At 47.0% G+C, this 61,978-nt stretch overlaps 1 protein-coding gene across 7 annotated transcripts; it reads left to right on the top strand.

Annotated features, from left to right (window-relative positions):
- Window positions 1-1,608: 1,608 nt before the first annotated feature.
- Window positions 1,609-56,862, top strand: COL6A3 (collagen type VI alpha 3 chain). 7 transcript variants are annotated; one of them, XM_071561754.1, is made up of 46 exons: window positions 1,609-1,915; window positions 8,928-9,076; window positions 9,971-10,588; window positions 14,287-14,889; window positions 18,384-18,986; window positions 20,930-21,529; window positions 22,819-23,385; window positions 26,025-26,645; window positions 27,772-28,371; window positions 28,940-29,542; window positions 29,952-30,554; window positions 32,469-32,815; window positions 33,280-33,358; window positions 33,694-33,839; window positions 35,261-35,353; window positions 35,759-35,812; window positions 36,643-36,714; window positions 37,627-37,653; window positions 37,756-37,800; window positions 37,907-37,960; window positions 38,124-38,186; window positions 38,570-38,635; window positions 39,272-39,325; window positions 40,080-40,115; window positions 40,640-40,702; window positions 40,966-41,028; window positions 41,681-41,743; window positions 42,236-42,298; window positions 42,477-42,527; window positions 42,648-42,683; window positions 42,771-42,833; window positions 42,969-43,031; window positions 43,705-43,737; window positions 43,841-43,877; window positions 43,982-43,993; window positions 44,156-44,649; window positions 45,286-45,385; window positions 45,882-46,580; window positions 47,696-47,804; window positions 48,708-49,147; window positions 50,476-50,736; window positions 52,424-52,498; window positions 54,592-54,771; window positions 54,887-54,937; window positions 55,646-55,816; window positions 55,991-56,862. In XM_071561754.1, the coding sequence occupies exons 2-46, from the start codon at window positions 8,989-8,991 to the stop codon at window positions 56,029-56,031; spliced, it is 9,810 nt and encodes a 3,269-aa protein (XP_071417855.1). In that variant the 5' UTR covers window positions 1,609-1,915; window positions 8,928-8,988; the 3' UTR covers window positions 56,032-56,862. The 7 variants fall into 7 exon arrangements, with proteins under 7 accessions (XP_071417855.1, XP_071417854.1, XP_071417857.1 ...); XM_071561753.1 differs by having other exon boundaries at window positions 54,884-54,937; XM_071561756.1 differs by lacking the exon at window positions 54,592-54,771.
- Window positions 56,863-61,978: the final 5,116 nt, after the last annotated feature.

The raw sequence follows: 61,978 nt of genomic DNA, 5'->3' as shown, positions 1-61,978 counted from the left end.
ATACAGATCCCAGCTGCTATTGAACTAAAAGGACCAGACCATGCTGGTTACCACTGGTGGTGGCAAACTGGAAGGGCTGGACCCCATTGGGTGGCTGGGCAGGTAACAGCACCCAGAGTCACGAGCTGCTGCTTTACTGGCATGCTGCTGCCACTGAATCAGAGTGGCCTGTGTAGGGAGGGACCTTAAAAACCATCCCACTCCCACCTCTCTTCCACTAGACCTGGTTGCTCTAGATCTGTCCAGCCTGGCCTTTAACACTCCAGGGATGGAACAGCCCAGGTGGGCGCTCTGCCTGACAGCCAAAATCACCTGGAAAAGCCTTTGGTTTGGATGCTGCTGCTGGCAATAATGTACCTCCATTATATGTATTTTATCCTCTAGCAGCTGTCCACCCATTTTGAGTGAAAATAAAAATGAAAGAAATTAAAAATAACCTGCCTCTCATGGCTTTGCAGCTGCTGCTGTTTCCCACCATCCCCTGTTCAGTGCCCACCAACACCCAGTGAGGAGCTGCAGCTCCCTCTGCCAGGCACAGCTGTGGTTTGAGAACACCCTTCCTTTGAGCCCCAGCTTGACAGATTTGGGGCGGGGGGACACGATACCCCCCTTGCTTTGAGGCTGGGGAGGTTCACTCCGGGTCCTGCTGCGAGCTCAGTTCAGTCTTTGCCACTGCCAAGCCAAGCACCACTTCTAGAATGAGCTGTTGACTCACTCAAAGGGCTCAGCGCTTTCCTGAAGCATTCCAGCTATTTCTTTATGGGGCTGCTCTTGAGAACAAGACAAAACCAAGAGCAAACATCATAAATCCCCGTTTGAAAGGAAGAGAGCTTGACTATTTGATTCCAGGGACTCCATCTCTGTTTCCAGCCTTATATGGAACCAAACAAGAGCAAGAGATAAGTATTAATGTTTCCATACCAACACTTGAAAAAACCCCAAACCAGTCCAGGCTCAATTGTGTAACTTTGGCCAGTGGTCTGCTGCTCCTCAAGGCAGAGGAATAAAATTAGTCCCAATTATTGGGCTCTGCCTAATAAAAGGTTAAAGGTTTTCTTTTGCATTAGATAAATTTAAAAAAAAAATCTAAAGATCACTGTGCAGGAACTTTCAGACTTGATTTGTTGCCTTTTAAACTTTTATTTTAAATCTATATGCATTTAAAAATAACTGTTATGCTAAGGAATTACATTTCACTTATAAGTTATGTTATAACATAAATCCCCCACTTCTTCCTCTGCATCTGGGTAGGTAAAAAACCTCCTGTTGTTGGATTTCAGTAGGAAACTGCATGAAGAGACCCTTCCCCTGTGTAGGTGCTGGTGACTGTTCAGGGGGAGGCTGAGCCTCGAGCCCTTGGATCGTTGCTTTGCCAGAGCCCTGCCTAACTTGGAATGGTCCTTGGCACCTCCTGGCTCCTGCAAATACCGAAGCCTAGCTCTTCATGGCCAAAAGACAGAGTTAAATCAGCTCCCTCAATTCCATAGGGCTTTTTTGTTCCTTTTTTCCCTTTATTATACTTTTTTTTCCCCCTCACAAATAAGGGAGCAGCAGCACTTTGGACGCAGCCGGGCCAGCGCTGGAAGGGGAAGCCACATCGTGCGGAGGCGTTTTCGTGCCCGGGGGGGCTCTGTGTGTGCTGAGCAGCTCTGACCTCAGCCCCGGGAACGCCAGCACCGACCATCTGGATCCCATTTGCGACGCCGGCTCGCCCGGCCCCCGGCACTGCCGCGCCAGCCGCTGCTGCAGCCTCGCTCAGACCGGGCAGCTGCCACGCAGGGACCAGCACAGCCCGACCCTCGTCCCACCGAGCGGAGCCAGCGGGGACAGGGAGGCTGAGCAGCGCTGCTCGCCATGAGGCAAGGCTGAGAACGCAGAATCTGCAACAGGCAACTTTTGGGGAGGTCTGCTCAGGGTAAGTGTTGCTTTCCGTGCGGGAACCCTTAGCCTGGGCTGGAGCCCTGAGCCAGCGGCTGTGCTATTTTTCCCTGCCTTAATGCAGGGTTAGTACCTGGGGAGTTTTCAAGGAGTTTTGGGCAAAATGCATCCCCAGGTTTGCATCAGACTTGGAAAAGCTCGGTGTTTCTGCTGTTTTGCTCACCCTGGCAGCCTCGTCCCTGAACCAGTACACCGCAGGTGTACAGGGACACTCCTGTCCCTGCTGCTGCAGGTGAATCAGTCCATTCAAAAAAACTGAGCTGAGTATTCCCCCTGTTACTGCAGGATGGGTTTTGCTTTTGGTACCTTGAAATTGCTGCAGCAGCAATTTGATGGGGTCAGAGCAGGATGGTTGGGAAGCAGTGGCCCAAGGAGGGCATGCAGTGCTTTGCAGAGCTGCTTGGGCACAAGGAGGTGGGAGCACGAATGGGACACTGCAGGCAGTGCAGCTAAGGGGGTGTCTCAGTGCCTCTTACCTGCTCCCAGGGCTAGGAGTGTGTTTGATAGCCATCCTCACCCCTCCTGTCCCGAAGTGAGGCAGGATGAACCTGGCAGAGATGCTGGTCAGCACCTCTGTGCCACTCGGGTCCTGCTGCCAGGCATGTCCCTATTGCTCTGGGAGTGGGCCAGCATGTGGCTCCAAGGATAATCCTCATTCTCTTGTGGTCATCCCCAGAGAGGAAATCAGCCTTTCCCCTAAGGGAAAGGGCTCTCCAGCCTTGACTGGAGCCCCCTCCTGTCTCCACAGCTGCTGTCCACGCTCTGTCCTGCCTCCCCCAGACCTTTCCCCTGTAGCCCCAGCTGCCCTTGGCTCCCTGGGGCTTTGACACAGCAATGCTCTTGGTGAGGGGGCGGTTCTGACTAATCCTGGAGACTCCCCATAACTGTCCCACTGGGCTCAGCAAAGCCCTCCCTTCCCAACTGGAGCCTGGGGTGAGAAATGGTTGTGGCCAAACTGGTTTCCTGACCAAGCATGGGGGCCAAAGCTGGCTGGAGCAGAGGGAGCCAAAGCCACTGTGGTTCCAGTGGGTGTACTGGGAAACTCTCAGCTCATTTCTGGTTGCTGTGATGATTCATGTGCACTCTCAGGGGAGGAATCATGCATTTTTCAAACTTCTGGCTTTGCCCCACTACTTACTGGTTAAGGAAAAGAAAAAAGAAGTCAGTATATGTGGTTGGATAATTACTGTGCTTATGTAGTGCTGTTTCTGGGGAACAACCACCCAGTTTAGAAGGTTTGTGGAGGACAGAGAGGTGTCTCCAGCCTGAGACTGTTGTGGGGAGCTGTGGTGTTCCTTCAAGATTATATAGGAATGCAGTGGCAGAGGAAAGACTCAACTCTGCACTTCCCTGGCACCATCCCTGGAGTCACTGGGATCAGAGCTCAGGGAAATGGGCTTTTCATCCTCAAATTTACACCTTCATTCCATCCTGGTATTTGCAGAGAGGCTGACCATGTTGAGGGCTGTGATGACATTTTTTGAGACAGGAGTGCAGGGCCGTGTCCTTGTTGGTGCCACATCATCATTCATTCATTCCCTTTCCATTTTACAGCACTCTCCCTTGTCCCCTTTCTGGTTTTTCAAACATCTCTACCATTTTCCTTTCAAGTGTATTAAATTTCCCCCATTTCAGGGTGAGCCAAACCAGCCTCTGCTTTATTCACAGATGTCAAAGGGTGGGTGGGGGGAGTAAGTTCCTCTCCTCCTTTTGCTACGTGCCTGTTCAGGAACAGGAGGGAAGGGAACATCCTATTCCTTCCGTCAGTACTAACTGTGGTGACTGGCCAGCCTTGGCCTGTGTTCCCCATGCTGGATGTGCTGGGTGGGCAGGGCTGTCCCTGTCCCGGGTGTGCACGACACGGGGGTGGCACTGCGGGCCTGGCTCTGTGTGAATCACAGCCAGCCTTGCCCCTCCACATGCCCATCACTTTTTCCACCTTTTTAAGTGATCTGTGTTGCACATTAAGGAGTTCATTTGTTTGGGTGGGGAGGCTCTGGGAGGCTTTGGTTACTATACATAAAGAGTCATTGATATTTGAGGGAGGTTCCTCTTCTTTTTTAGCAAATATTCCCTTGGCTTTTATTAACAATTCTATTTTAGTCTCAGCCTTTGGATGAAAGAAAACCCTCTAGATTTGAAGCCAGCAGCCTGCATTAGAAGGACAGAAATGAGTGTGTGGTTCCTATTAAACAGTAACACCCAGGGAGCTTGCCTGGGTAGGAGATAAACGCAGCCCAACGAAGCCGTCACTGGGCTGAATGATGGGGTTCAGAAATCAGAGCTCGTGTAGTTTGCAAAAGGAGGAAGGTTTCCCACCCTTTTCCACGCTTGTTTGCTCTTAATAATCAGGTCTGCCTTTGTAGGGATACTGTTTCAGGAGCAGCCCTCAACTCAGCAAGCCTCACCTTCCTGGTGCCACAGCAGTGCTTAAGAAGGGCCCATGCAAATCTAAATGGCTCCAGCTGGAGCCACGAATAAATCCAGGATCTGTCCCATTCTGCTCATCCTGAGTCTCTAGAATTAGCTTTGCTTCTCCTGGAGGCTGTGGAGCCACAGTGCTGTGTGATGTAGGGGCAGCCAGGCATGGGACACTGATGTCCCTTGCAAAGGGTGACCAAGCTGTTTCACGTGGAGAAATCATGGCATTTTAGCCCAAATCACTGCTGGGACACTTCCCCTCCTTCCCAAAGCCAGGCAGCCCAGCTCAGGGGCAGATGGCAGGAACCAAAGGGGTATGGAACAGCAGCAGGAATTTCCCTCTGTCTTTTATCTTTTGCTTTCTAAGTCTTACCCATCTGCTTTGCACTTTTACAGATTTTCTTTTAAATGCACTCTAGTGGAAAAAAAATACCCCAACACACACAGGAAGATGATTGCTTAGAAAGTGAATTTGAAACATCCACTCAAAGGAAAAAAAAATATGTAAAATGTCAAATCTTATGCACAGAGAAATATGCAATATGCAAAAAAATAGCTGCTGGGGAAAATATTTAAGGAAATCACTTCATTGTGTCAGGGATAGAAATGATTGCTTTTTGGGAGCATTATTAGGAACAGATGTATTTCTTCTGAGGGAGGACATACTGTAATATTAAGAGGTCAGCACACACTATATAAACTCTAGGCACACATAAACCCTTCAGATTATTGAAGGCTACAGGAGTTAGTCTTTTAGCCCATGAATCATGAAGAAACTGGCTCCCCACATTTCGCTGCTAGTTCTTCACAGTTCAGGAAAAGCCTTTTGTTTCCTGAAGGCACTGAGCAGTCAGGTTTTCCAGCATATTTTCCCAGCTTGCAGTGGTTATATCAAATGCTCCAGCACAGCTGCCACCCCCTCCCAGCACTGCAAGAAACTTTTCATTTAAAAAATGAAACAATCCACCGTCAAATTGCCTTATTCAAAATCTGTTATTGAAAATCCAACAGCCTGGGAGAATAAAACTGCAAAATAAATACCTGCCATAACCAAGAATTAAAATGAACTAGCATGAGTTCACATCTCTAGTTTTATCATCTGCAAGCCAGTGCTACCTCAGCTTCTGTCACCAGTGGAAATTTGAGACACAAAGCAGGAACACATTGAGCAACAGAAGTTACTTGCTGTGCCTCACCAAGGCAAGCCAGGCAATAAAAGTCACATAATTTACTGTCTTAAACCCACTTTTCTTGCTGTTGGCTCAGTCAAACCAGATCAGAGCAGAGTTTTAGTCCAAACCTCCTGCCTCAAAGAAAGCCCCAACAAAAAACCAAAAACCACACCCCAAAAGAAATTTAAAAAAACAAAAATCCAGACCAAACAACACCACAAGATACAGGTCATCTCCTTGTCCACTTTTCCACAAGCACCTCAGCTCTTCCTCATTTGCTGATGAGTGCCATGGTGACAGGGAAGTGTAAGGGAAAACCCTGATCAGGAGCAGCTCTTCTTAAAGGCTCCTCTGTTCCATAAGTTGTCAGTCCTGGGTGGCATCAGTCACCTCTTCCTGCAAGACTTGGCTGCCTTTCCCCTTGTAATAACTAATCTCAGCTCCTGTGATTTGAGGATGCTTTTGCATGATGCTGAAGCTCATCTCTTGTTGATGAACAAGTCCCTCTGCTTTCACTGAGCTGTAAATACCTTGAATGGAGGTCACAGAGAAAGCTGGAGATGGATCTGGAGGCCTCCTAAAGGCTGAAATGGGGAAAGAGGTGATTGAAAAGAGCAGGCAATTTCTTATTGCCTGGGAAAAGGACTTCATTTCCTCATCAGGGAGAATAAATAGAAGCTGAAACTGAGTGTTGCTTTGGTACACTCTGTTAATCCAAGTTTCTCTCATGGTGCCCAAGGACTGTGGGAGGGTCACAGGGGATCCCAAGGGCAGGGCAGATTTTGTAGCACCAGCAAATTTCCCTTTTCCCTTCTGCTGCATTTCATGACTGTAAACAGGCTCTGCACAGCTGCTCAGTGTAAATACCAAAAAGCTCCCAAATGTTTGCTTCAGTCCTGTCACTTGTTGACTGGCAAGACATTCATTTTCACTGGTTTATCTTGATGCTCTGCTTATCCCCAGCTGTTGATGGGGTAGGCTGGCAGTGTCCTAATAAACAGGATGTTAACATTACCTGCTGTGTTTCGGAGGAGAAATATGAGCACTTTTACAACTTATGTTATTTTAGTGGGCTGGTTTTCCTTAGCATGCATTTTAATTCATGTTTTTCATTCATTGCTAGCAGCATTTTCACTCTGTGGCATCCCACCCTTTGGGGGCAGGGAGCAGCCAAGGTTCTTAGATGCTCAGAGTTGAAAGGAAAGATAAAAGAGGATCCACAAACGCTTACCAAGTTTTTTTACATTACACACTTGGCAAAGAAATTGGTCTCTTAGTCCCTGCTCTCTGACATGCACATCAGCCCCTTTATCTTGGAATCATGGAACATCCTGAGTTGGAAGGGACCCACGAAGATCATCCAAGTCCAACTGCTGGCCCTGTACAGGCCACCCCAACAATCCCACCGTGTGCCTGAGAGTTCTTCCTGACTTCTGTACACTCCCAATGGGTGCTGCAAGGCAAACCCCTCTCCAGAAACTTGCAGATCTTCCATGTTCTATAAACCTCTTCTTCCCAGAGGAGAGATGCTCCAGTGGGGTTGGATGGGTGGTTGTCACAAGCTCAGTGATTTTTTTGGAAGCCTCAGCTCTGGGATCTACAGAACTTTCTGTATTTGTGTGTTCAGGGGTCGAACCCCATGGCTAATCCTGCATCCTTTGGGTGAAACTAGTTTTTCCAAGCTGTCCATCAGGCAAACAGCCCAGTAGGGCAGGTTGACTCACACTGGGGGCACTGGGAGGTTTGGCCTGGACTGGAGCAGCCAGGGGGATGGACCAGTGCCAGCTCACCAAGGTGATTTTTAAATCTGTTTATGAAGGATGGTGGTACCTCTGGGCTGTGGCAGCTGCCTCTGTGTATTGAGGGATTGCCAACAGCAGGGAAGACTTGCCGTGTCTTAATTAACATTGAGTGCTAATTGCTGGCTCTGGGTGCCTGTCAAATGCCTCTCCACCTGCCATTATTGTTGTTATTTTTATCATTATTATTCACAAATGTGGGGGGAAAGGAAGGAGATGGCTTTTTCCAGCATCATAAATGCCATCTGGAGCACATGGAGGAGCAAATGCTGCAAAAAGGGGTAGACCCAAGCCCAGCTTTGGCATGCAGGGAGCCAGTGGAACTGTCAGGATCAGGTCAGATTTTGGGAAACCAGGTGGAAGTTGTCCCTTCCCTTCCAATAAACTGCCTTCTGATAGCCTTGAGGAGTGTTTCTTCAATGAATGTGGGATTAGCTGTTTATTTTCCAATTTTCCCAAACTCCCAGCTCTTGGTTCTGTTTCCAGCCATGCCAACAATAACCATCAGTGTCATTCCCAGGGCTTTCCTCAGAAAGGGGGCTTGCCTTCCCCTGAGCCCTCTTAGGCTCTTGTATTGGCCATAACTCTCTGGAGTGATGGAACTGGCAGGATGGTAATAAGAAAATTACTTTTTTTTTTCTTCTTCTTCTTTTTTTTTTTTTAATGATGACCTGGTTAACAGTGATGTATTTGAGTCACTTTTGGATGATTTGAATAATTGAGCTCGTTTTGGGGAATGAAAAGCATTAAATCACTGTGTTCCCTTTTGGGAGGATATTTTCTGGGTTAAGCAAGCCTTGCTGGTTTCTGCTCCATGTGCTTGGACATGAAGATTAAATAATAAATTGGTCATCTCCATGACAACAGAAACACAGCTTTCCTGATGGAGACGTTGTTTCTGAAGGCTTGCCAGGTGGATCACAGATAAGGAACTTGCTTAAATTATAGTTTTGGCTCCAAGAGGTAAAATATTATTCCTGGGGCCTTTCCAAAACATGATCAACCAGCGCAGGCTATTCCACCACCGGGGCTGTGAGCTTGGGGGAGTCCAAGGGTTTTTTGCTGTACAGCCAGATCATGTGGCTCATTTGGGCTTGGAGTGTTTAAATTTCCATTTGTGTGTTTGGGGCAGCCGAAAAGGTGAACTGAGGCCAAGTGGGATGTTCAGGGCGATTACTATGATGTTCAGAAAAAGTAAAGTAAGAAAGGGCAACAGCAAGAGGGAGCATCTTTGCCAAGATGTTTCAGCTGGTTGTCCATGGGTGAGGAGGGCAGGTGAGAGGCAGTGACATATTTTGATGATAGAAATGGAGACTCAGCAATTTCCAATGTACTGGGTATTACCTGGGACAGCACAGGCAAGAAGAAAGTCATCTGAGTCCACAGGGCTGATTAAATGTCAATTATTTGAGCAAGGATTCCTCTCCCAGGGGATTGCTTGCCATGAAGCAGACTGTCCAGCAATAGAATATTTTCTTTCCTGCCAAAGTGCCACAGAAACCTTGTAAAACCAGATTGCTTGGCTTATTCTTTCTCATGCCTCATCCATCCCTGGCCAGCACTGCTGCTGTTTCTCACTCCCTGTTTTCTCCTTTAGGTCTGACATTGGGTGCTTTGAAACAAAGAGAGTCAAAGGAAACCTCAGATAAAAGACCAAAATGAGGAAACATCGACACTTGCCCTTCGTGGCAATGTTTTGCCTGCTGTTCCCAGGGTTTTGCTCGGTTCGTGCCCAGCAGCAGCCAGGTAAGACCAGACTGCTTCACTTCACCTTGGCCCGGTACCAACGAGCCGTTATTTTGCACTGGTTGGTTTTTAACATGCATGTCAACGGCGTGTTGTGGATTGATGACCTTCTGCTCTGCAGTTCCCACCTGGCTGGGGCCCTTTTGGACCCAACCCCTGCCAACATGCACAGTGCCTGCCCGAGCATGTGGCTGGTCGGTGCTGTGCCTTTGAGGATGCTCTGCCTTTGAGGGGCACTGTGCTGTGGGATGTGCAGCCAGGGTGGCCCCAAGAGGGTTTGCACCTGGGCAGAGCTGCTCTGCCCACCTTGCATGTTTAGCAGTGAGAAGAGCACTGCCACTGACCTGCAGAAAGGCTTACGAGGAGGTGCTGGTGCCTTTGGGACCAGAGCTGGTGTCGTTAAGGGGGGTGCTAACAGCAGGAAGATATGGAAAACTCATGCCAGCACCCAGGTTGCTTAAACCAAGGAGCCCTTTCTTTGCTGAGCGCTGCTACAGAGCCAGCAAAGCCCTGAGTCAGCAAAATCATGCAGGAGCCCACGGTCAGCTGGAAACTGAGTCCAACATCACACGGGAAGCTGCTGATGTCTTTGGCTCAGTGCTGGAGGCCAAACCCGTGTGGTGAGGGTCTGGGAGGGGAGAAGCACCTCAGCTGCTCCTCTCTGGGAAGGGAAGGTTGCATGCTGTCCTCTCCTGTCCCCCAGTGCTGCAGTGTCAGGGTGCTGATGGCTGCCTGGTTGTTCTCCAGCGCTTCTCGTTTCGCTGCGGGCGGAAAGGGGCAACTCAGCTTCACTTTCACCATGCAGAAGGGGCTGTTGGTTGTTTGGGTGAGGAGGAGGAGGTGTGACTGTGCTGACTGCTAGAAAATCCTAAACCCTCATCTGTTTTTTTAAAGCTGTCAAAACCATTGCCGTGGCTGATATAATATTTCTAGTGGATTCCTCCTGGAGCATTGGGAAGGAACATTTCCAACTTGTTCGAGAGTTTCTGTATGATGTTGTAAAAGCTTTAGATGTGGGAGGAAATGATTTTCGCTTTGCCCTGGTCCAGTTCAGCGGAAACCCCCACACAGAGTTCCAGTTAAATACCTACCCCTCTACTCGAGACGTCCTGTCCCATATTGCCAACATGTCTTACGTGGGGGGAGGCACCGAGCCTGGAAAAGGATTAGAGTACCTAATGGAGAACCATCTCACTGAAGCTGCTGGAAGCAGAGCCAGTGAAGGCGTCCCCCAGGTTGTTATAGTGTTAACGGATGGACGGTCCCGGGATGATGTGGCTCTGCCCTCATCTGTCACTAAGTCAGCCCGTGTAAACCTGTTTGCGGTCGGCGTGCAGGACGCGGGGCCAGGGGAGTTACAGGAGATAGCGAGAGAACCCTCCAACACGCACCGCTTCAACCTAGAGAATTTCACTGCTCTCCACGGCATAGTGGGAGACTTAGTGGCAAGTGTCCGCTCATCCATGACTCCAGAAAAGGCTGGGGCCAAAGGACTGGTTAAAGACATCACAGGTAATGGCTGGCTGGTGGCAGCTGCTGGCATTGTGCTGTGTGAAGCCTTTGTAGGGGCAAGACTGAGATGGATGTTCAGAGGTTTAAAAACAAAGGTTTGAAGCGTGTGGCCCCGTGTTTGCAGCTGCTGAGCAGGAGTCCTTGGATGGGCAGCAGCACGGTGTGGCCATCCTTTGGAATCCAGGCATGGAGACAAATGCAGGGAGCTCTGCTGAGTTATTAAATTGCCCCGTCCAATTCATTCCCAGGGCAGGGAAGTAGGGGACGAACACACCACACCTGATGGTGGCCCTGACTATGTGGCCCTGACTGAAAACCCTCAGGAGACAGAGAAGGTCACTGCTGGTTGTGGGGACGCCGTGCAGGATGTCCCCTTACAGCTATTAGGGGTGGGACAGGCAATGTGCCACTCTTCACATTCTTGGCTGAAGACAGCAAATGAAGTTGAGTGGAGAACTTCTCTGCTGAAAACCCCTTCCCTGAGCTGGCCCTTAGCCTCTCTCCTAATGCACTTGAAGAAGGTGTGTGGTTGGAGTGTTGCAGGAATGCCTTCTTTACAAGCTGATGACTTCCACCTGCCAGAGCACTGGACCCTTCCCATAACTGAAACCTCCCTGCAAACCACGTTGGCTTCAACGGATCTGTACTGTGACTGCAAGATGGAGGCCCAATTTTCCTGGGAAAAAAATAAGACAGTCTCCCTTTGTCCCTCCTCTGTTTATGAAATTCCAGCATGGAAAGGGCCTTCCGAGCAGCTTTCCTCTGTTTCAAAACAGAAGTCGTGGAGATCAAACCTTTCTTTTTATTCCTGAGACTCCATCTGAAGGTCAATAGCCTGTGGGGTGACGGAAGGCAACGGGAGTGTGATGAGGCAGCGTAACATTAATCTCCCTGTGTTGTCTTGCCTGATTAACCCTCACGCCAGCCCCACTGGGTGCTCTCCATCTCTGCATGACACCGAGCAACACCAAAAGGCTGTGCTCGCTTGTGTGTTTATTGTGCAAAGCGCTTGACAGGGCAAATATCCAGGTCACATGAAAGTCACGGGGGAGTAGCTGCCCCAGAAAGATGACAAAAGGCTTGCCAACACTAAGAAAATGATACCACCAGTATATGTGGAAAATTAATGTTAAACTCAACTTGTTGACAGCACTGCAGCATCCGTTGAGCATCTTTGCCGTGAAGGACCCCAGTGATTCCTTTCTAAAATCAACAGAGGAATTGATTTTTGGCAGCTGGCTGTCCTGCTGTGGGCCATGCCAGGAAGTAACCCCATAGCATGTAACTGTGTACAGTCACAGGCATTTCTTTAAAAGCATTAAAGCCAAAATCCTACTGTGTAGGTCATGATTTTCCAAGTTTGTTTCTACTCAAAGATGCTTTTTGCAAGTATTTCCTTCCCATCCTATAACACAGATTTAAAAAAAACCCTAGTGTTGTAGTTCTGTTCCTGTGACTTCCATGGGTGATACACAGAGTATCATTAAACATGGGAAAAGTTGGTACAGGTCTTAAACCTTGGATGACAGCAGTGTGAAAAGCATGGTACAAATAACTGTTTGCATAGAAGTTTAAGAAGTCATTTACTTAGCTGGTAACTCCAAGTGGCAATTAAAGTGCCATGGATGTTGTTAGAAATGAGGCCTAACAGGAAAGGGAAATGTAAAGAAACCCCAGGCCTGTAGTGGTTCCTGTACAGAGAACCAGAAGTATTGCTCTGTGGCAGTGCCCAGAGCTGACTCATGTAAGTACCCCAGTCAGCCCCCAGTTTGCCCTGATGTGTTTGTTAAAGCTGAGCTGTCTGTCTCACCTGACCTTCCTTGCTTAGTGGTGTAACCAGCATGCTTTGATTTGTTCTCCACACCGGCTTGTTCCATAAATGTGCACTCAAGTATAAGGTTTGTTTACAGTGATGACAAATTATCCAACGCATCTGTTTCATGTCTGTTTTCTCTCTGGTGGGAGTGACCTGAGCTGGTGTGATGACCCCCTTTAGTGCCTGAAATCTTGTTCCTCAGGAGAGATAAGCAGCCCTGGGTACAACCACTTTAAGATTTCCCGTTTATTTATATGATGAAGTAGAACGTGTACATTCCAACTGCAAATGGCACAGTAAACACAGCCTGAAGCACCCCTAAATTTTGTCTTGATGGAAAAATAAACCCTGGAGCTCTGTGCTAAGCCCTGTTGAAGCTGTCCAAGCCAACACTGGCTGTTGAGTTGGCCCAGGGAAGTGGTGGTGCCCTGGAGACTTCGTTGCTGGAATTGCACCATTATTTGAATCTCTTGGGGGCATTGTAATGTATGGAAACATTTAGAAGAAAACAATTAAACAAGCAATAAATAAATAAATTATTGGCACTGCTAGCTAATAGCAAAGACCTCAGGTTTATTCCTGGCCATGCCACGCCACATATCAGTTTTGGTACTGGTTTCAGCTTTGGCTTTCTAAAGTTGAGAGCTGATTGATATTTATAAATGTTGTTTGTCATTCATTTGCAAATAGTCTGACATTTGAGTTCTTTACAAGACCAGAAGATCAATAGCATGGAAATATCCAAGCGTGCTTTGGGGGTCTTCTTCCCTCCTCCTTTTTTCCATGCATACAGCTCTTGGTGATGTCAATGGTAAAATCAGTTGAGCATAAGGAGTAAGAGCAGACACTGGGGTATTTTGGGTCTGCTTTTAAGTCTCACAACAAAAAGTCTCCCCCTCAACACCACGTTCTTGCTATATACAAGCTTTGGTGTGTGTTTATTCACAAATGCTTGTTATCATCTGGGTATGGTCACAACAAATAGAGTTGGATAATTGTGTCATGACTGATTTCATCACCCTTTTTTAACCTGATTCTGCATTCTTTGATTGAATATTCAGAGTCCGTATGAAAAATACAGACCAGACCCCTCTTAGCAATAATCAACCCATCTTTGTGCGTAATACTTAAAATGAGACAATTTTTGTGGGGCCTGGGTTGAGAGTTGTGTGGGTCACCTTGCTGGACAAATAACACTGGGTGGATGCTGGCAGCTGGTGAAAGAGTTACAGTGCAAAAAAACCCCAACCAACCAAACAAAACCTTTTCAACTGTTTCTAGCAAATGCGTTTCAAGTAATCTTCCTCTGTGGTGGGGGAAGCCACTATATTCAGCCTCTGTGTTTAACCAGAAAAGAGCAGATTAGGACTGAGAGGCTGAAATGTTCCATGCATCCAGCAAGTGCTTTTTATCTTCCAAAAAATTTAAGACTGCAATGATAAAAACCTCCAGTGAATATTTGTCCTCACCTGCCATTTTTGGTGTGAATTGCCACCGAAATCCACCTTTTTCTTGTGGCCCTGTCTAAATGTTTGGACAGTAGTGGTGGAATGGACCTGGACTTCCCAAATCTTTATTTTGTCAGGTTTTCTCCTCGTGTGCCAGCACTGCTGATTGCTGTGTAAGCACAGCCACTGGCTCAGGTGGTGTCCACTCGAGCCCTCTCGTGAGGGGTCGTGGATGCTCCTGGGAAGGGACTGGAGCCCTTATTCAATCAGAATGCAGAACTAAGAGGCAAATGTCACCTCCTCAGTGATCATGTGTTTTGTTTGCTCATTTTCGTGTTTCTTACTGGTTTTCCAGGAAACATGTCAGAACACTGTACACCGCATGTAATCACCCATTCTAATGCTTTCACCTTTTGCATTTCTTTTTTTTAAAGCGCAAGAGTCTGCTGACCTTATTTTCCTTATTGATGGATCAGACAACATCGGAAGTGTCAATTTCCAAGCCATACGTGATTTCCTTGTAAATTTGATTGAAAGCCTCCGAGTTGGAGCTCAGCAGATACACATTGGGGTGGTGCAGTATAGTGATGAACCCAGAACCGAGTTCGCTTTGAACAGCTACTCCACAAAAGCGGATGTTCTGGATGCCGTGAAGGCTCTCGCCTTCCGCGGGGGCGAGGAGGCGAACACCGGTGCGGCACTGGAGTTTGTGGTGGAGAACCTCTTCACCCGGGCAGGAGGCAGCAGGATAGAGGAAGCAGTGCCTCAGATCTTAGTGCTGATAAGTGGTGGAGAGTCTAGTGATGATATCCGAGAGGGCGTGTTAGCGGTGAAGCAAGCTGGTGTGTTCTCCTTTAGCATTGGGGTCCTGAGTGCTGACAGTGCAGAGCTGCAGCAGATTGCTACTGATGGAAGCTTCGCATACACTGCCCTGGATATCCGTAACCTTGATGCTCTTGGAGAATTATTACTGCCCAACATTGGTGGAGTGGCCCAAAGGCTCATTTTGTTAGCGGCCCCAACCATTGTGACTGAAGGTATGTATGCCATTCTAGACCATTGCATTTCCATGAATCGATGAATGAATGAGCTTTTGCACACTTTACAAACATATTTAACTTGGTTTTTTTTCAATTTGTGTTTCTGACCTGGTTATGGAGAAACAATGGGAAAGACAAACAGTCGTGTGGTTAACGTGCAGAAACTCATTGGCCAAGTGGGTTATCTTTCAAAAACCATGTGGTTTTATTGCAGTAACTCACATGAAATGGGTTTAAAAAAAAAAAGAAGCAGAGCATAAGAAAGAGTATAAAAAAGCTCATGTAATCCTTATTAGGATTTCTAAGCGCTGTGGGAGTAACCAGTGCACATTAGCAGTTGTAAAACCATTTCTGTCATGTAAGCTCACATTATATATCAGCTGAAAGTGTCATGAGAACAAAAAGTGACTGGAGAAGCTGGCAAGGATGTTCATGGATCCCTCTTCACCACAGTTGAAGTTATCAGCTTACTAAAACAGTAGAGTTCCATACCCCATGGAGACTGTGGACTGTGCTAGGGAAAAGGGTGAAATTCCTGTGTTGTTAACCTCATTAAAAGCAGAGCAGCCCTTAGTGCTTCTGAAGTGAAATCTCTACCTGGATAACACATTTCCCTTTGATCCATTAGCTGAAAAAGTTGACATCTTTCCCCAAGGCCATGGGGTATGAAAATGCAGGTGTCAGTATTCCACTTGGGTCACTTTGTTACCCTTAAGTCCCACTGACGTTATTTGTGGACTAGCATTAGATTGGGTGCAGTAGAATAAAGAATACCCGAATTTACAGAGATTACAAGTTTCTCACCTTCTGGTTTTATGACTAAGTTAAATTGACTGATGAAGAGGTTTTATGAAAGACACAACCTCCTGGCTCCTGGAAAGGGCCAGGCTGGAGTTGCTGCACTGAATTAACAGGATGCTTAATTTAAACAACACTTTTGGGATCTCACTGCCCATCTGGAGTTCAGTACACACTGTTCCTCATGATGTATGTTGACATATAAAACTGCATTCCAGATGTCCTCACATGATTGCTATCCTGTGGCTCATATCAAAGGGAGGAATTTGCCTAAAAGATCATTTTGTGACCTTGCCTTGATTTTTCTAGGAAAGAACATAAAGAGCTTTTTCCTACGAGCACCATATTTAGCTAAATAAGATGAAGTCAGTATGTCTAGCTAAAATGTGCATGCTGGGACCCCTGTAAGTCAGTGGAAAATGTCTCTTTCTTCCCATCTGATTTTTAACAGTTCGAATGGCAAGATGAAAAGTGCTGGTGTATTTGGGTTCATCTGCACTTGCACGTTTTTCACTGAAAATGCCAGCTCGTTTGTGGGAGGTGCCACAACAGCACCAGCCTGTGGCAATGATGTATAGCCGGATATGCTAAATGGGGAAGTGGCTGTTTTTGAAGGACCTTTAGGGAATTTTTAACCCCAGCATCTGTGGAAATGAATTTTGTCTGCTCTGCTTGGTTCACATCAGTGTCTTGGAGGCCTGGAGTGTAAAGCACTGGATTGGGAGACACAGCCTGAAATGGATGGCAAACCCACTGAGGTGCCAGGTGTTCTGTGCAATACTGGAGTCACCTCACTTCAGTTTAGCTCTCTGGCTGTTGGCTCATCCTCCTGGGGTGAATGGATGTCTCCAAGTGCCTTTCTACCTCTCTTCCCCTCCCTCCTTGAGCTACTGTGGGAGCCTGGATGACTAAATTAGATAAGATGCTTCACCAAAGATAGGGTTAACTGATGAGGCGAAAAGCCTGGCTGGAGTGCTGAGTGCTGGAAATCACAGCCCTGGCAAAGGGCTCATTTGAACAAACCCTCGGTGCTTTGTGCAGAGCTCTGTCCTGACAGCCTGGGCAGCCACCTGCAGGTCAAGGGCACCTCACAAGGCTGTGGCTCAGGGAGCACTGCCACATGCCCTTTGTGCACATTCCCATCATTTTTGTGTCCTATAGCGCCACGGTGGGCAATTTTAAACTTCAATATTTGACACTTGGTCTTAAATGAAACTCCTTCTAGCACAACTCTGGGAGAGGCTTTAGCAGAGGCTCATGCTTGCTGGCAGAGACAAGCTCTCCTGGGCTCTGAGGGCAAGGGGGCAGCTGAATCACACACATCATTCCAGCTGTAAATCACTCCTTGTGGTAGTCCAGTCTCAGGCACTGACCCGTCCTGAGGAACCTGTTGGCCACCAGCCCTTAGGAGCACCACTGTCTGTGGCCAGCTGGTGTCTGGCCAGGAGGACTGCAGCCAAAGCTTTGTTCTTTGCTGAAATCCAAAGTAAACAGCTTCCAGGCAGAGGAGCCCTGAGGGGCTGCCCTTCTACAACCAAGCAGGGCAAGACAGTGTTTGCTACCACTTGCCCTGAGCACTGTGAGATCCCGAAGATGCCAGGTCTCCTCTCGCCCCAGGCTCTGTACTGGGCACAGCAGTGAATCTGGGAGGTGATGGACCTGCCTCTTGGAGTATTGTATCCATTTCAGGAGCTCCTAGGTGGGTAGGTGTTTTAAGGACACCCCAACATAACACAATGATTCATAGCATAGCTTGGAAGCAGCAAAGGTTTTCCTCTTTCACATCAACAGCACGAAATTTGGGACATGATGATATGAGTGGGGTCATCTGAAAGATGGTGTTAAGATTAGGCCCCTAATTCTGTTATCATATTGGTATTGGTCTTGCTAATACTTACCTTTTTAAAAAATATATTTACTGTATTAAATATGACGATGCTTTGATTCTAATGCTGCACAACAGGGGTTTTTGCCTTCCTAATTATCTTCCTTCAAACTTGACCAGGGTACTGGAAAGTTAATTGTGCTCTTTCTGTATACTGTGCCATCACCAACAATAAAGTTTCAGAGGTTGCAACCTAGGGCGCCTGTTTTATTAAAGACACAGCAAGCAGAATATTATCCAGCTCTTCCATGACTGGGCTAAATGTGCCAAGAGAAATGTTAACTTGTTTTTGTTAGATAAGGAATTAAATATAGGATTTGAAGACCCAAAATCAGGTATGTTGAGTAAGTAGAGACTGTTCTTTACCTGTGTCAGTGTGCTTGGGAACTTAATCCATTTGAGGTGCTGACAGCATGATTGAGGTGGTTCCACTGCAGATAGAGGGAGCATCACCTGCTTGTTCTCTCTCTCTGCCAGCTGAATGCCAAGATTTCTCCTCACAGTTTGCCTTTCATTCTTTGCTTTGACACTATGTACATTTTAATATTAAAGCACGTAAACATCAACATTTTTGCTACTCTTCAGCTCTTTTGTGATTTAGAAAGGGGAAACATTCAGATTTATTATTAGCCCTCTGTTAGAACCTAAAAAGCAATTTGTTTTGAAAGCAAGACCCTTTTAAAGGTGTTGAGGTTAACAGTACTTGGAGCGAACAAGAATTTGTAAACACTGCTGAACTGTTGATATGGAATTGACACAGGGCGTGGTGAAGGCTTCTCCTAACATGATGTTCCTGTGTTACTTGCAGTTATTGAAGTGAACAAGAAGGATATAGTCTTCCTGATAGATGGCTCAACTGCTCTGGGGGCTACCCCCTTTAACGCAGTTCGTGATTTCGTTGCCAAAATTGTCCAGAGGCTGGAGGTTGGACCTGACCTGATCCAAGTGGCAGTGGCACAGTATGCAGACACAGTGAAGCCAGAGTTTTATTTTAACACCCACCAGACCAGTAAGGATGTGATGACCAACGTGAGGAGGATGAAGCTCATGGGCGGTACAGCTCTCAACACTGGCTCTGCACTGGACTTTGTGAGGAGCAACTTCTTCACCAGTGCTGCTGGGTGCAGGATGGAGGAGGGGGTGCTACCCATGCTGGTGCTCATCACAGGTGGTAAGTCCAGGGATGCTGTTGGTCAGGCTGCAGCGGAGATGAAACGGAACCGGATAGTGATCCTTGCCGTGGGCTCCAGAAATGCTGACCTGGCGGAACTTCAAGAAATTGCCCACGAGAGAGATTTTGTGTTCAACCCCGAGGATTTCCGCCTGCCGTTCATGCAAGCCATCCTTCCTCAAGTGCTGTCGCCCATCCGGACTCTCTCCGGAGGACGGATTGTTCAAGAACCACCGTCAGGTAATTACTAGTCATTTTCTAATTAAGAAGATACAGTTTATATGTTTGTCAGCTGGTTTTCTATGACATGGGGTGAACCTGGTAGCGTGGTTGTTGTTACAGCTTTATCATCCCACCGTGGGTATTTTTGCCCTGTTTTGTATTTGTCACCAAGGCCTGGGGGTGGAAGATGCGCTTTACTGGTCAGGTCCCCAAATGGCTCAGTGGTGCCTTTTGCTCTCCCTTAGGGTTTGTGTAAGCTATTAACAGGACACATGGGGAGTATTAAAATCTCTGCCTCAATTTGAGAATCATCAGTAATGGGTCTTTGTGCAAGAATGTAGGAGTTTCTTTGGAGTGTAAAGGATATAAACCCATTTGTTCATGGAGATGTCCAGAAAAAGCTACCCTGCGAGACTCACCTTTCAAGAACATATTTACAGTTTCCCCATTACTTACTAAGCTCAAGCCCTAAGAGGTGTAATTGAGAAGAGAATATTAGTGTTGTTTTTCATTTAATATGTTTAGAAGATGATCCAAACCCCCATGGAGCCAGTGAATTCTTTTTAGTTGGTCTTGCCATTGACCTCAGTAGACTTGGGAAGCAATCCTGCTGCTGGGGTTGTCTTTTGGGGCATTCTCCTCTGCATTTCAAGAGGTGTTCTAGGTGCATTGAGATTTTATATGAAATTTCTCAGGATTTTTTCCCCATAGAGGTGCTTGAGGTTGAATCCATATTGTGCTAGATCACATTTGAACTTTCTATTTCTGTCTCATGGCATTAAAAAACCAGGACTTCTCCCAGCTCCCAGTAAGATCAGCAGTGAGGTTTCCATTAGCTTAAGTTGCTGTTGAACAGTGTCCATACTTTTTCTCCTTTATCAAGTGATTCAATATTATAAACCACAATGCAAAAGAAAGAGAATGTTTGGAAAAAGACCATAAAGAATTAAAGCCTGTGGCTGATTTACATGAAGAACAGGCATTTTGAAATCAGTTTACCAATATGTGTCCTTAATTGACTATCACAGGACTTATAGTTTAATTAGCTGTATTTCAGAGTGCATTTCCTGCTAATACAGTTTTGCATGGCTATACACCAAATCTGACATTTTTATTTTTCGACGTGAATTAAAAATGTTCCTGTATTGCCCTGTTCAAAGCTCATTTGCACAGCTTCTCTTTTTTCCAGTCTTCTTTTCCTACTGTAGTCACAGCTATTCAAATACATAATAAGGCATCATATCTTACTCCTTTAAATTATTTTTAGTAGTAACAAAACTGATTTTGACTGAACAAGCTTTTCTAAGCCTTATTAAAGGTTATATTTAATACCCACTCAAAACACCAACCAATTTGGCTGCTTGGCAGGAGTGTTTCCCCATGTGGGTGGAGCCCAGCTGTGCACCACGGGCCAGTCCCTGATGACTGGGCAGCAGGACTGTCTGTGGGAGTCACTGCATGTAGGGATGCATGGGAGCATCCCTGTGGAGTGGGGAATTGCCCAACAAGGGGTAATAGCACTGCTGCCAAAAAGCAGTAGAATTCCCTAAAGCTTTGCTGGGAAGCTCCAGGTCAGTGCATGGTGATGTGCAGATGAACAAGGGTCTGTTGCTTCACCAAAACCAACAAAGCTGCTTTTTTCTGGCTAAGGATCTGTCCCAGAGCACGCAACTCCAGCATTAGCAGCCATTGGAAACATCTGCCACAACAGAGGCTGAGCTCTGTTGGGAAACCGGAAATTTAGAAGAGTTTTCAGTACAAGTCAGAATCCTTCCCTGCCCAATTCAGTTATTTCCATCCAGGTGCTTGTTCCTTCTGTGCTGCTCACACCCTTGCTCTTCTCTCCTGCTCCTAACCAGGTTTACATGCGTGTACAGCACATGCTGCATGCACACATGAAAGAAACATTTCCATGTTTGTTGTCTGTGATGTCTCATGTTTTTTTCTGTGCTCTACTGCAGTTCAAGTAACCAAAAGGGATATCATCTTTCTTTTGGATGGATCACTCAACGTTGGAAATGCCAACTTCCCCTTTGTGCGGGACTTTGTTGCCACCCTAGTTAACGACCTTGATGTCGGCAGCGACAAAATCCGAGTTGGCTTAGTGCAATTTAGCGACACCCCCCAAACCGAGTTCTCCCTGTACTCCTACCAGACCAAATCAGACATAATTGACCGTCTGGGGCAGCTGAGGCCCATGGGGGGGTCGGTGCTGAACACTGGCTCTGCACTGCACTTTGTGCTCTCCAATCACTTCACGGCAGCTGGTGGCAGCAGAATAAACGAGCAAGTGCCACAGGTCCTAGTGCTGGTGACGGCAGGGAGGTCTGCAGATCCCTTCCTTCAAGTTTCCAATGAATTAGCTCGGGCCGGAGTGCTCACCTTTGCTGTTGGCATTAGGAGTGCACATAAGGCAGAGCTTGAACAGATTGCCTTTAATCCAAGAATGGTGTATTTTATGGATGATTTCAGTGCTCTGGCCGCTTTACCTCAGGAATTAAATAAGCCTATAACAACATATGTTAGTGGAGGTGTGGAGGAGGTTCCACTCGCCCCAACAGGTAATACCTACCTTCCTTCATGTTGACTGCATTAAGTTAATCTTGTTTAAATCAATTTCTTGTTTCCAGTGTACACTTTGACAGCTCTTTGAGTCATCACAGTGGTTATACCTGTGCTTAACTAGGTGATCTTTAAGGTCCCTTCCAACCTAAGCCATTCCGTAATTTTGTGAAGAAATGGCTTGACACTGGCAGCTCTTAATTTTGTTCAAGTCACTACTAGCATGCTTTAAAAGCACAATTTAAAGTGTTTTGGTAGGTTAGGACCAAAGGAGGATCTGAGCGAGTCTGTGCCCACCAGTCACTGCCTCAGGTGTTCCTCTCTGTTGCCACAATAGTGTCACAACCTGTAAGTGCATTATGTGCACTAAATCAGGCAGTGGGAGCTTTTGGCCACAAGGAGTGGCGTGGAAGGGTTCAAGTCACACCAAAGAGCAGAGGTCTAGCCAGGTACAGGAGGCCAAATCCATCCCTAGAACCACTTGGTCAGTGATGTTATTAGGCTGTCACAGAGGCTGGATTTGACTCCAGATATTCAAAGTTATCCTCCAGCGTGAAACCCAAAAGCTGTTGGCAGGTTTAACCCTTTAAAACAGGTATTTTCTCACTAATTCCATTGTTGTGGTTATGTGCTCATGAAGACATAGGAACAGCCAGGACTGGTTAGTATGGAAAGACCATCAAGAATAATAGGAGAGACATTAAGACACACAGATATGAGATGCTTGGGTTTACCTTGGGTATTCAATGAGGTTAAACAGGATCAAATGAAAACAGGTAAAAGGCTGTTTCCCCTCCCAGAGTCATAACTTGCCTATGGTTTTAGATGTTCCTTGTGATGCAAAAGAGAGAAGGTACAGAAAATGCTTTATGTGTGTATGAACTAATCTCTATTTGTTGTCTACTGAGCCTTAAATGGAAAAAGAATAGCCAACCTTCCACTGCTGCTTTGCTTCATGCTTGTATTATTGACACATTGCTAGACCTTAAACATCACCGAATCAGCCAACTTATCATATGATCTGATGTGATACAATATATGATACGTCTTTCTGGTGCCTGAATTTATTGGGTCTTAGGATAAAGGTGTTCTTGCTTCCCCCTCTTCCTCAGATAAGTAAGTCAAGGGTGCTGTTTAATTCTGTAGACTTTGAATACTTTGGTAAATGAGAATATTGAAAGACTGAAACCAAGCTGATTTGCAGAGAAGTTTCTAGGATGATGTGTAAGAAGAAAAATGCCTTCATGTCTTCCCCCCCCCCCTCTTTTCATTTGTGAATTTATTCTAGAAAGCAAGAAAGATGTTTTATTCCTGATTGATGGCTCAGCCAACCTCTTGGGCAGCTTTCCTGCCGTCCGGGATTTTGTGCACAAAGTCATTTCTGACCTGAACGTGGGTTCCGATGCCACACGAGTAGCTGTAGCTCAATTCAGTGACACCATCCAAGTTGAATTTGACTTTGATGAATACTCATCTAAGCGCGATATGCTTCTCAAAGTGAAGAGGATGAAGATTAAAACTGGGAAGCAACTGAACATTGGAGCTGCACTTGATGAAGCTATAAGGAGGCTGTTCGTGAAGGAAGCTGGAAGCAGGATCGACGAAGGGGTTCCTCAGTTTTTGGTCCTCCTTGCTGCTGGGAGATCAGCTGATGATGTGGAGGACCCATCAGATGCCCTGAGGCAAGCTGGAGTCATGACCTTTGCTATCAAAGCCAAAAACGCCGACCTCGCAGAGCTGGAGAGGATCGTTTACGCCCCCCAGTTCGTTCTAAACGTCGAATCCCTCTCTCAGATTTCAGAGCTTCAGCCAAGTATGGTCAACCTGTTGAAAACTGTCCAGCTTCAGCCAACAGGTACACGGAGCCCTGGGGTTTCCAAGAGCCTAAAAGAGATGACTTACATGCCCCCTCATTATTGGTAACTGAAGCATTTGGGTCTGGTGATGTCTAAAACAATTATGCAGAAACTGCTATTGCACTTGTATTTTTCCTCTGCTCAGACCCTGATCCAGAAAAGTATTAAGGTCCAAACTGAATTTTAAATACAAGGAAAAGGCCTTTTGTTTAGCTAGAAGAGCTGCAGTTGGTGCTGTTGCCAGTGTGTAAAACATGGGTACAAATGTGAATTAACAGGGAGCTGTTGCCTCAGAAGACAGTGTGTTAATTGATGTGCAATGCTGGGCAAGGGCTACAAGAAGCAAATACAGGCTTGTCTCAATTTCTCTTTCCATCCTCCCTTTCCTGGAGGAGGAGTGGTAGGGAGTAAGGAGCACTGCGAGCACTGGATTCACTCTTGCTCTGCTATTTCTTACAGAATATAATGGCAGCTTCTACATTTTGTACCTACGCACCAATAAATGAGATGCTTTTAACTCTTACAGTTGAAGCTCAGTAGATGAGGTTGATTAATGGTAGAATAATTTTAGAAAGCATCATAAAAAGGATCACACTTCCACAATTATAAATTCACTCTGTGGTACTGGAAATTATGCCTGTACAGCCCTGTGATTTCCTGAGGCAGCCCTAATTTGAGCATTAACTTGTCTCCCAAGAGGAGATGGAGACAAGGGAAAGTGTAATAACATCCACATCATCTCTCAATAAAAGTGCTGGGCAGGTGGACTCAGAATCATAGAAACATAAAAAGAAATAGGGCTGGAAGGGACTTCAGGGTGCCATCTGCTACTCATGCTTGTCCCCAGTAGGATCTTCTTGTCCAGGACCAGCTGACATTGGTCTAATATGTTCTGGGAACCCTCTGGTGGAGGTTTCCCAGCTTCCATAATCAATCTGTTCAATCCCATTTTTCTGTATCAGTAAACATTTTCCCTTCCTGTCAAACTTCTGCCTCCTTAGTCACAGTTTAAGTCTCTTATATCTCCTTTGACTCGAAGGATACAGATGTCAGCTCTCTCCTGTGTGTTGTTTGCCATGCATGTCTTGTCTCTGTCCTCATTTCAGCAGCTCTGTACCCAGCTCATTCAGACTTTCCTGGGAGGCCTTGTAGGTTTTTTCCTACATTTTTATTTTTTTCTTTGCAACATCAGACTGCTCGAAATGACCAGAGTGTGACAATGGCATTCCCTGGGCATTCCTTATCCCGCCCATTCCATGTGGCTTCATTGCCCTTCCCGCATTTGTGCAACTTCTGCCCCAACAAAGACTTGTGCAACTACTGCTCTTGAATTCTACCCTCCCTTTTGAAACCATTTCTGTCTTGTCAGGATCATTTTGAATCCCTTGGACTACCAAGGACTATTAATAATTCTGCTATTTGTTTACTAATAGCTGAATCCACCCAATTTTCTTAGTATTTTTGGCTAAAAGAGAGCCACTTTGTTAGAGCATCTGTATTTTTTTCTTCTTTATCCACTACCCAGATGCTTTTATTAGGCCTTTTTCCCTGCTCCTGAACTTCAGAGGAAGTGTATGAAATTGGGATACACCAGGAAATGTCTGCTTCCTCTTCCCACCTAGTTTAATGTTCTAGTCCTATGCATTAATCCACCAGGTTTCCAACAGTCCTCTTAATTTGATCTGAAGTCTGCATTGAGAATTCAACTGCCCTTTTTATTTATTTTTATGTCTAACATTCATAAGCAGACATTTTTATTCAGAGGGACAGATCATGTTCCTGCTGCAAACAAGCCAAAGGCACTTTCGGGGATACTGTCCAGCAGTTGCTGTGTTTGAGAGCCAGTGGTATCTTCTGCTTGGCTAAGGCAAAGCTTTGCAATTCTGCTGATCAGTAGCAGAATGTGTCAACAGTTCTCTGATCTTTGACAATTCACGGTCTTGGAGGGGTTTTTCTTTTTCTTTTCTTTTTTTTTTTTTAAATAAATAATGTTTGGTAACAATTAACATTTTTTATTCTGCCTGAAAATAGTAAAAGGAAAAGACAAAAAAAAGAATAAAACTCCCAGTAGCTAAGATTTTAGAAGATCATTTCAGCATTTTCATTTGGATGTCCTTTCCAGTAGTTTTATTTTGGGCATCTTCAGAAATATTTATCTCTAAGTTCAGTGGTGCCTCAGCATAGCTTTTCTCCTTCAGTAAGCACTCCCTGTAATATGCCATTTCATCCAGAAACTCAGTGTTTGCTGGGAGCAAAGATTCTGATGCCCCAGACTCCTCCTGTATATTGCAAAGCCCCTGTCAAGTTCCAGCTCCCTTGGAAGCCAATGGCTTCTCCCAGCCTCAGGTAGGAGATGGCACCCAGTGTCCCTTGTCACCCTATTTCCTATGGATCTGTGATTCTGTGACCTGGTGGGTAAGGCACGGCCTCCACTGCACTGTGGCTTCCACCGACTCCCACCCATCTGTCTCTTCACCAGGGGTTGCATCTGATGGCAAAGGAACTGAGCCACCTGTCCTGAAACCTTCCTTTCCCCTTCCTGAGCTTTTGTACTCCTTCAGTTCGCTGTGTGGAGAGTATTAATCACTGCAAAAGAGCATCTCACTCATTCCCCCCTTCCCTTACTTGTCTCAAACAGTAGTTGAGAGAGGTGAGAAGAAGGATGTGGTGTTTCTAATCGATGGCTCGGACGGTGTCAGAAGAGGATTCCCTTTACTGAAGACGTTTGTCCAGAGAGTTGTTGAAAGCCTGGATATCGGTCGGGACAAGGTCCGGGTTGCTGTCGCGCAGTACAGCAACGTCATACAGCCAGAGTTCCTACTCGACACCCACGAGGACAAAGCAGATGTCATCAGTGCCATCCAGGAGCTGAAGGTTATGGGAGGATCTCCTCTGAACACTGGAGCAGCCCTCGACTATCTCATCAAGAACGTTTTCACAGTGTCAAGCGGCAGCAGGATAGCGGAGGGCGTCCCACAGTTCCTGATTCTGCTGACTGCTGACCGGTCCCAGGATGATGTGAGGCGGCCCTCAGTGGTCCTGAAGACAAGTGGCACAGTGCCCTTTGGCATTGGGATTGGAAATGCCGACCTCACTGAACTGCAGACCATTTCCTTCCTACCAGATTTTGCTATCTCTGTTCCTGACTTCAGCCAGCTGGACTCGGTGCAGCAGGTCGTCTCCAACAGAGTCATCCGGCTGACCAGGAAAGAGATAGAGTCACTTGCCCCTGACTTGGTTTTTACATCACCCAGCCCAGGTGAGATGTTTGTGTCTGTACCAAGAGCCAGCAGCAAAGTATGATGTGTAGTAACATCATGGTTGCAACACAAACTGAGAAGAGCAAAGATGGTTATGGATAAGAGTCCAGGTCCATCTTGGTCTCATGTTGGTGTACTCCTTGTTAGGAGCTGTGTAATTAAGCTGAGCCACCTTTAAGCCCAGTCCCTTAAGGTGGACCATGCTATATCCACATGGCAGACCCACAAAGTGAACACTATTAACTTAAACTTATTTTACATGGATGGATTTTAAGTCCATGCTATTCCTTCTGGAATGGAAATTGCATCATTTAGATGCTACAGGAACACCGTCACACTGCTGTAAATCAAAATCATCTCTCTGCTAAATGTAGGACGTGCTCATTTTTCTTATATTTGCCACCCTCATTCACTGGGGGAAGGGAAATTTGAAGTGGGCATCAGGAAAAGAATCAGATCTTCCATTTCTTATCTCACTTGGAATGAAATATAGCTAGGGTATGCCTGAGATGAAGAGCACCCAATATCAGGCCTTTAGAAGTTCACCATCCTACTCTCCTTCCCTTCCCTTCTAAGCCAGACTGCTTTCCTCTCTCACATTTATCAGTGAGATATTTTGTGATAATTCAGGCTCTGACGTGAATTACCACTGCAGAAAACACTTTTTTAGGAATCAAAAAGTCTTTCTGGAAAGGCAGAAGCTGAGAGAATATTGAGAGAAACATTCTAAGAATAAACCCAAAGAAGAGGGGTGGTTCTGAGTGTAAACCCATGCTAGGCCGCCTAGCAACTTGCCCTGAGTAAGGACTATCACCAGGCTGCATTTCCTTGGATGAAGATCCCACAAGGAATTACTGTTCCTAGTGTCCCCTGCTCCCTCTTACTTCCTTTACTCTGGAAGTTGCTGTTCTTGCACTGTCTGGGGATGTGTCCAGCAGACTGGTCCTGTCTCTGTGTTTAACCCAGAGCTTGTCTCCTGGTTCTCCCAGGAGATACCACAGGCCATGAGACAATGAGCCTCCTCCCCATGCCAAAGGCACGAGGCAGTGGTGTAGATGACGAGCTGCTCTGCTCTCTATAAGCAATGGCTGGTGCACCTTGTGACCCCTGCCTTCTTTCCTGCAGCGGCTGTGAAGAGGGACATTGTGTTCCTGGTTGATGGCTCCCGCTACGCCGCTCAGGAGTTCTACCTCATCCGCGACCTCATCATGAGGATCGTGAGCAACCTGGATGTGGGCATTGACACCACCAGGATTTCAGTGGTCCAGTTCAGCGAGCATCCCCACGTGGAGTTCCTGCTCAACACCCACTCCACCAAGGATGAGGTGCAGAGTGCTGTGAGACAGCTACGGTCCCAGGGTGGCCAGCAGGTGAACGTGGGGGAGGCCCTGGAGTTTGTGGCCAAGACCATCTTCACACGGCCCTCGGGCAGCCGCATCGAGGAGGGCGTCCCCCAGTTCCTGGTCATCCTCTCCTCCCGCAAGTCCGACGACGACTTAGAGTATCCATCTCTCCAAGTCAAACAAGTGGGGGTGGCACCTATGATGATAGCGAAGAATGTGGATGTTGAGGAGATGGTGCAGGTTTCCCTTAGTCCTGATTATGTGTTCCAAGTCTCCAGCTTCCAGGAACTGCCCAGCCTCGAGCAGAAGCTGCTGACTCCTATTGAAACCCTGACTGTGGACCAAATCAGGCAGCTGCTGGGAGATGTGCAACCCTCCATAGGTAAGGTGCTGTCGGGACTGGCTTTCTCTGAGTTGCTACTCAAATGTTCCACAAAAAACCCTTCTCTATAAGTCAAGGTTTTCCTTAGATAAAAGCAAATATGTAGCTGGTATAGAGTCTTGAAAGTAAACTTTGAGATAGGTGGAAATGCTACCCAAGTACCTAAATATGTCATAACTTAGGATTTTCAAGTCAGTATGTTACCTATTTCAATTTTCCATTCAAATTCTGCAGTGTGTGCAGTTCCCTATTCCCATCTAGCAGCTCTCTAGGAAACAGACATAAACCAGACAGAACAGACACAAATCCAGGTAAGAGCACTAATGAACATAACAGATAAGGCTCTTAGTAATGCATGCTTCATGTATTAGGCAGACTGTTGGCACACACATGCCCTCTTGCACACAAGGCTTTTTGGAGAGGCCCCCTGAAACACCATGACTAAAGTTGGCTAAAATACGCCATACAGCTCTCCCTCACACGAGAGCAGACAGCACAGAAATCCTTCAGCAAAGCCTGAGCAAGGGCATGGCATACCAGTGATTTCCTCTCTTCTTGCTTCCCACAGACATTTCTGGTGAGGAAAAGGACATCGTCTTCCTCATTGACAGCTCCGACAGCGTCAGGTCTGACGGGCTTGCTCACATTCGGGATTTCATCAGCAGGATTGTCCAGCAGCTGGAAGTTGGGCCAAACAAAGTGCGGATCGGGGTGGTGCAGTTCAGCAATAATGTCTTCCCTGAGTTCCAGCTGAAGACCCACAAGTCCAAAAATGCCGTCCTGCAAGCCATCCGCCGTTTGAGGCTTAAAGGGGGGTCCCCCCTGAATGCTGGCAAAGCCCTGGACTACGTGGTGAAGAACTATTTCATCAAGTCTGCAGGGAGCAGGATAGAAGAGGGAGTGCCCCAGCACCTCGTCGTCATCCTTGGAGACCGGTCCCAGGATGATGTGAACAGACCTGCTAATGTGATCACTTCAACAAACATCAAACCTCTGGGTATTGGAGCCAGAAATGTGGACAGGGACCAGCTGCAGATCATTACCAACGATCCTGGGCACGTGTTTGTGGTACGGGACTTCACAGGACTCTCAACTTTAGAACAGAGGGTGCAGAGAATTCTTGAAGAGCTTCCAATACCTACAACAGATGCACCTGTACCAGTAATACCTGGTAAGGCTGCTGTTCTTCAGGTAGACTTTTCTGAACAAACTACAGATTGTATCTGTATAATGTGAAAATGATTCCATAGTAACACCTTTTGATTCCCATTCCTTTAGTTGCATTGATTAAAAGAACACTTTGAAATAGATTTTTTTGAGCAAAGGAAAGAGTGGAATTAAATTTGAACAGAGATGAAGGTGTCTATCAAAAAACAAGTAATACTGTATGAAGTGTTACATGAAGCCTTTCTTCTTGTGGCAATGTAAAGTCCTGCTATGGGTTGATGAAACTAAAATGGTAGAAAGGAGAGAGAAACTTTACTTTGCAAAGTGCTGCTTCAAACAGCGCTAAGCAATTTAAATATTATAGATGCTGCCAACAATTGTTAACAACTCTGTTTTCTTTGTCATATTTTCAGGAGGTAAAAAGCAGGCTGACATTGTGTTTTTGCTGGATGGCTCCATCAATCTGGGGAGAGATAACTTCCAAGAAGTTCTCCAGTTTGTCTACTCTGTGGTGGATGCCATTTATAGAGATGGTGACTCTATCCAGGTAGGACTGGCCCAGTACAACTCAGATGTCACCGATGAGTTTTTCCTCAAGGATTACTCCACCAAACCTCAGATTTTAGATGCCATCAACAAAGTCATCTACAAAGGTGGGCGAGTAGCAAACACCGGTGCAGCCATCAGGCATATCCAGGACAGACACTTTGTGAAGGAGGCTGGCAGCCGGATTGACCAGAGGGTGCCCCAGATTGCCTTCATCGTCACGGGTGGGAGGTCTACGGATGATGCGCCAAGAGCCTCCCAGGAAATCGCACAGAAAGGTGTGAAGGTGTTCGCGGTCGGCGTGAGAAACATTGACCTGAAGGAGGTCAGCATGTTGGCCAGCGAGAGTGCCATGAGCTTCAGAGCATCCACAGCCCAGGAGCTGTCTGAGCTCAACGAGCAGGTCCTGGTCACGCTGGAAGCCGCTATGGAAGAGAAACTGTGCCCAGCAGCGACGGATGTGACAAGAGGTAAGCACAATTCTTTCATAAGGTGCTAAGGTCATTCTCAAGGGTGGCTTTAAATATCAAAAAGTGTTTTGATGGACTTATCTATTCTACTCTTGTGCTTTGCCTGTAGCCTGAGCTGAAGCGTGGGCTCATTCCTCCTTCATGAGTGTAGTGGAGGACTGCAAACCTTTGGTACAAGAGCTGCCTGTTTGTGTGTGACTGACTGGTGTAACATCACCACAGAGGTGCCATCATTGTGCAATTAATTCCTGATATGATAATCAGGCACTAAATCACTGGTCTCCTATCACTGTCTTGGAGGGACTTCTTTATTTAGCTGCCTTTGGACTAAGTCTCACAACTTTACTCCCAGATGTGTAGGGACGTGGTAACCGTATTATCTTAACAGACAAGCTTGTTTAGTGCCAAAATGCTGGTCCTTGTTTTGCCCTCAGTGTTTATTACCAGCTCACTGGACTTCTTGGGCATTCAGACATACGTGGTGTGCTGGGAATCATAGACTCCTAGAATTCTAGAATGGTTTGGGTTGGAAGGGATCCCAAAGATGATGTAGGTCCAACATCCCTGTTACAGGGCACCTTCTGCTAGACCAGGTTCCTCCAAGTCCCATCCAGCCTGGCCTTGAACAGTTCCGGGTATACCTGGGAACCTGTGCCACTGCCTCACCAGGAAAAATTTATTCCCAATATCTCATTTAACCTTGCCCTTTGTCAGTGGAAAGCCATTCCCCCTTGTTCTAGTCCCTGTCTAGCTCTCTCATAACCCCTTTAGACACTGGAGTGGAAAAAAACTTCTCTTGCCAGAATATCCAGGGTTCTCACTGGATCTCTTGACAAGTATCTTGAGGAAAAGCTGGTGCATGAGTGGTTGCTGGTTAAGGTAGAATTGCCTTAAGAAGGAATCCCATGATTCCGCTACTTCAGAAGCCAGGCAGGGGAATTGTGGTGAGTAAGTGAGCTGGTATTGCTGTTGGATCAGACTCCCAGCAGCTGGTTTTACTTACAGCATTGCAGCCAGTCCTACTCCCAGCACAACTGACCATGGCTCAGCCCTCTGGCTTTGAGCAGAGGCGTCTCCTGAACCTCTGGAGGAGCTGGAAAGCTGCAGCAGCCCTAGCTGAGAATGAAACTTGAGTGCGGGAAAATGCAAACTGCTGCTGGTGGTAACCATGAGTGCTCTCCTAGTGCAACCCCAGTGGGATTAATATCATGAGAACTCCAACACCTCCATGTTTGAAAGCTTATGTAGAAGAAGGTGTTAAATCCTGAGAAAAGGCATCCAGCAGCCTGATCTCCCTGTGCTCCAGACCAATGGGCAGCTTGATGGCTGCAGGGTGAGTCCATGCCCACACTGAATATTCCAGCAGAAGGGCAGACTGTGCATCATCTTGTTAGCTTGGGCTGAGCATCTTCAAATCCTACTTCTGCCCTAATTCTCAGGTATCCTGTATAAATCCTAGCTACATCTTTCAGGAATTTGGGATCAGTTACCTGGTTGTCACCTTGCTCTGCGTCCCTGAGACTGCAGGACTGTCACTTCAAGCAAGGGCAAAGAGTATATGCACACTATGCAAGTACTGACAGATTTTCCTGCAGTGGAAGGAAAGGACCAGTCTTGGCTGCCTGGTGAAAATGAAAATTTCTCATAGACTTGCTTTAGCCAGTTCCTCTCAGTGAAAAAAAAAATATTAGAAAAAGGGGGGGGGGAAAAGAAAATTAAAAAAAGCAATTTTTTCCAGGTTATCATTACCATGATGAAAGGAAATAGAAGGCACTTGTGTACCAAGTGGTGGCAGTAATTGCTGCAGAATGTCTTCACTAATGACTAAAAGAGTAACTAAAAAAGCCATTACTTGAAAAATAATCATCATATTGCTCAACAATGCTCTTCTCTTTCTCTGATTTTCCCTTTCAGATTGTGACTTAGATGTGATAATTGGCTTCGATGTCACGGATGTTGGGCCTGGCCAAAATATATTCACTTCCCAGAGAGGTCTGGAGTCCAGAGTGGAGTCAGTGCTGAACAGAATAACGCAGATGCAGAAGATCAGCTGCAGTGGCGACCGGGAACCAAACGTCAGGGTGGCCATCATGGCCCAGGCTCAGGGGGGCCCCGTGGAGGGGCTGGACTTCTCCGAGTACCAGCCGGAGCTGTTCGAGAGGTTCCGGGACATGCGCGGCCGTGGGCCCTTCGTCCTCACTGCAGACACGCTGAGGTCCTACCTGAGCAAGTTCAGGGCCTCGCCCTCTGGCAGCGCCAAGGTGAGTCCAGTCCAGGGCCAATGGCATGGTGTTGGCCAGGGAAGCTGGTCCTGATGTATTAAAGAAAAAGCAACTGGAAACTCATAATGATTTTTTAAAATATTATCCATTACATAAGTAAATTTATTCACTACAAATTTGATCACTTAAATCCTACCTGTTTCCTCTACTCTCACTTCATTGTCAAGGTCCTGTCCCAACAATTGATGAGCATTGCTGCAGCCAGTGCCCACAACCACTGCTTGGCTGCAAACTATTGCTCTCCAGATAGTTCCCTGATCATGCTCTAGCAATAACACCTGCAGGAACCTGGCACAGGAATGCCTGGATAAAACATGGCCTGGAAAAGGCGTAGCAGTTCCCCCTTCTCCTCTCAGATGAAGTGTTGCTTGGAAAAATGCCCTTCAGGTTGCACTTTGATTGTGCTTCTGAAACTTTCTGACATAAACTTACTTCTCTCCCAGGTCATAATCCATTTCACTGATGGTGCAGACGACTCAATAAATCAGCTGGAGGCTGTTTCTTCTACTTTGCATGCAGAAGGTAACCTTTTTTACTCTTCAAGGCACTGATTATAGTTCATGTTAACATGCAGCCCATTTTACCACTGTATCTCATGAATCCACTGGCTTTTGGGAATAAGGAATAAGGATTTCATGAATTCTCCAGGCACTTCCCTTCTTCACTGCCTTCCTGTAGCATTTAGCTGCCTGCTGCTACCTAAACATGGGGGTAACTTGCACTGAATGTGCCTTGTCAAATAAGCACCTTTTGTAATCAAAGAGGTGGATAAGGATGTGTCATCAGAGGGAAGGGCATGCAGGCTCTGCAGAGCACCTTGCCCCATCCCAAAGCCCCTTCTGCTTCCCTCCCCTCAGGTGTCAGCGCACTCATCTTTGTCGGGCTGGACCGAGTGAGCAACTTTGACAGAGTGATGCAGCTGGAGTTTGGTCGTGGGTTCACCTACAACAGACCACTCAGGGTTAATCTGCTGGACTTGGATTTCGAGCTGGCAGAGCAGCTCGTAAGTACCTTGGCACAGGCAGCTCTGCCTTGTAATGCTGGAGGAAAGCCCATGGCTGGATCATCCACAGGGCTGAACCATGGCTGTTACACCCTCCTGGCTCTGCTCCTCTCCCCTCCCTACCTCACGTCAGCCCTTTTTACAGATGTCACAAGTTAAGGGCAGATCATGGTGCTGCCTGGTATTGTACCACTCCTGGAGAAACCCTACTCCAGAAAAGGCATTAGGTCAAGAGGGATGGGATAAGACACCATCGAAAGCAGCCAAGCCAAAAACCCGCCTCTGCCTGTATTTATACTGTTGGGTTTTGTAGCCTTAGGGTAATGCCCTGCTGTGCCTGGCCAGTGCTAAGGCTCTCGCAGAAGCTTTCTAGGTTTTTTTTTCCCAGAGCTGATTCTGTTTAGTTAGTTTCTACTTAATATTTATGTAATAGGAAAAAGCAAACAAACAGTAAGTCACTGTATTTCAGACATGCTTTTAACAGACAAAGGAGTTATCCTTTAAGGACCCCCAACCCATTCTATGATTCTTTTTTCTTCATAGATTTACTATCCTCCCATATATATAGTCCCTTTAGAGTCTGTTACATTTTTTGCTCTCAACCTTGGAATGTCCAGTTCCTCCCAAATTCTCATCTGCTACCAGCATGGTTGAGCTACTTTTCAAGTAGATTTAATAAGATTGGGCTTAACCACTGATCCCTGTGGGTAACCTTGTTGGGCCCTTCTCACACATCAAAGTGCAGTCACTTGGGAGCCAGCTTTGGGTTTGGGGATAAAAACTGGTTGTCAGCCCATCCCCAAGTAATTCAGCCTAGGAAAATCCTCCCAAAATGTAAATGTGCAAAGCTGGCAGGAAACACTTGCAGCCAGCAATGTACTTGGCAAAGAAAGTGATTTCTTTTTTTCTTTCTGCTGGATGATGCAAAAACAAGCTGTGATTTCTCTGAGTCCACATTTGTCTTGTAAGTTTTTTTTCTTCTGTTTTACTGTGTGCTCAAATTGTTCTCAGCCTGTGGGTTGCTGTTGAGCTGCTCACTGCTAGGACTTTCTCATGGCTTATTCCACAGCCTGGATTGGTTTCTTTGGAGATGAGATTTCTTTCTTCAGCTACAGGTGCTGCTCTAGGGACTGATCTTCTGCTAAATGCACTCTACAGATTCTGCCTTGTGCAGTCCCCATTAAAACCCTTCCCTCTGACACCCAAAATACAGTGTTTGCTTCTGCTTCCTAGCCATGTAACCTAACCAGTCTGCCAACACACACCTCCTTCTCGTGCTGCTGGAGGTGTTTCAAGGCAGAGAGTGTCCAAAAAGCTTCTGGATCAATGTTATACTTGTCACAGGAGCAGTTCCACAGCCTTGCAGGAGTTATGGCGCTGGGGTTGCATCTTCATGTTGTGTCATGTGTTATTTACTGCAGGACAACATTGCAGAGAGGGTGTGCTGCAAGGTCCCATGCAAGTGCTCAGGACAGAGAGGAGACAGAGGTGTGCCAGGTCCCATAGGACCAAAGGTAGGTCACTTCATCTGGGCATCAAAGGTCCTTGTGCAAGGGAACCAGGTGGTGATGGGTGGGTGATGTGCAGATTGTAGTGGGGAGATGTTAATGGGGAGATCATCTTCATTCCTCTCATCCTAAAACTGACCCTGGGCCATGCACAGAGGTTGAGACCTGCTCTTCTTCCCTTTCCTCTCAGCCTCTGTGTTGTAAAACATCCAAGAGGGCAGAGATGAGTGGATGGATGGAGGAGGTGAAGCATCTTGTGAAACGATTTAGGGGACATGAAAAGGACATGGTTTCCCTCATTAACTTCTTTGCACAGATGACCAAGCAATGCTTTGTGCAAATGTAGGGAAATCCTGAATATCCATCACAAAACTCTGAAAGAAATGCATAATCTCCTCTGTTGCCTTCCAGGGTGTCACAGGTGATCTTGGCTATGGAGGTTATCCTGGTGATGAAGGAGGACCGGTGAGTGATGCCCTGCTCAAATGGGGACCTCCCCATAGCTAAGCACTTAGAAACTTTTCCACTGAGTATTTTCTGCTGGGGATGTGGCTGTGGATTAGAAGAGACAAAAAGCAGAACTTTGAGTTTCCCCGCCTGGTAGCCTGAGTAGCAACTCAGTTCCAGCTGCTCCTGGGGTAGTCAGTAAGGAGCTTCTTGAGAGCTGGAGAGAAGGATGATGGGGGGAAGAATTCCCAGTACTTGATGTGACCCAGGTCTGTGCTGTTTCTCCAAGGCAAATAAAATCTCCAGCTTCATCCAAGCTGCAGCCTGTGCCAAAGTATTCCTGCACCTGAAAGATTTGAGTTAGTCCAAGAATGGAACCAAAAGGACTGTTTCTATCCATTATGTGGCAGACTACATGAGGCCCATGACTGCTTCCTCCCAGCTCTTCATGAATCCCACATTATCCCAGTCATAAACAAACCCCACACGTCATTCCCAGCAGGCAAAGTTGAGGCCAATAGCACAGGCAGAGTCGAAACACTGTGGTGAGACCCTGCAGTGTTTTCCTGGGGCTTGAAGGTCGGGATGGGAATAGATGTCTAGGCAGAGCTCTGCAGGTTTTATCTTATTTTATTTTTGAAAGAGAACTTTCAGAAAGCTCTTTCATAGCTGAGGGTTTGGGAAGGATGCTGAACATGAGAAATGCTGTGGGGTGGTGATCGTGGGGTGATCAGACAGAATCTCATGTTCCATTTGCTCCTGTGCCTCCAGGCTGTCTCCTGTGGAGGTGCCACACAAACATGCTTAGCAGGCAAACTGATCACTGGTTTTCCCCCTTTGTGCAACAGGGTGAGCGTGGACCACCAGGTGTGAATGGGACACAAGGTTTCCAGGGATGCCCTGGGCACAGAGGAACAAAGGTATGTGTGGCACCAGCCTGCACAGAGCAGGCCCGGAGTTGTGTCTAGGGGTCCATAAAGGGCAACTCCTGCTGCTTTAGGAGGCCATACAACAGCTGCCATGTCCACTCAAGTGGTCGTGTCAACCTGGCCAAGCACCAAGGCTTTCATCAGGAGTTGTGGCTTTAGTGCTGCTGTGAAGAACAGAAGGGCAGCACAGAGTCCCAGGCCCAGTCCACAGAGAAGGCTGATCTATTTTCTGCAGTCTGGCTCAGAGAAAAAGATTTGGGAAGAGATGGATCTGTTCTTAACACCAAAATGTGGCTCAGAGCTGAGACAGTGTGTTGATGGAAATCTGCTGTTGGGGAGGAGGGAGACAAGCAAGCTATGGCTGCAGCTTTAAAGAGCATCCCTGAGCTAATGGTGCAGGACAGCAGCCAGAAAAGGTGATGAAACATATAGTATTTATGGGAATTATTCAGTGAAGTTAAGGGGATGTTTCCTACCATTTGCTCCAACCACAGGATCCTCTGGCAGGGAGAAGAGGAATTCATGAACCAAGCCTGTTAGTTGCAGCTGAGATAGTCTCTTTAAAAATCTGTTTAGCCTTGTCAAAGGCACCAGGACTGACTCTGGATTAATATAAAAAGGGGTGTAGAGAGAAAAAAAAGTCAGTGGAGAAAGAGTTGTGACTGAAGAGTGAGCTAATTTATTGGATAAACTGGATTAACCCCACAATCCACACATTTTATCTTGGCACAAGTCTTGGAGGAGGCAGCTGAAGAAAAAATATTGCCATAAGAGGAATTAGGGAAAGTCTTGCCCTGGTCCTGGCTCTGGGTCTTGCCACCAAGCTCAGCCCTCTTTCTCCACCACTTCCCATGGCAATGAACTGGGCCAAAATGGAGTAACTCCCTTTTCTGATCTCTTTAGGGTTCTCGGGGATTCCCAGGAGAGAAGGTATGGAGCTATTTCCTCATGCCATGGTGGTGAGCATGAGTATGACCCCCCTTCTTTTTCCCCTTTCCCTCAGTGAGAATTTGCCCTTTGCCTCTTTCACAGGGTGAACTGGGAGAAATGGGTCTGGATGGTATCGATGGAGAAGAGGTCAGTCATTTTAATAGCTTTACTCTTCTTAAAAAGATGCTTCAGTGAAGTGTCTAAGAAGCACTTTGGAAGTGGCAAATATTCTAAAATATTCTTCTTTTTTTAGGGAGACAAGGGTTTGCCTGGCTCCTCTGGAGAGAAGGGATACTCTGGCAGAAGGGTAGGCTTTAGTCCCTTTGACAGTGGGGCTACATGATGGTGTAAGGGTGGGTTTGAGCCAGGGGAGAGTGGAAAGTCATCACTCTTCCCTCAGGGGTGAGGGCCTGGGCAGAGATACCTTGGACGTGCAAGAGCTGCTCTCCCAACTCTGCCTCTTCCCACAGGGCGATAAGGGAGTTAAGGGTGAACGAGGAGAGCGTGGTGACCGTGGGCTCCGTGGAGATCCGGTAAATATGCTGAGGCATCTCCTTGACTTTCCACCCACTGCTCCTGGGGGTCATCAGCTCAGGCTTACTAAGTGGTGCTTGACAGTGGCAGGTCCAGTGACAGAGCAGGGACTGGGAGATGACATGTGGGCACCACATGCCTCTTGATACCAACCCACTAATCACTGTTTCACTCTATTAAAATGCCCCTTCCTCCCCTTCTTCAGTATTACTATTTCTCTGTTGAAAAGCTGTGTCTGTCTGAAAACAGCAATAACACTTCATCTAATTTAGTCAAAAAAGAAAAAAAATAAAAGTTGGTTCTGAGCTCTAGCAGAGCAGTTTGATCCCTGATTTTCGTGTCCCACTTACACAGATGTTTCTCATTGCTCTGTTGCTTTTAGGGAGATTCAGGAGCTGATAATACTCAACGGGGCTCCAGAGGCCAAAAGGGTGAAATTGGACCAATGGTAAAATTTTTTTGTTGTCTTGTGTTGTTTTTTGGTTTTTACAGTAGGATGAGACTAAGTAAGAAAAAAGGATGCTGCCAAAAAGGTGCAAATTTCTTAAACTCATTGTGCCTTGTCAGATGGAATGTTTCTTTTTCCCACTAGAAAACGTTGGTTTGCAACGACAGCTTTCTCTGGGAAAATGTCAGTTCAGAAGATGTTTTATGTAAAAAATGCCTTAAAAAATCATTATTTTACAGTACCTTTTCTGATATTTTCACTGAAAACAACTTTGTACATGGAAATTACCTTCATGTGTTTCTTGTGGGTCACATACAAAAGCAGAGAACTGCTTAGATGGTACTAAATCCATACTCCTTGGAAAATTTCAAAACCCATCTGTTTTCAAATCAGCTCAGAATAAAAATTCATCCTAAAATGTCAGAAGACACTTCCCTAATAATGGGAATGTCAAATTGTGCTGGCTCAAAGTTGAAGAAAAGTCTCTGTGAGTTAATAGAAGGATTCCCACCAATGCAGGACTAGTAAGTAACTTGTGTGAGAACATGGAAGGACCCAGTTTTTTTGAGAACTGGACCTATTTTCCCAGTGCCTGCTAATCTCAGGGCTTTCACTTGACTTCTGTTTTTCCCTTAGGGAGAACCAGGACTGCCAGGGCTCAGGGGCCAAGACGGTGGAGTCGGGAGGAAGGTGAGCTGCCAGAGCCCCACTCAGCAGGGGCCAAGCTTAGATCGACAGTGGCTCTTTGCCTCCTGCCTTCCCATGTATTTTGTTTCATGATCATCAGGAATTCAATCTCCAAAAATAACCAAGCAGGGAAAAAACCAACGACTCTAAAGGAAAATGCCTGGGGGCTTCCTGGCTTGTTGTAGAGACTTTAATGGTCTAATCCTGAATTTATTCCCATGCAGGTAACTTGGTGTTCAGATCAGTAGAGCTACACCTGACTTATATATAAGGCCAGGTTGGATGGTGTTTGGAGCAATCTGATCTAGTGGAAGGTGTCCCTGCCTATGGCACTGGGGTTGGAATTAGATCATCTTGAAGGTCCCTTCCAACCCAAGCCATTCTGTGATATGCATCTGCATTTGGCTGCCAGTTGTTTTTAAAAGGCAAAACCAAACTGGAGCTGGTGTGGTTGGAACATTTGGAGATGCATTCCCTGCTCCCATCCCAGGGATTGTTACACTTCTGCATGGCATGCCTGAGGGAGCACCACACCCGTGTGGCAGAGTGCTGGGGGATGTGAGGGGAGAGAAAACATTCCGAAGTTTGATCTGAGAGTGCTGACCATGAGGATTTCTCTCTCCCTCTCCCCTCAGTAGTTTAAACTATTAAAATGTAATTTTGGAATAAGAGAAGCATCTGTACATGGATCTAAAAGCAACAGGGAAATGTGTGCTTACGTAGTCAAGTAACAGACCTCGTTGTTTCTCCGTTCCAGGGTATGACAGGACGAAGGGGACCAATAGGGGTTAAGGTAAGTGCTGATGGGGACACCACCTGGCGCTCCTGTCACACCATGGGCCAGGCAGCCACAGCTCCCACAGACATGTGTCGAGGGATGTCCTTATTCTTCTCTGCCTCCTCTCTCCTCCAAATTTCCCTGCTCCTCTTCCTCAGGCTCATCTTCTTGTGTGTTTCTTGATGCACTGCGTGTGGAACCAGCTGCCTGGGGCTGCCTGTCCTTTGCAGCATCCCCTGGCCAGGTGTTTTGTCTCCCTGTGCTGCTGGAGCAGTGTAACAGGGCCAAAGCATAGAGGAGGTTTATGTCTGTTGGTTGCAGGGGGCAGATTACCCCACCAATGCTGTGCTTATTCTCTGCTATAAGCATATTCTGGAAAAAAGCCAAATCAAGAAAAGGAAAACCAAACAAACCCCCCTGAAATCTCTTCTTTCCTGTTCTTTGTTCAACTGTAAATACCCTGAGATCTCATTCCCCTTTGCATGGTGTTGACCATGTCTTCCCATGTCAACCTGCACTGTCCTGTTTTGTACTTCCAGGGCACCAAGGGCTCACCTGGTCAGGCGGGGCCGGCTGGAGAGCAAGGCATGCGAGGGCCTCAGGTTAGTGAGCTTACAGTTGGGGTTTTTCATCACAACCACTTACCCAAGGAGTCTCATCAGCAAGGACTGTCAGGATCTGGGTACTTTTGGGTGTGCTGTGCCCTGTCTGTACTGCCCTGGGACATCAAGCCTGGTGCAGTCACGCTACCCAAAGTGTGATGTGTTTATAAACCATCCCTCAAGTGCTGTGGCCTTTGCTTTCCCTTGGGATCTCGGTGTGCTTCTGCCCCTGTGTGTTGACAGTCTCTTTTCTCTCCATGCAGGGTCCACCTGGCCAGCTTGGTGCACCAGGCATAAGAGGAGAGCAAGGTGTTCCTGGACCCAGGGTAAACCTTCTGCTTTTCAGAGACTGACCCAACTATATCCTTGTTGAACTAATAAGATTTGGCCAAGGTGTCTTTCCATTCTCTATTCCTTGGGCTCCAACTCTGTTCTACTCCCTTATAACACACTCTTCCAGCATGGTTCTCCTCTCAGCTTCTGCTAAAGGTTTCTTAATCAAGAGTTATGGAAGAGAAAAAGTTAAAGCAGCCACAGGGGTATCAGAACTTCAGTGTTTGGCCCATCATGGTTTGGAATTATAGTTAAAGAACACCTTGAGTGACTAGCAGGGCATCTTCTGTGATGTTTCAGCCTCTGAAGCCAGAGCATGCTTGCTGGGGGCCTCCCATGTATTTATTTCCCTCTCCTACTGCATATTCATGGACATAAAGCTGGATGTATGATTTTTTTCCCCTCCTGTTTTCCCAGGGGGATTCTCTAAGTACAATATAAGTTGCTGCTGACATATGCATTGAACTGAGCTGGACCTCCAGCCCTTCCCAACCATGATTTAGACTTCTGAATTTCCTAAAGTCTTTTGAGAGACATCATCCCTAGTAGTAATACATGATTTCTATGGTCACCTAATCCCTTGGTTTTTGGCACCCACATTTTCTTGGCAAGTTGCCAACGTGCCTTTCCTCATTTCCATTCCAGGCTGGTGGTGGACCTCCAGGAACCCCCGGAGAGCGCGGCAGGATCGGTCCCCTGGGAAGGAAGGTATGTCTTTCTGAGCACTGGCATCAGCAACTAAAACAGCATTGAAAAGCTGCTGGGTTTTTCATGAGTTTAAAAAAGTCTGTGACATGAAGCTCTTGGGTATGTCCAATGTGGAGTCAAGCAAGGTCTGTGCTCTGCTTGTCTCATTAGGCTCCTGTTTCATTGAACACAGAGGCAAAATTAACTGAATAAATGGGATTCCCAAGTAAACTTCCTCAAGTAAGATTCTCAGACAATGCCCAAATGGAAAGGTGGTTGTGCTGGATCTCTCCAGACACTCCATGTGGTTTTATCTTTCCTGAAAGTACTAACGGTCCCACTAAAGAGCACCCATTTGGCAGAATTGCTTGCTGTGTGAGTCCAGCCGTGCCTTTCTGCCACAAGAACTGCTGCAGACTGGCCTGTGTAAAGAAGCCAGTGCTGATGGTGTGGGAAAGGCTCAGAGCTGCTTGGAGTTTCAGCACGTGCTTTAACAGATGCTCCTGTTTGCAGGGTGAGCCTGGAAACCCAGGACCCAAAGGGCCAAATGGACAGCCAGGCCCACGAGGAGAGATGGTAAGTGTGGCCACGCCCTCACACTGTTGAGGACACTTAAAGAACCTTGAGGAACCTTTAAGAGTTTCTCTAAGGCCTGTGACTTCAGTGGCTTCTTTCTGTTGATGCTGTTGCCCCTATGGGGTTTGAGTTAATTATGCTGGAGTGCACACTAACAACTTTGGCTTTCCAATGTTAGGGTGATGATGGACGAGATGCAATTGGTGGCCCAGGTCCTCAAGGCAGAAAGGTAAGTGTATGCTCAGCATGCCCACTTCCTTACCAAGGACAGGGAAGTTGCCAAGGTCTCCAGTGCAGACAGAAAAGGGTGTTTTGTAAAACATTGAAATAAGCCTTTCTGTTCTTTCAGGGAGAACGCGGCTTCATAGGCTACCCAGGGCCCAAGGTAGGGTGCAGCCCATGAGCTATGCTTTCCTTTTCCAAGGAATGTAGACATGATTTAGAGCTACAATTTGTGTTTTTCCCCAACCAGGGTGGTCCTGGTGACCGTGGCGTTGCTGGAGGCCCCGGCCCAAAAGGAAACAGAGGCCGTAGAGTAAGTTGGACCATGATGCAATTTTTCCCTTCTGCAAGAATGCCCTGGGAGATGTACATATCTTTTCCCACAAGTGCTCTTGGGAATACTCCTGCAGATCTTCACAGACAGAACTTCTCTGCTCTCTGTCTCTAGGGAGATGCAGGAGAACCTGGAGCACCTGGTCAGAAAGGAGAGATTGGATACCCTGGACCACCTGTAAGTGTTCATTGCATTGCTGATGAAACCTCTGCTTTCAGCCCTGGAGAGACTCCTGACTGAGAAATGTGGTGGTCCCTGTTGGTGCCAAGGATTGGAAAATAAGCCCATCACCACCTCCTGCTGATTTCAAGTTGGACAAATCCCTCCTTTTTTGTCTTGGATGTGTCTCTAAGTTTCTAAACTCGCTGTTTGTCACTGACAAATATTTACCTTTCCTCAAACCGAAGGAAGAAGTCAGGAGACATGCTCTTACCAGGCTCTGGGATTTCCCCATGGCAATATGCCCCTTAAAATTACTTGTAGGAGATTCTCAGCTCTTAATCATTTATCACCCCACACAGAATACGGTCCATAACCAAACCTGATTGGCCCAGAGCACCCTAAAAAGGCTGAGGTGACATGAACTTAGATAATTGTAAATCATAGAAGCAGAGAGTCATAAAATGGTCTGGTTTAGAAAGGACCTTAAAGATCATCTAGTTCAACCCCCCCTTTGGGTAGGTTTACCCCTCACATGGGAAAGCAACTGTGCTGGAAACATATCTGAAAACAGACAGGTTTTCCCTTGGCTTCTGCATAACCCGTGGTTAAATAATTATTCTGACAGGGTTCATGTGGCACTCTGAAAATATACAATGATCTCAGTTTATTTATTTCTTTTTTTATACAGGGACTTAAGGGCGATAAAGGAGAATCCAGAGATGTAAGTGTGGCATAATTTCTCTCTTGTTTTGAAATACAAGTTGGTTGGCTGTGTGACATATTTCTTTTTTTCTCCCTTTCTCCCTCTCTTTTATTTTCTAAAGCAATGTGCACTTGTGCAGAACATCAAAGACAAATGCCGTGAGTACATCTGTGCTGTGCTAAGTCCCTTTTTATACCCTTATCTGCCCATCATGTTACATGACTGGCACTGACCAAGCTTTTTCTCTCCATCTCTTCCACAGCCTGCTGCTATGGTAAGTCACATTCAGTCCCTTAGACCCCAGGGTGACTGTGTGCCAGAATTGTTGCCCTCCCCAGATACATGGCATAAATAACTTGCCCCTGCTGAGGACATGGTCCTTACACCTTGACAGCTATTTGAGGCATGATTTGTTCCCAATGCACATTCCTGGCAGGTCCCAAGGAGTGCCCTGTCTTCCCAACCGAGCTTGCCTTTGCTATCGACACCTCTTCGGGCGTTGGGAGGGAGGTTTTCAACAGGATGAAGCAAACCGTGCTCAGAGTTGTCAACAACTTAACCATTGCTGAGAGCAACTGCCCTCGGGGTGCCCGGGTGGCTTTGGTCACCTACAACAGCGAGGTCACCACAGAGATCCGCTTTGCTGATGCCAGGAAGAAATCTGCCCTCCTCCAGCAGATCCAAAACTTCCAGGCAACCCTGACCACAAAGCCACGCAGCCTGGAGACTGCCATGTCCTTTGTGGCCAGGAACACATTCAAGCGTGCCCGAAGTGGCTTCCTGATGAGGAAGGTGGCTGTGTTCTTCAGTAATGGGGACACCAGGGCCTCCCCGCAGCTCAACGACGCCGTGCTCAAACTCTACGACGCTGGGGTCATACCCGTGTTCCTCACCAGCAGGCAGGATGCCGTTCTCACCAGAGCCCTGGAGGTTTGGAGTCGTTCACCCTTTCTTTTGTTTTCTGCTCATGATCTCAGACTGATTTGCAGGAGAGACTGATGGTGTTGGATCCTACACGCGTTGTGGGATTGGTTTCCACAGGCCCCTCAAGTGCTTAGTGCTGAGAAAGCATCACTGGCAAACTTACCCAGTGTGCCTGTTAGGAGAGAAATCCTAATTCCATGATCACCATGGTGCATGCTGTGAAACGCTGCTGAGGTTATCATGAGTCATTTCTTTTCCAGACAATGGCTCCAGGGTGCCAGGAAGGAGTCTCCATAACGAGAAAGGTCTAATAGAAAGGCAAAGGGTACAAAGGTTGGAATTACATTAGCATTGTTGGCAGAGGGAGAGTGGACATGCAGAGATTTAAAGCCACATAAAAATCCCAGTTGAGCACACTGAGCACTGGTCCAAGCACTTGATCCTTTTCCTGGAGTTTGTGACTCTAAACTAGTTCCAGTAGCTGATGTCAGGGGTATGAGCCTTCTCCAAATGGGATCCACCAAGAGCATTGTGATGAGCAGAGAATCTCTTAGACTTGTGCATTGCCTTGCCTTGCTCTGAGCTGAAAACAGCAGAAGGCAGCATTACTAACACCGTATTTTTCTGTTTCCATCTGACCAGATCAATGCCACAGCGGTGGGACATGCCATTGTTCTTCCAACCAGCGGTGTTCAGCTGAATGAGACTATCCATAGGCTCCTGACTTGTCACATTTGTCTGGGTAAGGCATCCCATTTCTCCTCTAGACAGTGCTAAATCATTCTGGTCATACAGCAGGTGGTTATAAGTGGTGCAGAAGGGAAGCCCAGCTGGGAGTCAGCCCTTCTGTTGATGAAGACAAGGGATTTATATTCTTGGGTTGAGCAAAACCATTGGCATTGTGCATGAGTCTCACTGGGCGAACGTTCTCCACTTTGTAAAGAGCATCTTCTCTTTTGTCTAGTTCCCACTTTAACAACCCAAATACCAATAGCTAAATGCTCTCAAAGTTGCCCTTCTGCCATTTATGACAGAGTGCTTCAGAGATCCCCTTGGGTGAAGGAGCATGTGAAAATTCTAAATGCATAACTAAATGTGTTGTGGGGTGAAATGACTTTGGTATCAAGTAATGGACCAGTGAATGTCTATGGCTTGACAGTATTTCATATGATGCAAGAGATTTTTGCAATTATGAGAGAGGGTTCCTCCAGGTGAAACCTACTATATTTCTTCCCTAGATGTGTGTGACCCCAGTCCCACCTGTGGTTTTAACATCCAGAGACCTGTATTCAGAGATAGAAGATCAGCCCCAACAGATGTTGACACTGACATAGCTTTCATCATGGATAGCTCAGAGTCCACCACCCCTCTGCAGTTCAGCGAGATGAAGAAGTACATTTCCCACCTCGTAACTAACCTGGAAATCAGCTCAGAGCCAAAAGTATCCCAGCACCACGCAAGAGTGGCAGTTCTCCAGCAAGCTCCTTATGAACACGAAACCAACTCGAGCTTCCCACCAGTAAAAACAGAGTTCTCACTAACTGATTATGGATCCAAAGAGAAGATCCTTAACCACCTTCATAACCAAATGACCCAGCTCCACGGCACAAGGGCTCTAGGAAGTGCAATTGAACACACTATAGCTCATGTTTTTGAAAGTGCACCAAACCATCGGGATCTAAAAGTCATTGTTCTGATGATGACAGGCAAAGTGAATGAACAAGAACTTGAGTACCTGCAGAGGGTTGTTATCAATGCAAAATGCAAAGGGTACTTCTTTGTTATCTTGGCCATCGGCAGGAAGGTGAATGCCAAGAATATCTATAGCCTGGCTAGTGAGCCAAGTGATGTGTTCTTCAAGTTGGTCGATAAACCGGGAGAGCTTCATGAAGAGCCCTTACTGCGTTTTGGGAGACTGCTGCCATCTTTTATCCGCAGTGAGTATAACATGCAGCAGCCAGAGGGTTATGAAAGGGCCAGCTCACAGGGGTTAATCTCACAGGTTTGGTCTATCTGCCTGTTGGGGGGGGGGCTCTAGCATGACCACCTCTTTGGGCAGTGCAGCCCACTGGAATTAGTCTCTTTTTACATCTTCTGTACTATTTGATGCATTTGTGGCTGCTCATAGGTTTGCCTAGTTGAGTATTTCTGGGTTTTTTCACTTTAGTCTCCCTAGCCCATGTTCATTCACCAAGTATCTGCTTTGCCTTGGTCTCCATGGGGTCACCTGTGGGATGTGACCTCATCCTGCATGGCTTGCTTCTCACATCTGCAATGTGTCTCATCGCATCTGGTCCTCCCTTGGAGCTAATTGAACACCCAGAAAATCTTTCTTCCCAGCTTCAGCATAAACATCATGTTTTGCAGGCATTTGCGTGGCTCAGTCTGAGATCTGGAGTTGTTACATGCAGACTTAAGGACCAGATGGACAGGATGAGGGATAAACAATGCTGCAGTCTTTGGGATGTGGAGACTGCCTAGAAAATCTGCATCTCAGCTTAGCTAGAGACCCCAGACTGAATCTCCAGCAGCCAGAGATCCTCAAAACACTTGGCCAGCAAGGATAAGAAACAGACCTTTTCTAGGAAAACTAGTTTTAGCAAAAATTCCTGAAAATTAGACTAGTGGGCTGATAAACCACTGATTCAGGAATGTCTTGCACTAAATAGGAAGCAAACATCTGGAAATAAATGTTTAGGTTTTCTCAGTTTGCTTTTTCCATTAACTGCTTACAGCAGTCCTGGAAACTTCTAATTCTTGAAAAAACATCACCCATGTGGTTGGAAGTGCCTTGTTACAAGAAATCTGTTTACATGTGACAAAGACACACAGCGCTCTGGTATTTTGCAGCTATGACTCTCATGTTTGTAAACTGGAATAACAAATCCCCCAACCCAGAATGCTGCAGCAACCACACCAAACATCAAGAGATATTCCATAGCAAGCAGGAAGAGTTGGGTTTTTTTTAATCAATAAGAAATATATGTAATGTGTTGCTGGTGGGTAACCACAATCCTCAACACCAGTGCTTAATGTCTCTCTCTGTCTCCAGGTGACTTTGCTTTCTACCTGTCTCCAGAGATAAGGAAACAGTGTGAGTGGTTCCAGAATGGCCAGCAAGCCAAGAGCCAGAACCCCGTGCATACCGGGCAAAAAGCAGTGTGAGTAGTGGTTTGTCTGCTCCACAATGAGTGTTGCTTTTTGGCTCCCTCTTTGTCTTGGAGAGAAGCCTTCATTTCCCAGTTCCTCTCTGGAAAAAGACAGAAAAAGCAACTTCAATACTCATAATCAGGATGATATTTTAATTAATATAATTTTAATAATTTTTAATTAATTTTAATAGCTCTCTTAGTGCTATGTCAAAAGAGCAATAGAGATACAGTACACATATAATTTTCAATTTTGGTTAAATTTCATATTTATGTATGTATAAAAGTATGAAGAAGGTATATATGCTGCTTTGATTGTGTGGGTCAGAAATTCCACAAATTACTATTAATTTGGCATTTTCTACTCAGCACACTATTTTCAGAGGCTGAGCTGCCCTAGATTATCTGATACACAGAATCCATCATGGAATACACCCTTACATTGTCTGAAGGGAAGTGAAGGCCTGTGTCACCAAGACTCACTGCTGGCACAGAGCTGCCCTGGCTTTAGGAGGTTGAGCCCCTTGAAATCGGTCATGTTACAGATGTGTCTACTGAATTCACTCTGATAGAATCATAGAACAGTTTGGGTTGGAAGGAACCCGAAAGCTTTTTGAGTTCCAACCCTCTGCCATGGGCAGGGACACCTTTCTCTAGATCAGGTTCCTCCAAGCTCCATCCAGGCTGACCTTGAAACACCTGAAACACACTCCTATGTGTGCAAAGTTGGTGTATAGAAAGACTTGTGCTCTGAGTGACAGGCACCACTTTTCACTGCTTGGCTGTGGCCAAACCTAAAGCTGGCAAAGACTGTTGACCTTGGGTGGGTTCTTACATCATGTCCTCTCTGCTTCCCAAGTCCTGTGTTTAAAAAAAAAAACAAAAGAGCTGTATCAGCTGCTTTTGCTTTGACAGGTACATGGCACCCAACGCGACCATAAGCCGGACCTTCAGTGCCAGCACCGTGGTCAGTGCCACCTTCAAGCCTGAGGTGAGCACCCACGCCCGAACCACCACTGCCAGCACCACGGCCCAGACCAGAGCCACCGAGCAGACCACAGCCAGCACCGTGGGTGCTGCGAATGGCACCGCTCAAGGTGCAGTCAGCACCGCTGCCCACGCCAGCACCGCTGCCCACGCCAACACCGGCACCACTCAGGGTGCAACCGGCACCGCTGCCCACGCCAGAGCCAGCACCGTGGGTGCTGTGAACAGCACCACTGCCCACACCAGAGCTGGCACCGTGGGCACTGTGAGCAGCGCCACTCAGGGTGCAGCTGGCACCACTGCCCACGCCAGAGCCGGCAGCCGCACTGCCACCAACGCCACGGCCGGCGGCAGGAGGAGGCAAGGCGGTACGTCACCAGCTCTCCCTGTGCCAGCTCTGCATCTCTGTTCTCTGTTCCACAGTGGATTGCAGCTGTTCTTCCTCCCTGGGAGGGTTATTCCTACAGGAGATGTCAGTAAGAGGACAGATCTCATGCTTACAGGAGCCAGCTTTTAGGTGCAAACCTGTAGATCTACAATGGGGGTTAACTTGTCACCTTGTGTTGAGAATTTTGTGCAGAAATGGTTGGGGGACAGGCTGCCCCCAGGCAGAACACCTAAACAATCCATCCAGCAGCAGAGAATTTCTCCTTCTAGTGTAGCCCTTCTGCTTTCTATGATTTCCTGACAGCATTACCCCTTGGCCAAGTGTTGCTATTTATGGTGATTCATACAGTGGCATTGTTTGAACTCCCTGTCAGCTCATATGAATAGTTTCATCACTGAATCAGCATGGAGACCTATTTGGGAATGCTCAAGCTCTTTCATGTGAGCACAGCTCATGTAAAAGAGACTTCACATGTATTTTTGCAAGGGGGTATAGTCAGATCTGCAGTAGGTGAGCAAGTAACAAAGAATATGTGTGAAAGCCCAGGGATGCTTATCCAGTCACTGAAGGCATGTCTCTGCATAAATAATAAATGCAAAACAATATATAAAAGAAATCAGCTTTTCAAGGTTAATGCTTTTATAAGCTTCATGAGAACAAACATTTCTGGGTGTTTCTTGCTTCACTGTTGCTTTCCACAGCATTTATAAATGTCTCATCCAGTTCTCTGTCAGAGCAGCATAACTTTCCTTAACAGCTTCATTGATATGTCTAAGGTTATGTTAAGGTTATCATCCCTGGAAGTGCTGGATGAGGCTTAGAGAAACCTGGTGTAGTGGAAGGTGTCCCTACCCGTGGAAGGAAGGTTGGAAAGAGATGGTCTTCAAGGTCCCTTCCAACTCAAACCATTCTGTGATTCCAGGTTCAATCTTGAGCAGGCTTGGCTTGAAGGTCTTCAGCAGTTGAGTGAATCCATTGCACCCTAGAGAAGGATCTGACTGGAGACATGTACAGTTGTTGGGAACCTGCTGGCAATTTCAGGCAGTCTCAATCCTGGGGGTGGAGGGGAACCAAACCTTTGATTCCCCAGATTGCAACAGATTATTAGAAATAAATGAATTATGTAGGCAATAGAAAACAAAGACCCCACTGCAGTGTGCTGGGTTGGGCATCTGAGATAGCAAAGTCCCAGCCTGGTTTGCACATGCCATGGCTGCCTGTGGACTGGGAAGATCCTGCAGCACTGAGGCACTTTTTGCTTGAGACCTTTCTGCTTCGTTCATTGTTTCTTCTGATTTTTCCCTGCAGCAAAGAGCCATGACATCCAGATCACAGATGTCACTGAGAGCAGTGCCAGGCTGCGTTGGGCCAGCCCCGAGGCACACCATGCCAGTACTTTTGACATCACTGTCTCCTTGGCACACGACCACTCACTGGTGCAGAAGCAGAACCTGACTGGCACTGAGCACGTGATCCAGGGACTCAGAAGTGGGCAGAAATACATTGTGGTCATTACTGGCTACCAGAAATCCCAACCCAAAGTGACATACACAGGGACATTCAGCACCAGTAAGTACCTCTTAAAAACGCATCATCTTTTGGGTTTTTTTCCCATTAAATGGTCACCAAAAATGGGGACATAAATAAGTCAAGGTCAGGGAGTCAGCTGGTAGCAGTGATCCCAGTCCTGGCAATGCTCAGTTGTGTCACTGCATGTCTGCAGTCCTCCAAACCAGCAGCAGAATGTGAGACGTGGCAAATGGGTTTCTTTGAAAAAGGCAAGTTAAACTTTCAGTAGGGTTAAATGGACAGAGACTGGGCGATAATTAACAGCAGTCCCAGAGTGGGGTTTGTCTGTTGTACGTGCTGGAGGGTTTGTACAACGGTGCAAAAGGTCCTGGTGGGGGTCCAGCTTGCACTGCTGCAATTAATAAGAGCCAATCTAGTAAATTCAGTCCAGCCTGATTGCAAAATAAGCAACAAAAGCTGGTTCTCCAATTACTATTTCCATAGCCTTCTCTCTGCTTCCCATACTATCAAAGAAAAGGGCAAAAAAACTGCAAAGGAGAGATTAAATGGAGGGTTTAGTCCTTTGGGAATCAAAGCTCCATCTCTGCAGATCCCTTGTGAACCCCATCAACCTGAAACCTCTGGAATGGCCAAAAGTTGCTCTCAGTCAGGTTTTACAGTTTGGCACAGACTTGGCTTGGTGGTGTGAAGTTTGTGCTCATCCTGCCAGTGCAGTGTCTGGCTGCTTCTGGCACTTGAGAGCCAATTTCAGTGTCCATAGAGAGCTGATCCTTCAGGTCCAGTGGTTTGGGCCAGTCTCTTACTGTCACAAGCAATAAACATGCCCACAAAAATGTGAAGAAAAGACATCAGTGTGGAGGAGTAACATTTGCATGTGCTGAGCTGGAGCTCCTGAGGCCCAGGGAAGCTGCATCCCACAGCATAAATCTCAAATGGCAGCAAATTGAGTAGGCAGTGGTGGCACCACTTTAGCCCACAAGCTGTGACCTGGACACTGAATAGCAGCTTACCCATGTCCACTAAAAAAAAAAATCCAGCCTTTCCTGTGACTGCAACCACCTCCTATGCTCCAGCTCCATGCAATGTGAGCCATAGGAACAGTCACCATACACAGAGTACATTGCAGTATGAACCATGTTCTTTCCATCACAAGGATTATTTTCCCCCTGTGACAATCATCAATGTAGTTCCTAACAGAAAGTGAGGTGTGATGGAAGGAGCGTGGTCCAAGAGAGCCATGCAATGTACAAACAGTCCTCAAGGGAACAAGAGGATCCATCATGGATTTGCTCCCTGGAGGATGCCATTTTTATTCTGTTGTCTCTGAGGCCAGAAGAGCAAAGCTAAACTGGCTACAGAGAGGCCACATCCAGTCAATGCTGTGTGGTGAGTGAGTGCCATCCCAAGCAGTCATGTGGGGCCCTGAGTATGCTTCTTTACAGTCCCCACCAAGGATGAGCCCAGTTGTGCAGCAGAGCCATCGGCCAGGAAGGGAAGGGAAGTGCTCCTGGCGCAGCTGGGCGGTTGTAGATTACTCATCCCATCAGCTGCCTCCATAAACATTCCTGAAATGCATGTGTGGGATAAACAGATCCAGACCTGACTTCCGTGACTCGTGTATGTCCCCTGCACTGGAGCTGGGGCCAGTAAGTTTGTTTATGGCTGCACTGAGGATGCTGCTGCAGATGCCCTTCCCCTTGGCTGACACCCTGTTTGTTCTCCACAGAGACCTTGGCACAGCCCAAGGTGCCTCTGGCCAACATGATGCTCAACACTGAGCCGCTGGAAGGCCCTGAGAATGGTGAGTGTGCTGGGAGTGCTGGGCTGGGGGACTCTGGCAGGACCCACTGAGAGCCAGTCTTCTCCTTGCCTGCCTCTAAATCTGTCCTTTCTCCAAGTCCCCTGAGGACCAGAGGATCTGCAAGTCCTTTGCTTTGCAGAGCCAACAGATCATGACCTGGATGACATCCTTGGCCATGCAGGTCCGAGTGCTGTACTGGGGTCTCTGCCCCGTGAAGGATCCAGAACATCCTGAAGTTGCTGTGGTCCTCATGGGGAACCCAAAATAGGTCCTGTTTCTATAATAGGGATGGGAGATGAGCCACAACCCAAGTGTTGGCTAATCTTCAGGGACAAATTGTGTCTCATGGCCTCCCTGGCATGTGTAGATGTAGGTGTGGGTACAGAACATAACCTGATTCTTGCTTACTCCCCCTCTCTCTATTTGATGCGAAAAACAGGTCTTGGCCTCTTGTTTGAACACATAGCTCCTAAAAAGGTCTAGTGAAAGGTGTCCCTGCCCATGGCACAGGGTGGGACTGGATGGTCTTTAAGGTCCCCTCCAACCCAAACTGTTCTATGAGTCTATGCCCAACAGTCAGAGATTGCAGGGGAGTCACATTTGCATAATTAGACCAACTTGTAGCCTCCCTCCAGTTTCACCCATCTGCCCCTCCCCTGCTGCTCTGCCACGAGTGGTGTATGTAGTAAACTGCTAAATGAGTGAGCTGTCAGCTCCTACTCTGTGGTTGATCCCATTAGTCTTTGTCAATAACCCATAGTCTCTGTAGCTGTTAATGTCATTTTATGACTTTCATTGATATCAGCTCGTTATATCAGCACTGTCACACTCAGTTGTACCATCAGTGCCAGGCTGCAACTCTTCCTCCAAGGACCTGGGAGAGCTCTCAGCCTTCATCAAGCAGCACATCCAACACTGGAACTGTCATCCAAAATGCATCCCTGAATCATCACTCCCATGTTTTTCTTTAAACATTTTGCTTGTGCTGTGGCTTGTTTTCTTCCTGAGGAGATGCTGCTTCTCAGTGTGCTCAGCCAAGAGTTGTGAAGCTGCTGTTGAGCTCTGGCTGCTCGTGTGGAGGGGGATGCATGTGGATCTCACGCCTAGCTGGTGGCACCACTGGCGGGACCAAGGGCTTGTGCCAGCCAGAGACCATCTCGTTTTTGCCTTCCTGCATGATTCATCATCCCACCCTTCCCAACTGGTCCCTCTCCCTGGTACTGACATCCACTCAGAAGGCTTGTCCTCACCCCGGTGGCTTTGTTTAACCTGTTGTGGGTCAGCCTTTGCAAACAAGGTGTGTAGGCTTTTCCTGCTCAAAGGAAGATGGTTGTGCTCGCCTTGTGCTTCCACACAAACCTGTCATTCTCAGCTCCTCTTACTGACCCACTTGCAGCAAATGCCTCTGCCTGAGGATTTATGGCACCTGGCAATTTGGGAGAAATATTCCCCAGGGATGCTAGTAGGAAGAGTTTCACCAGGCTAAGGACCTTAAAGAGGGCAGGGAATTTGGGATGGGTTTAGCTGAGTCTCCATGCAATGCATGAGACCCATGTGTAAATCTTCTGAAGAATCTTGGAGGAAGCCCAAATTCTGCCCTCCTTATATAGGTAAAATATCAGGGGTTGCCTAGCATTGCTAATAAAAGCTCTGGGGTTTGGACCTAAATTATTTTTGGAGCAGGAAAGCAACATATGTTTAAATCCTCACTGAGCCTTCAAGTCTACCAGGTGCAGCTTGATTTTAGAGATAAACACACTTAAAGATTAAAAGTTGCTGCCAAGACCAATAGCTTTGAAAATCCCTGGGGAGAAGTTGTGTGAGAGCTCAATCTTGGGTGCAACAGCAGGGAGTAAGGGGCTCCCATAATGCTGCTCCAAGGATTTGTGGTTTGGATGCATGACAAAATCAGGGGCAAAGAGAGGTAAGCTGGAGGCTGGGAAGGGTTTGCATCCAGTGAGGGAACTCATGAGAAGGAAATGCCAGCAGTCCAGTACTGGCTTTGTTTTCCATTTTTTTTTCTTTTCAGTCTCTGCTTTTTCAGCTTTTAACCCTTTTAGAGTCACTTACCCTTTGCACCTTTTGACATGCAGATTGGCCAGACCCTTGCTTGCTGGACTTTGACATGGGCATGCAGTGCAAGGACTATCAGATTGTGTGGTTCTTTGACTACAAACACAAGGTCTGCAGCCAGGGTTGGTATGGTGGCTGTGGAGGTAATGCCAATAGATTTGAGGCCGAAGCTGAATGCATTAGCAAGTGCTTAAAGCCATGTAAGTACCACATGGGGATTAATCCTTCTCTATTTCATCCTGTTGTCAAATGACATTTGGATTGGAGAGAAAACATCATTTAAAATCCAAACCCATGCATTTTTTCCCCCAGCAGCAGCTGAGAAAGCCATGCAGCAGCCACTCCTTGAGAAAAGATTGCCATCAGGTAACACTCCCAAAAAAATTAATAATCACAAATGAAGCAAATCCATTCTTTCACCCTGACCATTTCACAGCATGTGTCCAAGCCTGTCTGGGTTACCACCAGTACTCCAGACTTAGTTTTCACTTGCCCCTTGACAAGACCATGCCCTGCCATCTGCTTTGCATGATCCAGTCACCTTTGCATGTGTGTTGTCACGCCAGGATATGCTTTGTTTGCACAACCTGACTGAAAATCACAGCTCTGTGGCAAAACCACTCAGTGGATTTCATGAGAAACATGGGGTTGATGAACTGGAGCATGGCATGGAAAATTATGGTGCCAATACATTTCCCCCTGCAGCCCAGCCAGTCCTCTCCCAGATCTGAGACCTGCCAGTCACTTCCTGCAGATCCAGGGGATTTGCACACAACTGTTGCTGTGCAATGCCCTTCCTTCATCCCAGCATCACGCCGTGGATACGCGGCAGCAACACGGACAAGGGCTTTGGATCAGGGCTGGTGATGCCCAGAGAAAGACCTTCTCTTTGCAAGGAAGAAGATGGGATTTAGTGACAGGAGACTTGCCAGTCTGTGCCATGGTTGCCCTTTCTGAGCTGCATGTCAGCCCTGCTCACAGGCATTTCTCTGCCATGCAAACACAGTCAGGAAAGGCTGTGCTTCACCCACGAATGCTATTGCTGACCACTCTTGCTCCTGCTTTTGTCCACAGTCATGGACACCTGCTGGCTGCAGGTGGATGTGGGGCCCTGCAGAAACTTTGTGCTGCAATGGTACTACGACATCAAGACCAAGAGCTGCGCCCGGTTCTGGTACAGCGGCTGCGGCGGCAACAAGAACAGATTTGCGACACAGAAAGAATGTGAAAAGTTTTGCATCCCTGGTAAGGAGGAGTCAGCCAAATCCCTGGCACTCCCAGGCTGCTGCATGGCTGTCAGGAGCTTGCTCATGGTGCCAGACTCCTCAGCAAGCCCTGGCAATTAACTCATTTACCTTTGCTCAATATCCTGCATGGAATGACCTTATTTATTTCCTTTCTCCATCAAAACCTTTTCAGGGAACTTCAACTCTGGTGTGGTGACAATGATGGGAACATAGAGCGTGGGGCTGGCCCAGCACACACCCCTGAGACAGCGGGAGCACCACCATGGCCTCCTTGCCCCTACAGAAGTGAAGGGTATAGACGACCTTGCACTGTAATATTTCATGCTTTTAACTTCCAAGCAAACCCTGAAGGAGGGTTTGCTGCATCAATATGGTGCTAAACTGTTTGTGGACTGAGTGCTACACATGCCAGAGTTATATTGTATAGCTTCAACATTGCCAAATATTTACCTAATTGCAGATGGTTATTGTCTCTCAATGTGTCTCTAAATTACCCTTTTCTTCCCCGGATTCCAGCAGTTTACCTACATAAGGCACTGTAAAAATGAGGAAAAAAAAGAATCATAATAATTTCACTACAACTTTTGCTACCTGCTTGCTTTTAACTTTCTCATAACTGAGTGTAACTTTACAGGGAAAGCCTTTGTGTAAGAGAGTGGCTGATTCAGATAAACAAGCAATTCCATTTTCACTTTTTCACTTTTATTTTTAGGTTTTTTTCTCATTTTGCTGGATTAGCTCTCAAACTAGATCTCTTGTATGCATTTGTTACACACATGGCCAACCAAACTAGCAAGGAAAAGGAAGCAAAGTTTCCAAATGCAAATGCACTGCTGGGACCAAGGCCTCAGTTAACAAATTTTTAAATTGTGGTAGGATGCCTCTGGCATTCTTCTGATGTTGTATGTTTTATAAAATATAAAGCAAAGCAATTTGGGGAAGGGGGAGCGGTGGGTGGGAGAGGGATTTTATTTTTATTGTGGATTCCGTGTCAGGAAGTCTATACAAAGAACTTTTAAATAAAATCTAATGGAGGTTTTGAGAAACTCATGCATTTGTCTTTATTAAAGCCATGGTGGGTACCAGTGGAGTCATTTTCCAGGATTTGGAAAGCAATTTTGTGAGGGAAAATCCCCCTGTCCCTTAAAGCCAAGATAGATGGTATGGATAGTGTGGATAGTATGGATCCTCAGGGGAGCACCACTGAGATGCTGGTAACCTGGAGTTCTCAAGCTTGGAAAAAGGTGGAAACAGAGATTCCTTGGTTCTGAAATCTCCATCTTGGAGGAATTTAAACTCAGCTGGACATGGCAGGGAGCAACTTTGTCTCAGCTGCTTTTAGCAGAGTGTTGGACCTGGACGTCCCTTCCAACCTCTGTGACTCAATGACCCCATCAGTATTTTCATCTGTCTCCTTTGCTGTCCACAGCCATAATTTTGACCCTAGGCCTTGTCTGAGCTTACCCAAGGAAGGTAAAATTCACAAAAACAATGCACATTTCTCTGCCTCTCCAAAAATCCCCCCTGAAAAGCATGAAGCAGATGAATGTGACTGCCCCAGGGCAGCTCTGGCCTGTGGGGCTGATTTTTTTCCTCGATTTCCCTGAGCCTCCATTGTGCTCTGCAGGTTGGGGAGTTTTAACTTTTCCCATTTCCCACTGCAGGTCCCTTATGGGAAGAACTGAGTCCTGCAGGCACATGCCATGGAGAGGGCAGCTGAACACCAAAAGCAGGGCAGGTCCAATGGAGAGGGCATTGACTGCTGGAGAACTGGGTTGCATTAGTTAAATCCTGGAAAGGAGACCCTAGACTCCCTACAATTTAGGGCTTACCCACTGTTTTCCTCAGTGGGTCAGGGTGGGCCTGTCACAAGAAGACAACTTGGTGCTCTTCTGCCCCATATTTTGTGGTGCTTCTTTCTGAAGCATTTCAGATGGGTCTCCAAGGACCGTGACATGAGACACTCCATGTGTGTCCTACACAATGCTGAAGGCACATTGTGAAATAAAAGAGCTTCGTTGGAATGGTTTTATATCTCTGGAGTTTTAAAGGAACAGGGCAGGGAATCCTTCCCAGGGCTGACATAGGTTGAGTTGACCCTGACTTGGGGACCTGCATAAAGTCCAAACGAATTTAATGCTTTGTCTTCAAATCTGAGTGTTAATTCTGTCCTAGTCAGAGAACCATAGAATGGTTTGGGTTGGAAAGGACATTTAAGATTGTCCCATCCCACCCCCTGCCATGGGCAGGGACACCTCCCACCAGCTCAGGTTGCTCCAAGCCCTGCCCAACCTGGCCTGGGACACTCCCAGGGCTGGGGCAGTCACAGTCTCTCTGGGCACCTGTGCCAGGGCCTGCCCACCCTCACAGTGAGGAATTTCTTCCTAATACCCAATCTAAACCTACTCTCTGTCAGCTTGAAGCCATCACCCCTTGTCCTGTTCCCTTCATGATCTTGTAAATAGTCTCTCTCCATCTTGTAGGGTCCCTTCAGGTACAATCAGCAGAGCCATCAGCCCTTGTTGTAACAGTGACCTTCCTTGTGGGGTATTTCACAGTGCAGTTGCCCAGATGAAGCCACAAAATCCCACATCCCCTCCTGCACCCACATCTCCTCCCTAGAGGGAGTTAAATATTGAATCCAGACCTTTAAATTTTAAGACAGTACCAGCACTGAATGCTTGTTTAGGTTCCCTTAATGCTGTAGCTTTGCATTTAATCATGGCCTTCTTGGGTGATCTTTGCAAGGAGAGGCAAAGTGGCTTTGAGACATTTTATTAACCAGTATTAAATTTATTCCATCAGTAAAGGCAGCCAGTCTCACAGTGCACAGATGTACACATGTACCTACCTCGATCCTTCCAGTTAAAGCAGGTTTTCCAGCAACGCCCTACACAGCAAGTGATGACATGGCAAGGTCAAGAGTTTAAGGAAAAGGATGTCTTCCATGCTGGGTGTTCTTGGAAATTAGGACTCTATCCAAGTGCTTCAGCATAGATGCAAATAAACCTGAACCAGCTGAGCCTGGAGAAAAGGATCTTCACATAACTGAGACAGAAATGGCATTTTCTTGTCCGGGGTCTTATCCTTCCTTCAGTCTTCTGCCTCTGAAATGGAAATACTACATCTCCCAACCCTAAAGTCATTAAACCTCTGAGTAACAGTAAGCTGGGAGAAAGGGATTTGTAAGATTCTGGATTTTCTGGGTGCTCATTTGCTTTCTGCCTGTGTTTTTATAGCCCCATAAGCTCTTCAGGCAGAGTGGTTTCCCTCTGAGAGCAGCATCCAGCAGGGAACTCAGCTTAGGTTAGCACCATTCCTGCCAGCTGAGCTGACCCCAGAGCACCCTCCTGGGGGCTTTAACTCCTGGGATCACTTGAAATCCGTGGTGATTTATTTCTCAGCCCTTGCCCAGCAGCTGGAGAGCACTCACAGAATGGCAGGAGGCAGCTCCCTGCAAGCACAGCCTTCCCCAAGGCAAACCCCAGGGCCTGAGTTGGACGTGGCAGGATGAGCAGCCCCAGCAAAGAGCCAGGACTGTCCTGCAGCTGTGGAGGAGCCACGAGACAAACTGTTGGTCAAACAGAGCGGATCTGAACCAGATGTCGAACCTCGATCTCGATTGCTGAGGAGACGGAGGAGCAGATGGGGGAGAGAGAAGGATGTTGGAGTTTCCATGAGCTGCTGCTCTGCTGCCTTCCAAAGCCAGCTCAGAAAGATAAATGAGCACCAGCAGCCAGGAAACTTTGCTTTGGTGAACTGTTTTGTTTCAGCCTTTGCTGCTATAGTGACTGTGCCGAAGTAAAAGTGCTGCCGGCTGGGATGACCTCAGTGTGTTGCTCTGTCAAAATCTGATACTATAAAGATATAAGTGGGGCAGAGGACTGAGGATGAGCCCTTTGCTGTGCTCTCCAGGGCTGGGAAAGGCGGCTATATGGGAATGAGGGCAGGAGACTGAGGATTTTTCTCACCCAGGGAGCAAGATGCATGGGGGAGAGATGTGGGAGAGCGGGGGGTGCTGCTCTGTGCTCCCAGGGGAGGGGCAGCTTTTGGGCATTGGTGATGAGAAGCCTTTGGGCAGACTCTGTTGCAGCGGGGGGGGCACACAATGGGGAGTGCTGTGTCCAACTCTGGCATTCCAAGCACGGGAAGGAGACGGACCTGTTGGAGCCAGTCCAGGAGATGCCACAGAGATGTTTAGAGGAGTGTAAGCAGGTCTGCCCTGAGGAAAGGCTGAGAGAGCTGGGATTGTTCAGCCTGGAAAAGAGAAGGCTCTGGGGTCACCTCATTGCAGCCTTCCAGTACCTGAAGGGAGTGTGCAAGAATGGAGAGGGCACAGAATAACAGGGCAAGGGATAATGGCTTCAAACTGCCAGAGGGCAGGGTTAGATGGGATTTTGGGGAGAAATTCTTCCCTGGGAGGGTGGGCAGGCCCTGGCACAGGTGCCCAGAGAAGCTGTGGCTGCCCCATCCCTGGGAGTGTCCCAGGCCAGGTTGGACAGGGCTTGGAGCAACCTGAGCTGGTGGGAGGTGTCCCTGCCCATGGCAGGGAGGTGGAAGTAGTTGAGCTTTAAGGTGCCTCCCAGTGCAAACCATTCTATGATTTCCAAACTCCTAACTCCATGTCTCACAGCATGGGAATACCCTGTGAATAACACCCAGCTCTTACTGAACAAAAATTAGCTTTCAAAGCTGGGATGGAGGGACCCCAGTGTGCTGCTGGGGATCCCCTCTGAGATGGGAGCATCTCAGTTGGAGCAACTGTCAGTGGGAAAAGGCCAAATAAGCCATTCCTCATGAAAGAAGGTAGAAATTATTTAAACGTGAGTGAATTGATACGTATGTTTATATGTATAATATTTAAAGCTTGTAGATGGGCTCTGCGAGATGATGAGCCTGGTCAATGAACTGGAGTGAAACTGAAGGCCTGAAAAAAACCGTTGCTAGGGATAAAATCAGTAGTTTGTTAATTCTAAAATATCCCTGTAGCTTTCCAGCAGTGATTAATTCGGCAGATGGGGAGGGTGCGTTGGAGGTTAATGAAAAAAATGAGCATTGCTTTAGGCTGACTGGAATATTGCAGAGGGCACGACACAGCCTTTGAAAACAGCTGGAGCTCTGGGGCTGCTCTTCTGTGGCGTTTGGGTTTCAGGCTCCTCTGCTGCTTCCCCGCTCCAGCCCGTGAAGAGCCTTGTCTTTACTGATGGCCAATCTTCATCCTTGTCTTTACTGATGGCCAATCTTGACAACAATGTTACCACTTAACGAGTAGCAGCTAAAAGCTTAAACAAGTGCCATTTGGAAAGGAAAGTTAAACACTTTCACTCACTATTCATGCCTTTTTTCCCCAGAAATCTGGCAATTTGGAGGGCAAGAATGGTTTTCCAAGGAAAAAAGATAATCAGTGGTTTTCAAGGGAAGTTCTGCAGAAGGATTAGATACAATGAACCCAACCTTTCCCATCAAAACCCACAGCGCCACAGATCTCATTATGACATTGCACTTTGCCCCAGTTCATTTTTTCTTAAGACTGCTAGGAGTGACAAAGGATTTTGGGAAAGCTATTTCTTGAAGTTGGCCAAGTCCAAACATCCTGCCCATGCAGCCCAGAGGGTCCCTTTGTGCCCACTTCCCAACAGGAGAAAGGATGACCTGGGTTTAACGCCGAAGCACAAAAGCTTTGTCAAGTGCTAGAAAAATATCTGCAGTTTGGAAGAGCTGAATGAGCTCTGAAGTGTCTGAGATTCAAGCCAGCTTCATCCTGAAAGTGGGCAAGGAAGGCAGGGGTCATGCTCGGGCAGGGCATCGGCCCCCAGGGATGTGCTTATTCCCAGGTTAAACAGCCTGATGAGAAGAGAAGGCTGAGAACAGACCTCATAGCAGGATAAAACTTTCTTACAAGGGGAAGTGAAGGGGCAGGCACTGATCTCTGCTCTCTGTGAGCAGGGCCAGGCCCTGAGGGAATGGCTGGAGCTGTGCCAGGGCAAGATCAGGTTGGATCTCAGGAAAAGGTTCTTCCCCCAGAGGGTGGTGGGCACTGACCAGGCTCCCCAGGGCAGGTTTGGGTGGATCTCAGGACAAGGCTCTTCCCCCAGAGGGTGGTGGGCACAGACCAGGCTCCCCAGGGCAGGTTTGGGTGGATCTCAGGACAAGGCTCTTC

Source organism: Pithys albifrons, chromosome 8, assembly GCF_047495875.1.
Source record: "Pithys albifrons albifrons isolate INPA30051 chromosome 8, PitAlb_v1, whole genome shotgun sequence".
NCBI classification, from domain to species: domain Eukaryota; kingdom Metazoa; phylum Chordata; class Aves; order Passeriformes; family Thamnophilidae; genus Pithys; species Pithys albifrons.
The sequence above is the reverse complement of the archived record's forward strand: the minus strand, read 5'-3'. Positions and strand labels throughout refer to the sequence as shown.

Bases quoted from the DNA above. Each gene is read 5' to 3' on its own strand.
- COL6A3 (XM_071561753.1), top strand. From the start codon at position 8,989: ATGAGGAAACATCGACACTTGCCCTTCGTGGCAATGTTTTGCCTGCTG. The intron at 28,372-28,939 runs GTAAGGTGCTGT...TGCTTCCCACAG, and splicing joins AGATGTGCAACCCTCCATAG to ACATTTCTGGTGAGGAAAAG. The intron at 38,187-38,569 runs GTAAATATGCTG...TGTTGCTTTTAG, and splicing joins GTGGGCTCCGTGGAGATCCG to GGAGATTCAGGAGCTGATAA.